The sequence below is a fragment of the Triticum aestivum genome, chromosome 4A, assembly GCF_018294505.1.
Source record: "Triticum aestivum cultivar Chinese Spring chromosome 4A, IWGSC CS RefSeq v2.1, whole genome shotgun sequence".
In the NCBI taxonomy this organism is placed as follows: domain Eukaryota; kingdom Viridiplantae; phylum Streptophyta; class Magnoliopsida; order Poales; family Poaceae; genus Triticum; species Triticum aestivum.
The window spans coordinates 710006469-710065902 of record NC_057803.1 but is presented as its reverse complement, the minus strand read 5'-3'; the positions used below and the strand labels follow the sequence as shown (position 1 = coordinate 710065902).

The 59434-nt window shown below is 47.5% G+C and overlaps 2 protein-coding genes and 2 pseudogenes across 2 annotated transcripts; 3 read left to right on the top strand and 1 right to left on the bottom strand.

Moving 5' to 3' along the window:
- Positions 1-15169: 15169 nt before the first annotated feature.
- Positions 15170-17900, top strand: LOC123084359 (protein FAR1-RELATED SEQUENCE 5-like). The gene is made up of 6 exons (XM_044506004.1): positions 15170-15346; positions 15431-15496; positions 15582-16221; positions 16947-17204; positions 17472-17799; positions 17888-17900. Exons 1-6 carry the CDS (start codon positions 15170-15172, stop codon positions 17898-17900), a joined length of 1482 nt encoding a protein of 493 aa, XP_044361939.1.
- An 18267-nt stretch (positions 17901-36167) lies between these two features.
- Positions 36168-37457, top strand: LOC123083296 (cilia- and flagella-associated protein 91-like; annotated as a pseudogene).
- Positions 37458-38346: 889 nt separating this feature from the next.
- Positions 38347-40237, bottom strand: LOC123084358 (ankyrin repeat-containing protein At5g02620-like; annotated as a pseudogene).
- A 1035-nt stretch (positions 40238-41272) lies between these two features.
- Positions 41273-46414, top strand: LOC123083294 (ankyrin repeat-containing protein At2g01680). Its single transcript, XM_044505369.1, has 3 exons — positions 41273-41633; positions 44375-44860; positions 44969-46414. The coding sequence occupies exons 1-3, from the start codon at positions 41435-41437 to the stop codon at positions 46222-46224; spliced, it is 1941 nt and encodes a 646-aa protein (XP_044361304.1). The 5' UTR covers positions 41273-41434; the 3' UTR covers positions 46225-46414.
- The last annotated feature ends 13020 nt before the right edge of the window (positions 46415-59434 follow it).

Here is a 59434-nt window from a genome sequence, read left to right as displayed (position 1 = left end):
CAGGTAGGCCTAGTAGGCCTGACTAGGAGAGGAGCTCGAGAGAGCTACCGCACTGGAGCTTATAAACCAATGCGGTAGCCTCTCAGCTAGCGAGGTGGGACTAAACTTGCGCACCGCCTGGAGCCAGTGCACCCCCTTTAGTACCGGGTGGTGGCTCCAACCGGTACTAAAGGGGAGGCCTTTAGTACCGGTTGGAGCCACCACCCGGTAATAAAGGGGGTGCGCTTCCCGCCGCTTGGCCTGGCCAAAACAGACCTTTAGTACGGGTTGGTGGCTCCAACCGGTACTAAAGGTCCATCCTATATATACAACACTTGAAAAAAATTCAGTTTCCCTTTGTTCTTCCCTCTGTTTCCTCCCTCCGTCGCGCCGCCCTGCCCCGATCGTCGCCGCCCCCGCCCCTCGTCGCCGACCCCGGCCGTCCCCGCCCCTCGTCGCCGCCCCCGTCGACGTCGCCGCCCCGGCCGTCCCCGTCCCCGTCGTCCCCGTCGTCCCCGTCGCCGTGCCCCGCCCCGCCCCGTCGTCGCCGCCCCGTCCCGTCGCCCCGGCCGCCCCGCCCCGTCGCCCCGTCGTCGCCGCCCCGTCCCGTCGCCCCGTCCCGTCGCCCCTTCGTCGCCGCCCCGTCGTCGCCTCGCCGGTGAGCTCGCCCCGGCCGCCATGTCCACACACACACAGTACTACACACACACACACACACACACACTACACACACACACACACTACACACAATAGTTTGTTTGTTATAAATTTTTCTGTTTTTTAGTTATAGAAATGTTAGAAACTATTCTGTTTTTTAGTTATATAAATATTAGAAATGTTAGTTTTATAGAAATGTTATAAATGTTTTCTGTTTTTTAGTTATAGAAATATTTATAGAAATGTTAGCAATTTTTCTGTTTTTTAGTTATATAAATATTAGAATTGTTATGGAAATGTTAGTTATATAATCAGGAAATTTTAGAATTAGTTTTAGTTAGATGAATTAGATTAATGTCAAATTGTTAGAATTTGCACATATATAGAATTTTAGTTATCACAATCCAATCATTTAAAAAATGTTACTTTTTGCGGGCATATAGTATTTGTTCTCGACGATATGCCCGGCCCGCATCCTCGCCGTCGACCCGTTCGCGACGACGTCCTGCATCAGGGGACCCATGTCCGGGACTGAGCTCCGTCGGGCTGGCACTGGAGGTGCTACCTGGAGGGGCGCGCCGCTTGGTGAGGAACCCGACCTCGGGTCCCGTCGTCGACCCTGATCTTCTTTGGTGGCGTTCGCGTGGGCCACATTCGGTGCAGAGGCAGCCGGCCCCGCCGGAGGTGGTGCGTCGCCGTGTCAGGGAGGAAGATGAGCACGTCCATCGCTACATGGCTGCTATGGACGACGTCAGGTTCTCCACTACTTGGCGGGTTCTTTGGGCAGATGACCGGAGATATGATCCTGTGATGGTTCCTTCTCTTTGGGTGTGCACCGCCCGCGCCCCAGGAACCGCGAGTGGCGCCCTAGATTCTTCTGTAGTACTCGATCTTTATTAGGTACCTAGCCAGTGATGTATTCGATATATAATATTCGAGACGATGTATTCGAGATTATATATATTAAGACGATGATGTATTCGAGATTATATATTCGAGAGGATGTATTCGAGATTCAGTTTTTCCTTATTGATTAATTGCATCCATGCATTGTAATTTGAATACTAAATTGTTTTATATTTCTTCTGTATTATTAGTAAAGTAAAAGCTATGGCGGACAATACCGGCAGAGAGAGAGAAGAGGAATTGTTCGACATCATACGCAGCCCTCACAGGCTAGATGATCTGAATGAAGCAGATGACGGCTCCCAATATCTTAACAATACCGGAGAGGGTGATGAAAAGATATTCGATCTCGACGACCGGGCTGATGAAGTCATGAACTATGATTATGATTATGACACAGACAATGTTTGTGATGACACAGACAATGCTGATCTTCAAATAACAAACACTACCGGCGAGGTATATTTATATAAGCATGCATCATGGTGATCATCACATGTTTTTTTATTGAAGATATATTAACGAATCGATCTTTCTTCTTTCAGCCCTCCGGATCGAGCAAATCTGCTTCTACAGACAGCAAGACAAAGCGAGGCCCGGGCAGATTGTTGAAGGATGGTGTAAAGTACCACATCGAATCCATCAAACCTAGTGGCGAACCCCTCACGCCTAAGAACATTGCGAACAAGTGGACTCGTCAGTGCGGAGTTCTTGTGAAGGACAAACTCCCGATCTCCATTCAAGAATGGAAAGAGCCAAAGACTAAACGTCCAGGTGTTACTTGGGTCGACAAAAGAGCCAAAAAAGACCTTGTGAAATCTCTGATGGAACATTTCACCCTACCAGATCATTTCACTGAAGCAGATGTGGAGAAAGTCAAGGCCGCTGCTCTTAAGAAGATGGCAATTGCATTCAACACCCACAAGAAAACTGTATGGGCCAACTACCTCGCTAATGAAAGGAAGACTCCAGAATTCACGGGAACACTAGAGAAGCAAAGAGAGCACTGGGACGATTTCGTGACCTTCAAGGATTCAGAAATATCTAAGGAACGGTCGATGAAAAACAAGGCAAATGCCGCAAGAAAGACGCAGTTCCATAGGCTGGGTCCAGGTGGCTACGCGGTGGGATTGCCTAAGTGGGATAAGTCTGAGCAAGAGATGGAGGATGCAGGGGTCACTCCGGTTACCCGGCACTGGCCCCCCAGGTGCAGAACTTGGTTCTATGCGCATGGGGGAGCGTTGGACCCGAAGACAGGCGGAGTTTCAAAGAAGGCAAGTCTAAAAGGAGCCGAACAAAAGATAATTGACGCAATAGATGAAGCTCGAAGGGGGGTGTTCACGCCCAACAGAGAGAACGACGAGCTTACGCGCGCCCTGGGAAATCCTGAACACCCGGGAAGAACACGAGGCATGGGCGTTATTCCCTGGTATGAGGGCTTTTCAGAATGGAACGAGGACTACAGGAGCCGTGCAAGAAGGAAGATGGAGGAGGAGAAGAAAAGGAAGCTGGAGGAGGAGCAGAGGAAGCAGGACGCAGAACGCCTTCAAGGCCTAGAAGCAAGGCACGCGGACCTGGCACTCAAATTCCAGCAGCAGCAACAGCAGATCGACTCACTTAGCCAGGAAAGGGGGTCTCAGCAGCGGCAGCAGCAAGCGGATGATCGTCCAGCATTGGATAGCACCGTCCCATCCATGCCGAGAAGCAGCGTTGGTTCTGCCCCGGGCGACACACTGCTGGATAAATACCCTGTGGATGACATCATAGAGAACACTAACTGCGAGCTACACTCCAAAATGAAGAACATATCCATGAAGGTGGCGGACGGTGTTGCTTTTCCAGTTACCCCCGAAGCAACCTACCATTGCATCCCGATTCCAGAGGGCTATGCTCGTGTCATGGTTGATGAAGTGGTGGACCCATATTCGGGGCTAACGCTTGACATTCCTGGAGGTGAAGACGAGCGCACACTGGGAGAGGCCATACATCGTATCATCCTATGGAGAAAGGATTGCATCATCTTTCGAAGTCCACCGACACCGCGTCGTCTGCCGACTCCTCGAAGTCCGCCACCGAGTCAGCAGACTCCCGCTCCTCCAAGTCCACGAACGCGTGAGACGACTCCTCCTCGAAGTCCGCCACCTCCTCCAAGTCCCCGAACGCGTGAGCTGACTCCTCCGGTTTCAAGCCCGGCACAGCGTCATGCCACTTCTCCGGTTTCAAGTCCGGCACCGTGTCAGGCCACACCTCCTGCTTCAAGTCCGGCACATCGTCAGGCCACTTCTCCTGGTCCAACTCCACGTCAGCCGTCTCCGCCGTCTCAGCAATCGCAGAAGAGACATCCCGCAGCTTTGGTGCGTAGCGGTACGAGTCGAGGTAGTTCAGGAAGTATAGGCGAAGGCAAGCGATATAAATATGGTCCAAGCCTCGCTCCTCTTCCTCAGAGGCCTTACGACATGACTAAGGAGCAAAACACAGCCATAGTGCAAGCCCAAGTGGACGCCCATTTTGGACCGAAACCGGCACCGCCGCCAAAGGAGAAAGTGCCTGAGAAAGTAATTGACCACTTCATTCGTATGGCTAGAGAACCAGCTCCCAAGCCTGTTGACTCGGACTATGAGCGCCAAATCAGGAAGGCACATCGAGCACGACTACAGAAGGAAGCGAGCTCAAGCTCGAGCCAACAAGCAGCTGGCAAAAAATGCGGGAAAACCGTTCCCCAGTTGGGAGAACAGGCGGCGCAAGCGATCCCCCCGCTTGTTGTGCCAACAACACATGAGAGGAGTAGTACGCGCGCCAAATATTATTGTGGGCAAACCGTTAGCGTTCCCCAGCATGGCGATGTGGTAATAACAGAGGATCATATAATGCAGGCTCAAATGCTCAATATCTCTGTTGGACAACTCCTCGAAATCGAGCCCATGCCTGCGCTTAAAGAATCGGAAATAGCATGGCAATATGTCCGGGGCAAACCTTTGGTCCATCCAGACAAGGTCAAGGACCTCCCAACGAGAATGTATCAATTGCATCAATGGTACATGAACATTACCAAGATTTCCAATCGAGAGTCCCTCATGGTGAATGTCAAGCATGAGCATTATTACCATGAGAAAGCTCTGGCCATTGAGTATCCAGAACTATTTCAGTTATTTAATCAAGACGCACTCGACAAGTCTATCGTCAGTTGCTATTGTCTGTAAGTGATTTCTTTCTGTAATTTAAGTCTCAAGCTAGTTATGTAGTGATAATTTTGATCAATCATTACATGTAATTATCCTAACTATATTCTTTTTCTGTGGTATTATATGCAGGATGAAGATGTATGAAATGAAAAAATCTGGACGCTATGGCGTTGGGTTCATTGACCCAAATACCATTAATGAGGACATATGGCAGATTGAACATTGTCAAGCTGATGTAGAGGAAAGCATGCTAGAGTTCTTGAAGCGCCTCAATACCAATGAAGATATACTACTTCCTTACAACTTCTCGTGGGTCACACTCTCTTGTACTACAAATTCTGTTTTTGCTTACTAGCTAGCTAGATGTTAATAATTAAGTGTATACGGTTTACGGTAGTTGATTAATTTTATGCACATGCCCGCTTAATTAAGACATGCAAACGTGTGCGTATGCAGTTGGCACTGGGTCTTGTTAGACATTAAAGTTGAGGAAGGAAAAGTTGAATTACTGGACTCACTAACTAAAGAAGATAAAGACTACACCATCGTGAAGGGGATAGTCAACAGGTAATTTCAATCATTATTAACTATTAGTTCCTGATATGAACTATTTAATAACCCCTTTATTAATTTTCTTTGCCGGCGGGCAGGGCATGGGCAAAGTTCATCAAGGTGACTCCAGGCACGTGGCCAAAAAAGTTGTTTTGGCATCGACCCAAGGTAAGTAATTAAGTAGTACTAGTTAGCTACCATCTCTTTAATTCTTGTTTCAATATCATTAATTAATTATCATGCTTGATTAATTATTATTTGATTCAATTCCATTCTCGTAAAGGCCCTGAGGCAGGCGGCAGGGAATAATCTGTGTGCATACTACGTTTGCGAGAACATTCGCATGATGACGTGCGAAAGGAGCAGATCTGATAGACAGGACTGGGTACGTTTTTGTCAGAACACTATTCACACCATTATCGATATCTAGTCACACAACTAACACACATGCATATTGATCTCCTTCTTAACAGTTCAGATCGGTGCAGGATAAGCTCCTACCATCGGACCGCATACAAGCACTTTAAAAGGAAATAGCCGAATTTTTGCTTGACCAGGTCATAGATCCGAAAGGAGAATACTATTACCCGCTACCGCCCCCATGAACCACTTGTCATCGTGCTCCGAAGGCACCAAGGCAACATGTAGGAGAAATTGTATATGTATATACATGTGTATGTGTGAATAGTTAATGGTGTTGGCTGTGAGACATTCGATGATATTATATATATATATATATATATATATATATATATATATATATATATATATATGCGGTTCTACGTACAAGGAAATCTATTTATATATATGCATAACGTGTACAATTTGTAGTATCGTGAAATACCAGCAAACAAAAAAGAATTAAATGGAAAATAAAGCCAAATTGAAAACACAAAATTAAAGCAAAAATTAAAAAAAAACACCCAAACATTTAGTACCAGTTGGTGTTACCAACCGGTACTAATGTCCTACACGCACCCGGGCCTGGCTCGTGCCACGTGTTTGCACTTTAGCGCCGGTTCGTGACGAACCGGTACTAAAGGGGGGGGACCTTTAGTCCCCACTCTTTAGTGCCGGTTCGCCAACCGGCACTAAAGGCCGTCACGAACCGGCACTAAAGCCCAATTCTGCACTAGTGTATCATCGGCAAACAGAAGATGAGTGACCGTTGGTCCACCCCCTCCAAAAGACACCCCCTTAATGTTTCCGTCTCGCTGTGCCTCCTTCAGCAACGCAGAGAAGCCCTCCACACAAAACAAGAACAAGTATGGGGATAGGGGGTCCCCCTGGCGAAGCCCTCTCGTGGTATCAAAGCTCTCAAAGAGGCCCCCATTAAGTTTCACCAAGAAAGTTATTGATTTCACACACCTCATAACCATCTCTGTCCAGTGATGAGAGAAACCAAACTTCAGCAACATTTGTTCAAGGAAATCCCACTCAACTCTGTCTTATGCCTTCATCATATCCAACTTGACCGCACAGATAGGTTTCCTCCTTTTCCTCTTCCTTATAGCATGCACACACTCATAGCCACCAACACATTATCAGTTATGAGCCTGCCTAGCACAAATGCACTCTGCTCCTCTGAGATCATGAAAGGAAGAACAATCTTCAAGCGGTTGGCCAGTGCCTTCACCGCAATCTTGTACAACACATTACATACGCTAATAGGGCGGAACTGCGACAATAATTTTGGGGACTTTACTTTCGGAATCATTACGATAATCATGTCATTGAACCCGTTGGGAGCAGCGGTCCCAGCCAGAAACTCACGAACTGCAGTGCAAACATCGTTCTTAACCAACGCCAGTGGCGTTGGTAGAACATAGCCGGGAGGTCGTCCGGGCCCGGCGCCTTAGTAGGTCCCATCTGAAATAGGGCAGTCTCAATCTCCTTATCCGTGAAAGGGGAACCGAGTTTTACATTCATCTCCTCGGTCACAGATTCATCGATATGTTGGAGCACTCTTTCACCATCCCGCGAGCCCTCAGATGCGAATAAGTGCGCATAGAACTAGGCGGCCATCCTTCTCATCCCCTCATCATCCGTACACTTAGATCCATCCTCGCGCCAAAGTGCCTTGACTGTGTTCTTCCGTTTTCGGTGCGAAGCACGGTTTTGAAAATACTTAGTATTTTGATCGCCCTCCTGCAGCCAGTCAACATGTGAGCGCTGCTTATAGAACACCTCCTCTCGTTCGTACAACTCATGAAGTTGGTCCTCAATCTCCTTGATCTCCTGTCTGTAACCCGTCCTCGCTGCTCGCTCCTTCGCATCCACCAGCTGCGTTTTGAGGTGGCCAATTTGCTTCTTTATGGAGCCAAAAACCCTTCGACTCCACTCCTGCATGGATTTCGTGGCGGCCCGCAAGCTGTTGCATGTTGTAGCTAGTCGCCCGCCGCTCTGATTGGCTGCATGCGCCTCCTCCCATGCAGCGGCCACCATGGTCTCGTACTGCTCATGTCGCGCCCACGCTGCCTCGTACATAAATGGCCGCTGCCCACGCATGGATTTGTCCCCCGCTGTCGTCTGTGCTTTAATGATTACTGCTTGGTGGTCTGATTCTTCTGTCATAACGTGTATCACTTCGGTTGTCGGGAAGAGCTGAGCAAAATCTCCATTGCAGGTCGCCCGATCCAGCTACACTTGAATGTTTTCTGCACCATCTCTCTTATTGTCCCAGGTAAATGGGTACCCGGAGAAGCCGAGATCTGCCAGCCCACACTCGGTCAGGCAGTCCTCAAAAGCTTCCACCTGTCCTCTGCTCCTCGGGTTACCACCTTGTTGCTCGTTCTAGCGAAGGGCCTTAATGAAATCGCCCGCGCAAAGCCATGGGAGGTTGTCCTAGGCACGAAGATAGCGTATTGCCTCCCACGTCTTCGTTCTTTTGTCAATGCATGGCTCTCCATAGATTCCAGTGAACCTAAAGGAGGCACCATCACACGCAATGGCCGCATCAATGTAATATTGGCACCACGCCCTAACTATAATATCAACATGGTCCCTCCACCATAGTGCTAAACCTCCACTCTTGCCTTTGCAATACACCGCTACCCCTTTGGTAAACCCCAAACTCCACTTGAGTCTATCCATCGCTCCGGATCTCTTCTTTGTTTCTGATAAGAACACCACCTCTAGGTTGTATGACCTAATCAGGTCCCGAAGCTCGCCAACGGCCGAGTCCAACCCCAAGCCTCGGCAGTTCCAGGCAAGGATAATCATTGCTCCCGGCGGCCCCGCTCCGTGGCAGGGTCCGCCGATACCTTGTCATTCTCTTCAATACGGTCAAAAATAGAGGATGTCTTTTGTCTAGTGTCGCGGACAAACGATTCATCCCCCTCTTGCCTGTCCCCATCCCCTTTTGGCACCCACATTTGTCTCGGCCTTCTTTTCCTCAAGTTTGGCGTGCCTTGAGGGCTATCTCCCCTCCTCCTCCTCTCATCATAATCCTACCGAGGCTTACGAACGTAGTAACCCCTCTTTCTCTCCTGGGGGGAAGTGAGGGTGATAACCGTGCCTGGTCTCACCACCTCTGCTCGTTGAACCCCGCTCCCATTGGCTCCTCGCCTCATACTGCTTGTGCTCATACTCCCTCTGCCACTGTTGCACCTTGAGTTGTTCTCTGAGATCCCTCTCTTTCTTCCTCTCTATTTCATGTCTCAAATCTCTTTCCTCCGGGCAGCCTCCCCTAACCTTCTCCATGCTTGGGGAGGTAACTACCCCTTTCTCTCACCGGTTGTGCCCACCAGTGCGGGCATCCTCGGGACGATCAAACTCAGCATTCAGGTTGCACTTTACTGGGGCATCCCTAGCGCGAGCATGGCTGTCCTGCTCTTTGTTGTTGCCATCAGATTGTGAGCTCATAAAGCTACTAGCGCTAACATTGTTATTCTTCACTCCTTTCACCCCATTCTTGGAGCCAGTGCTCCTCCCCAGTGAGGCTCTTAGCAAGTCGCCCCATTGCGCTGATTTGTCAACAGGGGGGACACATCGCCCGTTTTCATGCACCAAACGCACACACTCAAAGCAGAAGTGTGGGATCTTTTCATAGTGAAAGTCATACCAAGTGCCCTACTTATCCTCCTGTGAGTGTTTGAGGAAGAAATCCCGGACTAGAGGCTCAAAGAGCGGGATCCTTGCTCTAACTCGCAGCTGGTTCCCTCTAGCCATATCATCCTTGTCGACATCCACTTTAACAACTTCGCCTAGCCAATTTCCTAGTGCTTTCCCGAATGCATCCGTTCTCTTGCCTAGTGGGAGATCCGTGATTTTGACCCACACATCTATCCTGTCAAAGACCATCTCTGATGGCCTAACATTGCTCTCATACTCCACCTTCAAGGCCAGGACATTGAAATCATATTGCCATGGTCCATTATTCATTGCATGCCTCCAATCCCCTTCGCTCCCAAAGTGAACAACGAGGACATTGTCGCCCATGTCCCGGAATCGTGCCTCATGGTGAAGACCCCAAGCCCTCTGCATCGTTTTCTCGAGCACTGACCTGTTCAGCGGTCGCGGGGAGAACGCCTTCCCCACCACCGACCACTTGATGTTCTTGGGCAAGATCTGATCTGGTTCCTCAAAGACGAAACCCTCCGCCTCCTTATCCAACAACACCATCCCTCCCATCCTCGCTGAGAGGCTCGCAGTAGGATCCGACGTCTTACACGTGATCGGAGATCTTGAAGAGCCCCTACTCGTTGCTTTCCCCGAGGTCGCTGTCGCCGTCGGGATTGCCTTCGTCGCCGGGATCTCCGCCGAGTGCACCGTCGCCTTATCCGCCATGGCACCGCTCCGTAGTGGAGAGAGGCTACACCAATCCGCATCAAGGGAGACGCAATCACCGCCCCAGACACCACCGTAATCTCACCACCCTCGTCGCCAAAACCCTAATTAACCCTAGCGTCGTCAGGAGATCGCCTCGCAATCACCTGCAGGTCGCCCCTTAGCGTTTCGTACGTGGTGGACCCCCGGTTAGTGTTTTCCTGATGAGGTCAAAATCGCTCACATCCGTGACGGCTCTTGGGATGCAACTTAGTTGGTTGAGACATCACCCCTCGAACATGATGTGTGTTCAAGTTGCCCACCAGCCAGAATTTTTTTTGCATCGGCCGCCTCGGTGGGCCAGGATAATTTGGCCTGGCGAGGCCCAAAGCCAGCTGACCCATGTGGGCTCTTTAAGTATCTGTACGAAGCATGTTGAGGCCCAGACACCCTGCAACGGACTCAAAATTGAGATCAAACAACGTTTAGTACCACCTCGTACATGAGCAAAATAAGACGGATGAACCGTGATCAAAACTAATGAAAAAAAACTAATCGCGGGACGAAATCAAGAATATTATCTTGCTTTATTAGTAGGTATAGATATAGATATGACCTATGTATTTTATAGTATAAGGGAGATTTCCTTGTTTGGCCCTATTTGAAAAATGTACTCTCGTATTTTATTGAGTATTATGATATCCCTTCTAACATATTTGATCCTACAAAATAATTTTGTCTCTATTTGGTCCTCTATCTAAATTTTGTTTTTATATGACATTTCCATCCATTTTTCGAATCAACGGCGTTAACTCGCACGGGAAAAGACCATTGTGCCTTCATGTTCAAAAAAGCCAAAAATTGCTTGACCTGCGACCTTCCCTTTCTTCTTCCTACAAGATGAATGTAAGATTTCAATTGAACTGGTTTAGGATCTGAACTCTGTCTATCTGTTGTCTATCCAAGAGTGTTGCAAAACTTTACTCTGCATCTTTCAAAAGATTATGTTTCACTGACGAAACTTGCACAAATACAGTAAACCCAAATGCATGTAAACGTGAAGACAATGCAAAATCAGACACCGACAGCCAGTTTAGATATAAGTGCACCACTGAAAGATCAAAAATACGAATGTGGGGAGGGGTGGTGAATAGGCATCTACCAAAATTAAATCTTTTCGTAGTTGAATTTACAGAGAAGTGCGGAAATATAAGTTCTCCAGAAATCCAACTGCGTGATACAACCCTATATGATATGTCACAACTAACTTGTGAGCTACACAAGACAACACACAAGCAAGTAGAAGCAACAGGTAAAACTAGGGCAAAGAGACAACCGAAGCGGTGGAGACGATGATGTGATCCAAAGTTCACACACTTGGGGGTGTGCTAATCTCCGTTGGAGAGGGGGGAACAACGAATTCTCCCACGGCATCAAATGTCTCACCTTCTTCTCCAAGAACCACAAGCAACAGATGCTTTGGCTTCCTTCCACTAGGGGTATCTTTGAGCAAGCTCCAAACCCCCACAAACAAGCCCGGGGCACAAGCACACGAATTGGAAGCTCCCCAAGAGTAATCAGAGAAGTTTTGACTGCTTGAGGCTATACAGAATGTAGTAAAAGTATTGTATACTTGGCCATATGTTATAGTTCAAATGCACGGAAGGCTCATGATCTCATCTTGTGAATGCAGAATTCAATCGAAAGCATGGTTCATGATTTGAACATTGTGTCCTCTTCCTTATACAGAGTATAAAGAGTTCATCATCGATGCTTGGTAGCTTTACTATGCATGGTCTGAGGGACCAGATAATATTCTAGTAATTGTTACCATGTTATCTAATCACCATATCAAGTGAATGCTAAAAATATGAGGGGAGCCGAAGGCTTTGAATGTACAGAAAATTAATGCAGAACCAATTCACTAACCTCAAGTAAAGCTTGCCAAGTATTTCTCATTTTTTAGTCAAAAATAATATGAGAAATACTTGGCATGTCAGCTTTAGTGAAAAAATCAAATGTGTCTATAGTATGCTAATTAAGTCGGATGAAATCCACATGTTCATTGTGTTGTTGAAGGTGCCTTATGAAAGGGGAATGAATGATAGATAACACAGTTTATTGGCACCTATGATACTTTTCGGTGTTCGACATCATGAGCGAAGTTGATAAGTGGAAGGGAATAATCACATGAGTATAATACGCGCTGACAGCTATCAAGCTAGAAAATCTGGTTGTTTTCACTTTATGAAGTGTATAAACTTCTAGTCCAATGTTCGCTTCATCGTACCCTTCTGTCCATTTTTGTATGTATGCCAGAGATTATGTAATCGACCCAACAACTTGTACTCTTTTTAATAGTTTGTAATTTTCTCACGCTACTTAGTAAAACTGACAATAGGAAATAAACACGAATAACTAAAAATTAAGCTGCAATTTAGCCAGCAACAGGCTCATTCGCCGCGCCTTCCGTCTTCTTGTACGTACTCCCTCCGTTCCTAAATATAAGTCTTTTTAGAGATTTCAATAAGAGACTACAAAGGGAGCAAAATGAGTGAATCTACACTTTAAACTATGTCTATATACATCCGTATGTAGTTCATAGTAAAATATCTAGAAAGACTTACATTTAGGAACGGAGGGAGTAGTATCTAATTCCAGATAAGACCGCGCGTTTAGCGCTGCGGCGAACCATGATAATTCCGACCCCGCAGAAAAGACCACGATCATTCCACTTGCTCAATCGGCCACTGTTATTCTAGTGTTAAACAGTACGGAGTAGTACTACTCCAGCCGATGCATGTGGCGGTGGTTGGCGCGCGGTTTGAGTTTTTTGCGCCCACCATCATCATCAGCTCATGGCTCCACGATAAAATAGCAGCAGGGCTGGCTCCTGGCTTCCAAACCTCCGATAAGGACTCCCCAGCGCGCACGTCGACGAAGGGAAGTGGATCCCGGCGGCAGAGGCGGAGGCGTCCCCTGGTCCCGGCGGCGGCGGCGCGTGGTTGAGCTTGAGCTTGAGCCTGAGCCTGAGCCTGAGCCGAGACACACCCAGGTCTGTAAACACTCCGCTTTTGAGTATATGCTATGCAAACACTCAGTTTCCCTCAGTTTATTCCGATGCTATGCTCCTCAGTGTATTATTGCAGGGGATCAGATCGACCAGGAGCTGAGAATAACCAATGTCGATACCACCAGACGCGCCATCTAGAGGTGGTGCTGCGTGCCTGCGTCAGAATATGACTGAAGATGATGAGGATTACGCCCAGTGGATGGTGGATTCTGTCCATGAGACCAATATCAGGTGCTCGATCGATCATCTAGTATGAAAGACTGCATTATTATTGGATTGTCGAATTCGGGTGCATGCTCTGATGGATCATCTAATTAGTTGCAATTTGACAATCCATTCGTCAGTACATACCTACAGTATTATAAACACAAGATTTTACATCACCTGGTCCACTTTAGTTACTCCACTTTGAAGAATATGAGTACTTACTGCTACAGTTATCATTAGTATAATTCTTGGTGTGTGCTTTTGCTACTCATTTCAGGCCCTCGGACTCGAACAGTACTACGATCTTGCGTGACATCGAGTACAGAAGTAGCGATGGATGTATGGATATCTCGAACCCTGTGTACCGGTTTGATCTAACCTCATACGAATCGGTCTTCCGTGATGGATTTAAAGGGAGGTTTGAAATGAACACTCCGAACAGCATATACTGCAACTTGGAACTTTACCTGAACCATGGGGTAATGCCTACTACTATCACCCGAAGACCGGACAATTACATCTTTTTTAGCACTACCCTGAGCAGGTCCTGGTTTCCCAACGTGAGGCAAGCCCGCATATATCGCTATGAGATATATGCCCCTGGGGGTATCTGGCTTGCTCAAACATTTCGTGAGCGCGAGACAAGCCCGCTATATGAAGATGAGGTAGCCTTTCTTGTCGGCATTGCTCCACAATATATTCGATCTGCGCAGGCTTTCCGGCTCATACCCGGCAGGTACGTAGGTGCTTTCTTCCTTAATTTCAAAACCTTTCATTAGCTTAGTTATGATATTGCAATATTTTACGTTAAGTTTTGTCATGTATGAGCTGGATGGGATAATACATTGGGCCTTGCTTCGGTAGACCCCCCCCCCCCCAACAAAACGTAGAAGGGCAGATTGGTCATACGAAAGAAAGGTATGCCCAGCTCGTATTATACGGATGTAACTGACGTACGTAGACCGCGCGCATGCAAAAAAAAAAAAAACTGCCCGCACGATCTACCCGCCCACCCCATCTACTCGCCCGTCCACCCCGTCTACTCGGCCGCCCCATACGATCGCCGCCGCCGCGGATCGCCGCCCTCCGACCCCGTCCGACGCCGCTGTCCGAGCCCGTCCGACGCCGCCGTGGCCGTCCCAACGGCGTGCGTCCAAGCACCCCGTCTACTCGCCCACCCACCTCGTGTACTCACCCGCCACATCCGATCGCCGGCCCCGCGGATCGCCGCCCTCCCACCCCGTCCGACGCCGCCGTCCGACCCCGTCAGACACCGCCGTCGCCGTCCCAACGGCCTGCGTCGCCGCATCTCACTGTCATCATCCACCCCCCGGACGTGAAGGGCCCGACGTGCCACGCCGCCTCCGCACCACTCTCCCCACCCCCCGTCGCGGATCCTGCCAAACATCCGGCCGGTGGCTCGTCGTGCACGTCGCCGGCTGCTAGATTCAAGGCGGGGACAGCTGCCGTCGTCGAACGCCGGCGACGCCTACACCGCGGGGCAAGGTTTGTCATCTAAACCTAGCGGGCATGATGGATATAAGTTAGGGCTAGTTAAGTGATGAATCTAGAATGTAAATGGAGGCCAGACTTAATTTAAGGAACGCTTATTTATGTCATGACGACATCACACAATATGCACACACCGATGGGCAACCTCAACTATTTGTTTCACACAAGACAAAAAAGTGTTGTTTGAACCATTGCTTTAAGAAAAAATTCATGGTAGCTGCTGGGTTCATGGATTACACGTCTTTCTATTTTTTTGCAAACCAACATGAGTTTTTGTCCTTGTTGTAATCAACACTTCAAATGGTTTGCAGTTCTGTGAGTTTGGCGTGTTGACATGGACGAAGAATCCGCATTCGGGAGGGACGAGAATGGTACTGATAAGGTGACTAAGACCGATAACGATAATTTGAACGAAGATGATGACAGCAGCGACAACGATTCCGTCTCGTCATATGATATCTTACCTCCGGAGGATTTTGATAATAATGAACATGGCGCAAATAGCGAGAACGTAAGTGGTGTATATTTTGTTTTTATTTTTGAATTTGCAAAGTATGGCATGGCTAACTATATATCTTTGTGTACAAATTTACAGGAAGATGTGGATGTTAACAATGTGCAACATAATTGGCAGGAATCATTTGCAGATAACTGGAGCCAGGTTAGTTGTTAGATGTTGTACGTCGATCAATAGTATGATTTAAATGATAGTAATTGACATATATATTTTCAAATGAATGTTGTAGGAGGAGTCAGATGGTCTTGTACTTGATCACGATGAGGGAGAGATTGATATTGAGGAGGCTCAAAGGGAGCAGAAGATGCTTGAGACACATTGGAAGGTTATGGCTATGACCTTTCGGTCGCAAGGGGATGCATACATATTCTACAACAATCACGCCAGAGAGCACGGGTTTAGTATCAGGAAACAGAAGGTGAAACGAGGTGCTTCGGGAATGATACGGTACCGGCGGTTTTTTTGCTCCAGGGCAGGGAGAAGGCAGAGCAAGTTCATAACCATGGAGGGCCGCAAGCGCAGGCTTAGACCGGAGACTCGTTGCGACTGCGGTGCACATATGGTGGTGAAGCTGGACAGAGAACGTGGCGTTTGGTTCGTCGCATCATTCGTGGATGATCACAACCACGCGATGGCTCGGCCCGACGAGGTTTGTTTTTTGTGGTCACACAGACGGATTGGAGATGGCCAGAGGGCGGAGATATTGGCGATGGAAGCGGCCGGGATAAGGAAGCATATTATAATGGACAACTTCATCAGCAGATACGGTTCGTACGATAAGTGCGGGCTTATCAGGAGGGACATTTACAATCTTTGTTGCAGAGAAAAAACGAAGCTCATTGCAAAGGGAGATGCAGAGACGGCAGTTGGCATTATGAGGAGCAGGAAGGAGAAGGACCCTGAGTTTTTTTTGAGTATGTGCGTGACAAGGAAGGGCGATTGAAGAGTATGTTCTGGTGCGATGCACAGTCGCGGAGGGACTATCAGGACTACGGAGATGTGGTCGTGTTTGATAGCACGTATAAGATGAACAGATACGGTATGCCGTTCGTCCCCTTTGTCGGAGTTAACAACCACCGTTGCACCACAGTGTTTGGTTGTGCCATCATTGCTGACGAGACGGAAGGGACATACGTGTGGCTGCTGCAGACATTTATGAAGGCAAACTGTCAGGTGAAGCCAAAGTCAATAATTACAGACGGTGACGCTGCAATGATCCGGGCTATTCGGACTGTCCTTTCAGATGTTTTCCATCGTCTTTGCTCCTGGCATATCGAGAAAAATATGCAAAGGCACCTGCATTACAAGTCACTGGATGAGTTCAGATCGCTCCTGTACTATGCCACCTCTCAAGCGAACTTTGAGCAGAGATGGAAAGCTTTCTATGATAAGTGGAAGACGGATAGAACCGAAGAGTGGCTTGACAGGATGTACAGGAAGAGGAGACTTTGGGCAGCTTCATATCTTTCCGATGGTTTTTTCCTTGGTATGCGAAGTAACCAGAGGAGTGAAAGCCTCAACTCCTGCCTTCACCTTCACCTGGACTACGGTATGACAATTGTTGATTTGGTGGTGCATTATGAGAATTGTATAGTTCGCCTGCGTGAGAACGAGGCGTATGATGACTGCGAGGCATTCCAGAAGGAACCACCGTCGGTTACTGAATATAAGGCCCTTGAGGAGCATGCCGCCAAAGTATTCACACCTGCTAATTTCTACATCCTGCAAGATGATTTGCATAAGATGGGTCAGCTGGAGATATTTGAGACGCTCGTGGGAATTGGGCGTCAAACATTCATGGTGACATGGAAGGATAACCACAAGTTCACGTACAATGTTGTTTATGAACCAGGTAACTCAGAACAAACTATTACATGCAGTTGTCTTAGGATGGTTCGGAAAGGGCTGCCATGCAAACACATTCTGTTTGTTCTCCATCATCTGAACTTAACTGAAATACCAAAGTGTTGTGTCATGCATCGGTTGTCCAAACATGCGAGAGATGGGTTGCCTGTGCAGCGGAAGAGTGATATGTTTGGATGGGGTTGGTCAGGGCCATTGGAGAGAGAACGGTATAGTGCAATAACCATTAAAACCGCAGAAGCTGCTCATGTTGCAGCAAATGATCCCTTCTTGTACGACGAGTTGATGAAATTTCTGGACAACATAATAGCGCAGAAAAAGATTTCAGAGGAGGAACTTGTAGGAAGTAGAAGGTATGCTATGCTGAAGAAGGAGGCAAGTCAGGCGCAACAAGTTGAGCCTGGTATTGGTGATCCTCAGAAAGTTTCGACGAAGGGTGCACCCAAGAAGGGGCGATCGAAGGGGGGCCCCGACGTTACAAAGAATGGTAGGCCAAAAGATTTTACAGAGAAGAAAAGTGGTCCTTTGTGCAGTCTGTGTGGTCTCCCAGGTCATAACAAGGCTACATGCAGTAAGAACGAGAAGTGAGTTGCAACCTTTTTATTTTTGTTATGTTGCTACTTTGATTTTACCAACTATATTTGCTCATCCATTTCTTTATGTTTTGTTCAGGAACTGGGCGTAGAGACGCACCTTGGTTTGTACGAAGAATAAAAGTGGTCGCACGAACCTTTGTCGTTTTTTATTCGTACGTGTCTGCAAGAAAACTTGATAAGTTATTTGTTTGTGTTTTGATAAAAGATATATGTAATAAATTTGGAGATGACATTGCATATGTTATACTACCTGGGCATGATGATGATTTTGTTTGCTGTTTGCTACCTGGGCATATATGTTGTACTGATGATGATTTTGTTTGATGTTGTTTCTGGCCGCTACTTTCTGCCAAAATAATTGAAAAAGTGAAGTTTTTTTAAAAAAATGCCCGACCACCGCTGCTGGGCCCATAGTAGCTTACGGAAGCTACCCAAATCAAGCCCAAAGGCGACTCGGGCGGCCGATCGAGCCCACTAGCAGGCCCAGCAGCGGGGTCCAACGGGGCGCACGGGGATAATAAGAGAGGAGTTTGAAAGGGGGGGCGGAGGCAGCTATTTAAGCCGCTCCTGGCGCCCCCCCGCTTCCGAGGTGGGACTAAAACTTGGGCGCTGCCCCGCGTGGGCGAGGGGAGGGGGCGTGGGCCGGGGGAGGGGCGAGGGGAGGGGGGCTTGAGCCGGGGGAGGAGCCCCGCGCGGGCGAGGGGAGAGGCCGTGGGCCGGGGGAGGAGCCCCGCGCGGGCGAGGGAGGGCCAGCACGTTTTTTTATATATTTTTTCTTTTTCTTTTTCTTTACTTATTTCAATTTGCTGAACTTTTTATAAAATACATGAACTATATTTGAAAAAACTATTTTTATTTTTCTTGAACTATTTTGTATTTCCTGAACTAGTTATAAAATTTCATTAACTTATTCAAATCCGTGAACTTTCAATGAAAGAAAAAGAAAAGAAAAAGAAAAAGAAAAAGAAAAAACGAACCAGATTTTTTTTTATAAAAACGTGCTGGCCCTCCCTCGCCCGCGCGGGGCTCCTCCCCCGGCCCACGGCCTCTCCCCGCGCCCCTCCCGCGGCCCACGCCCCCTCCCCCTCGCCCGCGCGGGGCAGCGCCCAAGTTTTAGTCCCACCTCGGAAGCGGGGGGGGCGCCAGGAGCGGCTTAAATAGCTGCCTCCGCCCCCCCTTTCGAACTCCTCTCGTATTATCCCCGTGCGCCCCGTTGGACCCCGCTGCTGGGCCCGCTAGTGCGCTCGATCGGCCGCCCGAGTCGCCTCTGGGCTTGATTTGGGTAGCTTCCGTAAGCTACTATGGGCCCATCAGCAGTGGTCGGGCATTTTTTTTAAAAAAACTTCACTTTATTTTGGCAGAAAATAGCGGCTGCAAACAACAGCCCGCACTGACCACATCACATTTATTTAGTTGCGACAAATGGCAAACAGTGCATAATACAAAGTGCGTACATAACATGTTCAAAAATCATCACCCACGATGCTGCAAGTAAGAGTGATATTGTAGCAGACCGCATCACATTTATTTAGTTGCGAAACATGCTAAACCATGCCGCAGATAAGAGTAATATTGTAGCAAATACCAACCACTGCAAATATATAGATGTCTTAATATGTAAATTGTATCAAGATACCGACAACGGCACATTTATTTAGTGGAGATAATAGCCAACACCCCATCCTCCTACTCATTTGGTCTCCATGATCTTGAGGATCTTCTCTTTCACTACTTCCTTCGTGTTGCACTCTGAAAAAAGTATTTCAGCTAGAATGCGTCCCCTTGAAGCATTAACCTCATCTTGATCGAACTCAAATGCCCAACCATCTCCGTCCCAGTGTTGAACGCATTTCACCACGAAAAGACCACAAGAGACTCTGCAAGAAACCACAAGTCAGTTATTGATGGATCATACAAGTACATACTAATTCAACATTTGCAACATACCCGTCTTTTTGTGACGGCATATTGTACTCCCTTATTGGCCAGGAAGATACATCATGATGATCCGTTTCAATAAGAGCATTCACCTCCTTTGTATCAATAGCTATCTCTGCCCTCTGAAATAAAATTGACAAATCCATATAAAGTACTTTTCGAAGAAATATATATTGTTTTATGTAACGTTGTAAGCTTACCAGCTTAGCAATCTTTGCAAGAACTCTTTTGCTGCATTTACCAGTAGAGTTTAATACTTGAAACTCCTTTTTCTTGTTGTGCATAAGAACTGTTATCCAATGATTTTCTTCCACATGAAAAGGAAAGTATGCCTACAACAAAGTTTATTCATGTTGGTGTACACACAGATATACTACGAATGATCATACTAAACTGAAGTACCTTATCTTTGATGAAATACTCTTCAGTAACTCTAGACACCATTTTAGTTTGGTTTGTGAAATGATCCATAAAATGCCTCTTAGAGTTGACAACCTTTCCATCAGCACGAAGAATAAGCCAGTGGGACACCCAAGATGATAATATGTGACGGTCAGCACGAGGATTATGGGTCTGCATATGGTTGCAATAACAATTGATGACCTACAAAATAACATAATAGCAATACGCCTATTAGATAATTTATATGCAAATGACATGTCCAACTTAATAACTTATTGCTAATACTTACACCGCCATGCAACCATTTTTTCGAAATGATGGCTTCAAGCATATGAGGTGTACATGTTTCCCCACCAATTCCCGTCATGTGCACGACAGTTTTCCTGCGAAGCTTCTCCGAGTCTGCCAGTGTCAGGATAAAAATCTTTGCGGCCTCTATGTGATCCTCATTAATGTAATCAGTATTAATCATAGCAGCTCTTATACCAAACAGACCTAAAATAGTAAGAAACAATGAGTTAATAAAGTGTGCATGCAAGGACAGAAGTATGTTGCTACAATAATCTACTTAGCACTTACTTTTCTTTGCACGTTTACGTCCACCGTTCTGCTGGTAAGGTGAAAGGCAATATTTTGACTGTTTCCTCTTGCGTTTCCCATCATTCTCCTTCCATCATTCTCCTTCCATCATTCTCCTTCCCATCACTCTCCTGAGTGCCACTTTCTTTCGCATTTTTAATACGGGTGTTCAGACTATCCATACTAAACTCCTCAGATTTATCGGCGCTAGACCCGTCTGACACTTCATTCATATTCTTGGGGTTGAAGTAAAAGGTGGAAATTCATTCGTGGCTACCGTCTCAAGAGATGGGTCGGGTGAATTACCGTTGTCATAAATAACGAAGGGGTCGCCTTCATCTCCTGTACCAGGTGTGTTGTGATGCACACCTTTATCACGCGCCAATTTCTTCCCGTTCCCGGTGGTGAAGGATGCATCCACCCTGTTGTCCATGTCTTCTTTTGCGGGAGTTGATTTTACATCTGTCCAATATTTTGATTTATATTTTGATGGACCATACTTCCCCATCCACGCTTCACTATGCTCCACAAACTCAATGTCATCACGAAACCCCCTGAAGGCAAGACCTTCCTTCTCTAGCTTCTGCACTACAATCTGCAATGACACATCGAAATTATTTATTACATGCATAAATTATCAATAATCCCATGCAAACTGAAATACACATCAGTATTTACCTCAGCACATTTTTCAGGGAGCAGTCTAATTTCTTTTTGCATATCTTTGATGCATTTCATCACTTGATCTAATGTAGTATCCCTGCTGGAAGAAGCCTCGTCTCTATTATCTTTCCTTCTTTGGGCACGATCTGTTCCATCTTCTTGCTCTAATTCTTCCTCTGCCTTTCTTCCTTGCTGAGCAATTAATGTCTGTCTGTACTTCTCACTTATCACGTCATCAATCTGTTACATATTAAATCAATATAAATTTCTCAACACATAAATAGCAACATAATTGCATGCAGTTGGAACCATTAAAACTTACCGTCCCATTACCACGGCCGTATGCCGTGTCGTACGCGTCACGCTTCATAGCCTCATCTTCTGACCAATTGACCATCAACGGATACTCATGAGCTAGTGGATCAAATGCCTCTTCATCCAGTGGCTGCACTTTCTCCCAAAACATGTACTGCACAAACATGAAGTATATCAGCAAATTCTTTTCACAAACTTTAGTTTCAAATAAACAAATATAACATAAGGTTTACCTGTATGAGGGCAAGGTTTCCGATCGGCCAAGTAAATTTTTCAAGATCTGACAAGGTCTTTGTGATGCCTTCCACGCAAACGCGTAAAGTAAATGCGTTCCAATTATATGATTTGATGGCCTCCACATCGTGCACTAACTTGTAGTAAGCATTAGGAACTTCTCTGGTGGACTGCGGTGCAAGAACCGTGCCCAGAAGAACCAGAACAATTCTACGGAGGAAATCATCATCGTACGTGCCACTGGCAACGATGTTGTCAATCAGATCGTCTATCATCATTTGCCCCATTTTCGAATCTACAAAACGACTAGGCACCTTCACCTTCGCCTTTAACCCCCCTTTACCTAGGGCTTTAATGGCATCTTTGCCCTTGTTCTGTAGCCCAAAAATGTCATACACATCTTCGGTGCGCAATGAAATCGCACCGTTTTTTGATGGCATGATGAACCTTTTTCTGTCCATTGCATACGATTTAATAATAAACTTGAGCAAACATTTTCGCATCAGCACACTAGGAATCATCAACATTTTTTCAAGACTAGTGCTCGCAAACCGCGTTTTCTGCCTAGAGTTTAGTTTGCTGACCAAGAGACACCACTTCTCAACCGAACAAAAAATCTCTCCGTACTCCTCCATCGCTAGGAATAGGAGCAAAAATAATGTTAGCTACTATGTATGCGTACATGATAAACATGATGAATGGATAGTACCTCGTGCCATGAGATCGGTGCCGGCCCTTGGGGACGATGGCGCGCTGGCGTTGCTAACTACAAACAAAATTCATACATATATAAGCTATCATGCATGCATAATTATTACCAAAACTATAGCCAAATTAGATATATAACCTCATTCACATTAGACATAATCAAATTAGACATTCTCACATTATTCTCTAAGTACATAGTGTACTGACCTTGGGACAAAATATTGAACGATCAAGGTTATGCTTATATTTTAATGCCCTGTTTCATAACAAATTATTTTCTAAGTACTCTAAAAATATTAGGCCTACTCTAAAAATATTTTCTAATTACTCTAGGAAGTTGGCGTCGGCGTCAGAACGCGTCTACGGCGGCGACGGGGGGCAGGTTTCGGGAGTTACCTCGAAGGTGGCGTCGAGGTCGTAGGGGGCGTCGGGCGTCGGCGTGAAGGTGGCGTCGGGGGCGTCGGCCTGAGGTCGCGTCGGCGGCAGATGGCGTCGGTGGCGTAGGGGGCGTCGGCGTCGAGGGCGTCGGCTAGAAGGTGGCGTCGGGGGCGTAGGGGGCGTCGGCGTCGGGGGCGTAGGGGGCGTCGGCGTGAAGGCGCGTCGGCGGCAGATGGCGTCGGGGCCGTCGGCGTCGGGGGCGTCGGTGGCGGCGTCAGCCGCAGATGGCGTCGGGGGCGGCGGGCGCAGGCAGCTAGGGTTAGGCGGCGACTAGTGGCGATCGTGGAGGCGGCGTGGACTCGCGATCGTGGACGCGGCGTGGCTTTGACCCCCGATCGAGGCGAGGTCCACTAGGGCTTTGACCTCCTCGGATCGGCTGGAGTCGGCTATAGCCGGGACACCTTCGAGGGCCACTCCCTCCCCGCCACGTCAGCAATAGGTGGGGGCAGTAGGAGGTTAGATCCGGCTATTAACTATGCGGGTGGGTTAGGGTGGGGCCGCGCGCCCCATGCATTTTTCCTATAATTTTGTAAATTCGTGTAATAAAATATTTTCGTCATGCAAACTTACATGAAAACAAAAATCATTTGCCACAGTCACGTACCCCCAGTGCAACTAGACTCTTTTACGGTCTACCGGAGGGTGGTTCCCGACTACTTTTTATTTTTGACTCCGCCAAACGGCACGAAACTTTTTCCGCATGATGGCATCACCCTCAACAGCACCCACGCCAGTTTGCATATTTTTCCGACGCTCGACGCGTTTTCTAGGATTTTCCCCGTGAAAATGCCGTAAAACAATGGCCGGACGTGATGCAACGTTTGTTTTGTGTCCGGTTTCGTTCCAACCTTGCGTGGGGCCCTACGTAGGCTGTGCCCGCACGTCCGACCAATTTGGTGCAATTGCATGCATGCGATCACGTACACCCAGTGCAACCAGGCTATTTTACGGTCTACCGGAGGGGGGTTCCCGACTACTTTTTTTTTGACTCCGCCAAACGGCACGAAACTTTTTCCGCATGATGGCATCACCCTCGACAGCACCCACGCCAGTTTGCATATTTTTCCGACGCTCGACGCGTTTTCTAGGATTTTCCCCGTGAAAATGCCGTAAAACAATGGCCGGACGTGACGCAACGTTTGTTTTGTGTCCGTTTTCGTTCCAACCTTGCGTGGGGCCCTACGTAGGCTGTGCCCGCACGTCCGACCAATTTGGTGCAATTGCATGCATGCGATCACGTACACCCAGTGCAACCAGGCTATTTTACGGTCTACCGGAGGGGGGTTCCCGACTACTTTTTTTTTTGACTCCGCGAAACGCCACGAAACTTTTTCCGCATGATGGCATCACCCTCGACAGCACCCACGCCAGTTTGCATATTTTTCCGATGCTCGACGCATTTTCTAGGATTTTCCCCGTGAAAATGCCGTAAAACAATGGCCGGACGTGACGCAACGTTTGTTTTGTGTCCGTTTTCGTTCCAACCTTGCGTGGGGCCCTACGTAGGCTGTGCCCGCACGTCCGACCAATTTGGTGCAATTGCATGCATGCGATCACGTACACCCAGTGCAACCAGGCTATTTTACGGTCTACCGGAGGGGGGTTCCCGACTACTTTTTTTTTACTCCGCCAAACGGCACGAAACTTTTTCCGCATGATGGCATCACCCTCGACAGCACCCACGCCAGTTTGCATATTTTTCCGACGCTCGACGCGTTTTCTAGGATTTTCCCCGTGAAAATGCCGTAAAACAATGGCCGGACGTGACGCAATGTTTGTTTTGTGTCTGTTTTCGTTCCAACCTTGCGTGGGGCCCTACGTAGGCTGTGCCCACACGTCCGACCAATTTGGTGCAATTGCATGCATGCGATCACGTACACCCAGTGCAACCAGGCTATTTTACGGTCTACCGGAGGGGGGTTCCCGACTACTTTTTTTTTGACTCCGCCAAACGGCACGAAACTTTTTCCGCATGATGGCATCACCCTCGACAGCACCCACGCCAGTTTGCATATTTTTCCGACGCTCGACGCGTTTTCTAGGATTTTCCCCGTGAAATTGCCGTAAAACAATGGCCGGACGTGACGCAACGTTTGTTTTGTGTCCGTTTTCGTTCCAACCTTGCGTGGGGCCCTATGTAGGCTGTGCCCGCACGTCCGACCAATTTGGTGCAATTGCATGCATGCGATCACATACACCCAGTGCAACCAGGCTATTTTACGGTCTACCGGAGGGGGGTTCCCGACTACTTTTTTTTTTGACTCCGCCAAACGCCACGAAACTTTTTCCGCTTGATGGCATCACCATCGACAGCACCCACGCCAGTTTGCATATTTTTCCGACGCTCGGCGCGTTTCCTAGGATTTTCCCCGTGAAAATGCCGTAAAACACTGGCCGGATGTGACGCAACGTTCGTTTTGTGTCCGGTTTCGTTCCAACCTTGCGTGGGGCCCTACGTAGGCCGTGCCCGCATGTCCGACCACTTTGGTGCAATTGCATGCATGCGATCACGTGCCCACAGTGCAGCCAGGCTCTTTTACGGTCTACCGGAGGGGGGTTCCCGACTACTTTTTTTTGACTCTGCCAAATGTCACGAAACTTTTTTCGCTCGTTGGCATCACCCTCGACTGTACCCACGTACCCCTAGTGCAACGAGCAACGAACTTTGGTGCAATTGTGTGCAGTTTCAAAATTCTGTTTATTTTGTTTGCTGTCGTTTCATGATGATGATGCCATTGCATGTGTTATACTACCTGGGTTGACCGACGTGGTGAAAAAACGCACCCGTTCGTGTTATTGTCGCATGCCATGTTTTTCCCGTGTTACTGTTTCATGCATGTTTTTTATATACACGCCGCAGATTACCTCGCATCCCAGCCAACGGCCAGCGCCTCCCTCGAATCCCGCCGCCACGGACCCACCGAATCCCACCTACCCCGGACCCCAACTGGCCAACCAGCGCCTCCCTAGGATCCCACCACCACGACCGGATCAGCCTCGCTCCCGGCACACAACGACTTTGACCCGCCCCGCCGCATCCTCCTCGATCTCCCCGCCCAATGCACGCCTCCAACACGCCCACACAAAATTTTTTCCCTGCGCGGGCGAGGGGAGGGTGGCGTGGGCCGTGGGAGTGGGCGAGTGGCGCCTTGCCACCATGGGCCGAACTGGGCCGGCCGGTGACAGCACAGAAAACGGCCTCCTGAGCCTTGCGTCGGCCGCGTGCACTGAGGGGCGAGTTGCAATGCCATATTTAGTCCCACCTCGGAAGCGCGGGGGCGCTTGGAGCGACTTAAATAGCTGCTTCCGCCCCACACCTCGAACTCCTGTAATCTAACTCCTCAGTGCTCCGTTGGACCCCGTTTCTGGGCCTGTTAGTGGGCTAAATCGGCCGCGCGAGTCGCCTATGGGCTTGATTTGGGGTAACTTCTCCTCTATGGGCTCAGCATCGGTGGTTGGGTTCTTTCTTTTATGTTGCTTAAATTTTTTGCCGGTATTTTATGTGTTTACTTCACCTTTTTACAGCATCAATGGAAATATCCCATTAATAACAAAAACTATATCAATAAGTGATACATTATACAACCATTCCATTACTCGTTAAAGCAACATAATTTCGTTCATATTTTTTTACGTGTTTACTTCTCCTTTTTACAATATCAATGGAAATATTCCATTAATAACAAAAACCATATCAATAAGTGATACATTCTACAACCATTCCATTACTCGTTGAAGCAACATAATTTCGTTCATATTTAGGATATTTTACATTCAAACGAAATTTTACATGAAAGATTACGGCAGTGGAAAGATTAACACTAAAACAAATCTAACTACTCCTCCTCGCTACTCACAAGATCAACCACTACCGTCTGCCCGCCGTCTTCACCGCCGTCTTCGCCGCCGTCTGAGTCATCGGAGCTGCCCAAGTCTCCGAAAAATTCTTCCAAGGTAGACGACTGTTGCCCTAGTGTATCGGTCGACTCCCTGATCGCCTGCCAGTATCCCGGCTCGTCTGCCGGGTCCCTCGGGTCAACAACATCCTCCGGCGGCATCCAACCGGTCTCCGACGTGGAGTTCCGGATCGCGCGGATCAAACCCGGCGACTCCAACGGGTCGCCCTCCTCTTGCATCGCCGCTAGTTCCGGTGGGATGTGAAACTCAGGGGCGGCCGCTGGAGCGGCGGGAGCGGCCGGCGCGCCTGCGCGAGCGCGCCGACCGGCACGGGCCTGCACAACCGGGGCGGCGGGGGGCGCGAGGGGCGCGTTTGGAGCGTCCGCGCGGATGCCTCGAGACTTGTAGAAGCTCACGACGGTGTCGAAGTCGCGACCTACCCAAAAGTTGAGGCGACCTTCGGGGTTCCAGGGACCGGGTTGTGCCGGCCCAGGCGTGGCATAGCCGTCGCTCGTCACGTGCCAGCCGTGTGCTAGGCGACATGACGGTGGCACGGGGATGCCGTGCCGGTAGATATCCATGGTCTGCGGCCCGCTGAGGCTAGAGGGCCACAGACCGCCCGGCGCGGCGCCGCGTCCACCACCTCGTCCACCACCGCTGCCGCCGCCTCCGCCTCCGCCAACCGCCCGGCGATTGCTCCCTGCGCCTCCACTGCCGCCTCCACTGCCGCCTCCCCAGCCGAACCAACGCCGGCCGAAGCATCCGCGTCCATGAGGCATCGCGCCGGAGAGAGCCGCCGCCCCGGAGATCGATCGGAGAACGCGGGGTCGCGGACGGTCTCTAAGAGGAGAGGCGGAGTCGGGGGCGGTTTATGAGAGGCTACCGCGCGGGTCGGGGGTGGATTTATGGGAGGCGAGGGTCGGGCGCGGGTCGGGGGCAGGCGAGGCGACAGCGGGGCGGGGGGGCAGGCGGCAGCGCGTCAGCGGGGCGGCCAACGCGAGGCGAGGCGGCAACGCGGCGCAGGCCGAGGCGGAAGCGGCCGCCGCAGGCCGAGGCGGAAGCGGGGGCGGCCGCGACGCGAGGCGGAAGCGGGCGCCGCAGGCCGAGGCGGAAGCGGGAGCAGGCCGCAGCGCTGCAATCGGTAGCGGGGCCCGTAACCGCGCCATGCATGCATGCATGCGCCTGTCCGCGCGTAATTACCGGACGTGGGCGTGCGGGGGTGGGCGCGCTGGCGGGACGACCCGGCCAAAAAAAAAACATACACGTATACGTATACATAACGAGCGGGACGGTAGGCGGGCGGCTTCTTTTTTTATTTTTGCCCATCATGCCCTCCGTTATGAAGGGGTATGGGACAATCTTAGCCGTCTTTGTGTTGAAGGGGGTCTACCGAAGCGGAAGTGTAATACATTTACCAAAAACACTTGGATGAAACAGAACAACAAAACTGAACAGTGCTGTCTGCAAGGCATGTTCATATGCATATTGAGGCAGTGTACTTGCACACTTTAAAAATTCCACATACAGAAACTTGTATAGTGCCATAATATGTTAGGACATTTGCATTTCAACAAAATAACATGAGCATTGTGTAGAAAAGTAATGGGTTAGCGACCAAACTTATTGAAATAGCCAAAATGTCATATTTTCCAAGATTCCTCACTCGCCATTTTTTATGTTACTTTCATAGCGAAAAAAGGGCATTACTCAAAAGCAATTGGCAGTTATGACTGCAATGTAAAGCTGTATTTATATTTATGCCATTTTTTCTTGTCCCTTTGTAAATAGCCTTTGTACCCTTTTGGGGTTTTCCGTTACTTAACAAAATTGGCAGAGCTCTTGCTTTTCCAATAGTAAATATTGACATCTTCAAATTAAATTATGCAGTGCGCATACATATGATTCTATCTTTGCACAGAGTTTGTAGAGCACATGCGACTATATATGATCGTATTGTATAACAAAACTTTGTACATAAGTGCACATATTTTTCACATGTTTAACTAATATGAGCTTTCTGAAACCCACAAGTGCAAAATCCGTAAAGTGGTACACATGAATGGGAGTGCACCAAATACGATTTATTTTTCTTTACTCTTGCAAGTTGCAGTGTAAACTTCATTATGTATAGTTTCGTCACGAGAATACCAACTGCAACTGGTTCCCCGAGTAGAATAGTTATTTTGTGCCGTGTTGCAGTGTTTTCTCTCTATGAAACTCAGACCCACCGAGGAAGCACTCTGCTTTCCCTCCGTGCATTTGTATCATACACTATATTGCTTCGTTATTCTTCATGGAGCAGGGGCAACCCCTTTTTATCTAAAAAAGAAGTTCTCGTATAACTTGATTCTACTTCATTGACATTCAATTTGATGCAGTTACTTCCAATAATAAAAAAGATTTACGTGTGTGCCCTGATGTACTGTAGGAATGGAGGGCTTGGCGAACGATTGGAAGATGTTCTATACATAAACAGAAACTTCAATCCTCAGTCACATCCACCAAGGGATATTCCTATCATGCATCCGATTATGGAGTACATTGATCATAACAACCAGACAAGGCCTCTAAGAATTCAATATGTGCCCGAAGAGATAGAGAGTATGTGGCTGGGAACTACAAATGATGTTCCAATCGAGTATTATGCAGAGGGCGTGGCTCACATCGCTAGCTATATCGACTCTGCATTTCGATCTACATATTGGAATGAAGTCTATATCTTCATCAAGGAAAAGTATGTTCTCGTGAACTACGCGCCTGGATCAACTAATGATAGGATGCTCGATGGCCCACACTACATAGGCGATAGCTTCCCCTTTCTTGCAGGGACTGCTTTTGCCGAGTACGGGATAGACGCTTCATTCGGCTCTTATAGCAGTGCTGAAGCAATCATCTTTTCTGGGAACCTTTGCGCACGGATAAACTTCGCACCAAAGACCACTGGTGGTTACGTTGTAGAGGGGATCACAACCATCAGACAGATGTTCCCTTTCTTCAGAGGGACCGTCTTCGAGAAGGGGATAGATGCCGCATTTGAATCCACCGTGACCGGTGAAGCATATCTATTCAAAGGCTCAAATTATGCTCTTATCAACTACTATAAGAAATAACTCATCGCTATAACTCCCATAGCAGTTGGGTTTCAGTGTCTGCACGACTCTGAGTTTGAAGGAGATATCAGTGCTGCCTTTGCCTCGCATGTACGCAAGGAGGCTTACCTGTTCAAAGGTAACAGGTATATCCTCCTTCACTTTACCCCTGGAGAGAACAAGGACTACATCGTTGACGGCCCGAAGGACATCGTCCCTGGAAACTGGCCCTCGCTCGATGGCGTCCTGCCCTGTAGAAACATAGGGCTCGATGTTATTGGGTTTCCCCATGGTAACCCTTTGCCTGACGCATCTCCCCATGGCAATCCTATGCTGGAGGCGTCTCCCCATGGTAACCTTATGCCGGTCGAGGATGTCCCAGATGAGTCTGTAATGAGATCTATACATGGATGTGTGTCTTTTCTTTTCCCCCACTTGTTTAAGTGACTCTGGATATTGTGCAAATTCAGGGTGTTTTTTTGCTTCTATTAATGTGTGTGTGAGCTGTTTTCTGTTTGTTGGTATCCCCAGCTTACTGTAATACAATTATCAGACGGTCTGGTTGCTGGTTTTTTGCTTCCGTTTCAGACATTTATTTCCTGATTTTGCTTTAAACTGTGTAATCTAGAGTATAGTCTCAAAATTTAGTGTTCCATAAAAGGTAAACATCTGAGTTATAACACCTTGGATTTCTGTTGAAGGACCCTCTTATCTGGCTGACGTTCTAGGTGACATTTGCAAATATTTTGATGGCAATTTTAGTTGGTCGAGGGGTGACAGTATTTTCATAACAACATGATATTTATGAAAAGAAGGCTCAAACTGTCATCCTCCCAGAAAATGCCATGTTTTTCTGAAAAAACTACCACCCTCGATACAACTAAACTGTGAGGAAAAGCGTTGTCATGCTCTCACCGCGAACGTTAGCCAGATACGATTTCCGTTAAAAAATACTCGCTTTTACTACTTTTCCATTAAATAAATCGATCACATTATCTTCCCCTTGATCTTCCTTGTGTCCAAAACCCATGCAATTTTCCGCCTCGCCAATGCGCTCTGGTCGATTGCCGTAGTTCAAGACATGCAACACGATGGGTCGAGGCGTGGTTGCCCTGATTCAGTTCTAAACGGAGGTGATCCAGATCTGGTCGGCCATGATGGTGGTGGTTGTAGACTGTGCTGTAGCAACCTCCTGCAGCTCCACGACAGAGGTGGTCAACAAAAGGTGAAGGTTGTGGAGCGACGGAGGTCACTCATCACGTGTAGCTGCTGGGATCGCGGAAAAATGATGGAGACAACACATGTGTGACTTTGATGGTGCCATGTGCATCCAGTTTCGAGCTCCTGGGTGAAAGCCTAGGTGTGACCCAATTTGGTTATAGCTGGCAATGACGACATTTTTTCGTTGTTACCTTTTTGAAGGCATTGGTACATAGACTATTCAGGGTGAAAACTTAGATCCTAGCCTTGTTGGTTGTATCCGGTGGTGGCGGCGTTTGAGCGTCGCTTCCTTCCCGAAGACGTTGTTGTTAAAGAACTTTGTCGTTCATGCACTACTAGGGAAAACCTTATACACAGAAATTTAGCAGTAGCGAGGGTCAAAAAAGCACGCTGGTGCTAAGTAGCAGTAGCGCGCCTAAGGAAACCGCGCTGCAGATAAAGTTCTAGCAGTAGCACGTCTGGCTGTAAACACGTTACTACTAAAATTTCCACGGCTTAGCCGATAGGCTACACATAGTAGTAGCGACCTATAACAAACCGCGCTACCGCTACTTTATTTGTAGCAGCGCGTTTTAATATAAACTCGCTACTGCTAAAAGTTATAAAATTAAATGAAAAGAAAATAGAAAGGTAATTGAAAATGAAAGAAACAGAATAAGGTGAAAGGAAAAAAATAAAATGTGAAGAAAAACTAAATGAAAAAGAAAAAAAAAGAGAAAGGAGTAGCAGCAGCGTGTATCCCAGAACGCGCTGTAGCTAACGTAGCAGCAGCGCTTTTCCTGGAACGCGCTACTGCTATTTCTGACTTAACCACGGTGTTCGTCCTTCCTCACGCGGCCACTTCCCCCAAATCCAACTCTCTCCACTCTCGCCGCCGCCATCACCCGTCGGCCTCCGCGCGCTCTCCGCACACCCTCTATGCCGCCCCGACCCCAGATTCAACGCCGTCCCCGCCCCCGACCTCAACGCCACCCCGGACGCCGCCCCCGACCCTGACCTCGACGCCGCCATCCGCCGCGCGCCCGAGCCCCGACCCTGACCTCGACACCGCCCTGCCCCTCCCTCGTCACAGGCACCCGAGGTGAGCACGCCCGCTCCTCCCTCTCCCCTACCTCTGCCTAGGGTTTCTTTATATTTTAGTTGCATCAAATTAGTTAGGATTCATGTAAGAGTGGATAAAAATCGGATACGGATGCGGCTCAAATGAGTTAGGGTTCATGTAAGGGTGAAAACGAATCAAATTTTTAAGATGAATCATAAAGCGAGTAAAATTTGACCACTTATTTCACTTTATAGTTGGATAATTGGAATATCCGCTACGACTTTCCACCCCTATAGGTTCATCAAATTAGATGATAATTAGGGCAGTAGTTCTACGTACTAATTAGTTAGTAAGAACTAGGTACTAATTAGGTACTAGAATATTTTTATTTACAGTAAGTTTATTTTTAGTAAGAACTAGTTGAATTAATAGAACTAGTTAGTAAGAACTTGTTGCTATTTTTTAGTGAAAGCATTTTTTCCCGCCTCGATGTGGACGATGCCTATCCCGCATCCTCGTCGTCGAGTCGGCAGAGGACGACACCTGCTTGACCAGATCGGCCATGTCCGGGACTGGGCTCCGTCGGGGTGATACTGGGGGGCGCAGGTTGGTGAGGAGCCAGCCTGTCGTTGACCTGAACCTTCTTTGGTGGCGGTCGCGTGGGCCAGTGACAGTCCAGAGGCTCGAGGACTCCGCGGAGGTGGTGCGTCACCGTGTCAGTGAGGAGGACACGCACGTCCGTCGCTACTTATTTGCGTTGGAGCACAGGTCGTTCTCCAATACCTGGCAGGTTCTCCAAGAATCTCACTGGAGCTATGATCCCGTGATGGTTCCTTCTCTGTGGGTGTCCATCGCCCGCGCCGATACCCATCGTGTGCTAGGGTTTTAGTTGTATTAGTGATGTTATATGTATGGCACTATTCGTGATGTATTAGTGATAATATTTGACGATATACGGACGCATGAGATGATTTACTTTTGCTTATTGAATGCATGCAAATTTGAGTCCTATAAGATATTTTGAAATGTATATCTTGTGTTGCTCAATATCCAAGTGGCCGGTCATGTTTGCAGGTTACAACTCTGAGTGGCCTATGTTTTGCCGGAGTGTTGATTCATTTCCGTTCCGGCAAATTTCAGGCGCTCGATATGTCCTATTTTAGCAAAGGTCATGCCGGATTTTTCCGTGAATTTTGACATGACTTGTACCAGAATATATAGGAAATATCGAGTGCCCCGGATTTGTGTGTTAAGTATCCTAGTAGTTGTCTTCGATCGATTTTCAATTAATGTTTTAACTATGAACATAGGAAATGTCTGACGACGAAAAGGATTTCAGTATTTGCAAATACTGCAAAGACGAGCGCAGCCTGTGCGACGAAATCTTCCTAGATGATGATAGGCGCTTCAACATCAAGTTGGACGAGAACTTCGAAGTGGATACAGTAAGTCACAACGATAAGTCTTTTTCGTAATTAAGCATGACATCTGCTTCATTTGCTTCAACTTATATATTTTTTTACTATTCTACTAGTGTATCCCCTGCCATGCAAGAGTTTTTGTATTGGATAAGATAGGTTTCAGTCATACTACGGAGGTAAAGAAAGTTTACTTGAAGACCGAACATGGTTATATTTTCCATGCAAAATTATATAATTCAGACGAGTACACCTATTTTGGATGCAAAACATGGCGAGCACTATGCAAGACTTATGCGTTTGAGCCTGATATGGTTATCACCTTTGATATTCGTCCGGAAGATGATATTTAAGATAATACCGACATCTGGGTCGATGTGCAAACGCCTCCAGTTATACCATTATGTAAGTTTCTTAACCATATTTATGTCTTTGATATTGTTTATTCAAAAATAGTTGACAACTTATTTGTATTGTCAGCTTATTTCGGTGCAAGCAAACATGTCCATCGCTTGGTAGACAGGACCGTATACTGTCCTGGGGCTGAACTCAACTGCGAGGAGCTCAGTCATTTGTTTTCTGGCTTCGACGATCTTGATACTGTCAAGACAAATTTTCTTCCTGCATTTAGAAATGTTAGTACTGAAAATGTGCGACCAATAGTGTTCGTAATGAACTACGGTCACATCTATTTAGGAAGGATGGTAAGATTTTTACTATTTGTCCTCAGTGCATCTTTTCCATACATTATTTTTGAAGCTAAACTTCATTGCTAAGTATGTTACTATATGATGTTCTTCAACAGGGACTCCCGATGAATGTTGTGTCTTATGAGATCGAGACTAAAGGTACCATGAGTATTATCAGCTTACGGCCAAGATATCCTATAGATTAATTTAGTGCATTCAAGATTAGCGACGGATGCTTAATAGTGCAAGACTGGACCAAATATGTGATGGGGGAGCGCAGAGAAGTACTAGGGGACAGCAAACAAATGCGCTACCCACGATTAGGAGACACGTTCATCTGCATGCTCCAACTTGATCAAGGAGGAGAGCTATACATGTTTTATATTATTTTACCTAAGAGAGAGCAGCAGGAGTGATTAGCTAGCTAGAAATAAGTTTGAGGATGATGATGTGCTACACTATTACTATGATGATAAAATAGCTAGTGTTGGTGGTAATGACTATGATAATTATTATTAGCTAGTGTTAGTGGTGATTAAATAAATACTGTTGGTGGTAATGACTATGATGATGATTAAATAGTTTGTACTGACGGATTAGATTCAAGTGGAGGCAACATGTGCGCACATCGAAAGTACTATTAGTCCAAACTAGATCAAGTTTGCATTAGTAGTATACTTTTGACATGCACCACATATTACCTCCACTTGAACCTAATCCACCTTCATTTGACACGCTGTTATGGACATAATGATGTAAACCTCATAACTGGTATTGTACCAATATTTATACGATGACACATAAATACACTAAAAATAAAAAAATAAAAAAAGAATACTAGTAGCGATGGAGAGAAAACACGTTGCAAGTAGTTACATTAGCAGTAGCGTGGGAGTGAACAAACGCTGCAGCTATTTGTCCTAGCAGTAGCGCGTCCGGGCACGCATTACTGCTAAGCAATAGCTGCAGCGCCTTATTAGTAGCGCGCCTACCCACGCTACTAGTGAGCACAAAACCAACGCTACTGCTAGGGTTTTCCCTAATAGTGATGTGGTGTCATTAAATAGTTCGTGCGGATACAGTCATTGCTATTGTTTGCCGGTCGTGGATTTGATCCGTTTGGGACTTTTTTTCTCTCGCCTACGCATAGCTTTGGTCTTATATGACTTTGCTGGTTATCGGCTTCTTTTATTATATGTCTTGGTGTTGGTTGTGTACATCTTATCTACGCAGAGGCCAGGCGTGTGCCCATAGTATTCATATCCTCTTGATGCTCCATGTTGAGCCAATAAAATTCATCCTTTATCGAAAAAAGCGCGAACCGTCCAGCTAGCGTACGCGCAGCATGATGTATGTATCCATGCGGTGCTCGATCCGGGCGTTTATGCTTGTGATCCTAGTTAAAACCAACAAATACTTTTTTTTGGCATATAATAAGCCAAATAAAAGCTCAACAAAATAACCCCAAGGGTGGCAGAAGAAAAAGCTTTGCTTGGGTGCGTGCCGGTGCTTGGAGAAATAACTGCTCCTTCCAGTCACGATGCTTCAGAGTCAGTGCCTCCATTAGCAGGAAAAAAAAGAAAGAAAAAGAGCCCAGCGGGGTTAGTTAATATTTTTCTTTTTTGAAGGCTGGGGTTAGTTAATCATGATCGAGCTTGACTCTAAATAGCATTGTCTAGCGCATAGCGTCACGGCCTTCCCGAATCTTCCAGAGACGTGTGGCGCCCCCTCCCCCAAGCAAACCGGCCTCCCATCGAGAACGTACTCACGACACCAAACAAAACCGTGCGAAAGCCAGACATCAACCGATTTCCACGTGATCGATCTCAACATCCCCAGCAATGGCCTCCCGCCGTGGCTTCTATAGCTACGATCATGACGACGGCTTCTTCCATGGCTTCGGCGCCACCGAGCCGGCGGCGCGTCCGATGCCAAACAGCGGGTCGCCGAAGAGTTGCTCGGACTGCTTCGAGGTCGAGGTCACGGGCCCCGACTCGCCAACGGCGGTTTCGAAGAAGCCGGCACCGTCAGCGGAGGAGGCCGCGGTGAGGTTGCAGGCGGCGGCGCGCGGGCTGCTCACTCGTCGCATGGTGCGGGAGGTGCACGCGGTGGAGCGGCAGGCGGAGGCGTGGCCGCGAGGGTGGCGGCCGAGGCGGAGGCGCTGCGTGGGGACGCGAGGAAGCGCATCGGCCTCGGGGAGGAGCTCATGCGGTTGCTGCTCCGCCTCCGCCTCGACGGCGTGCGCGGTGCCCGGGAGTACCGCAGGAGGGTCACGCGGCGCGTGCTCGCGCTCCAGGACGCAGTCGACGCGCTCGAGGCCGCGCCCGCGGTGGTGACCGCCGATGCGTCAGACGTTCAGGATGAAGAGGACGAATTAGAGGATGGGATGGAGCCGGAGTTGCCGGTTGAAGATGACACCGCAGCGGATCCTCTGGCTATCGAGACAACCGACACGGCGGCGATGGAGGTTGATGCTGTGAGTCCCTTCGTTGTCAACGAGGCCGGCCAGACCGAGACCGAACTGGTCTCCGAAGTGGAGAAGGACTCGGAGGAGGAGGGCGAGTGGGAGATGGTGGCCACGGGGGACGGCGACGTGTCCACCGACGAGGAGGACCCTGCACCGCTCAAGGCGCTGCAGCAGCAGCAAGAACAGGCACAGGAGGAGAAGAAGACGGTGACCACCGACGGGCTGGATGCAAAGAAGTTGATGGGGATGGTGGTGACGCTGTGCGAGCGGAGCGCGCAGGAGTGCGCCCTCATCGGGGCCCTGGCGAAGCGGGTGGACACGCTGGAGCGCGCCGTCCGGCGAGTGGAGGTGGCCGACCGACGCAGGGGGAGGAACAAGAAGACCAACAAGGATGGCGAGAAGAACACAACAGCGACTAGATATCATAAATAGCTTCTACTAGCATGAGATTTTTTTTCATTAACTTTTAGTAATCTTGCATTTGTTTCAATTCCGTTGATTGTATGAACAAACTTACATCATGTCGGAAAATTTCATTAGTTTCAATTGATTTGTGTGATGCTTGAGCTTTCAAACGTTCAGTAGAGGAGCCGAGTCAGCTAACTGTTGTGCATCCTTTGGTTTCAGTGGAATCTCTTCAGCAAAGTAGAGGGTAACAGCCATACAAAACAGAAGGAATGCTTGCACGATAGATAATTTGTCAGCTTACTCTTTTGCCAGCAGTGCGCTTGTACAATTATATTGAGAGCTTCGAACACCTAGGTCAAATGCAGAACCTCTGAGAACTTACAACTGCAATTAAAAAAGCTGCACAGACTAATTCCATAGCAAACCAAATGCACCTTCTCGGACGCCATCATCATAAGCTTTCCTTTCACTCGCGTTTCCTTCTGGGTCACCGTGATAAACTTCACGCCCCATCCAGTCGGTGTCAAAAAGGAAAAAAGGAAACCATGACACAGCTGCAAAACAGATGAAATGTGATGAACACCATCAGTTTCCAGCAAAAGAGACCATCAGCAAGCAGCTGATGCACACCTATCTATTTAATCCATTTTTATAGCGTACCCATGTTAGGGCCATAACTAAGCACAGAGTACATTCCAAGAGGCAGATGCCTCATGCTGGGAAAATATCTGGAGCTCTGGGAGGTGCTCCCGTGAGAGCTCGGCCGTTGGATCACAGATCCAAGAGCTCATGGGAAATGATACACTTTTTTGCAAAAAAATCCTTGCAGAATCTAAAAAATGCACGCAAGTACATCAGCTATAGCAGCTCTTCGTATGCCGTTGGATCTGAGATCCGAGGGTCCAGAAGTCCGTATCATGGGAGCAACTATGCTCCGGTATCACAGGATACTCTCCCGCCTCATGCTAATGAATATTCAAAATATTCTTCTTACATAAAATGTTTCATCTCCATTCTTGCCGCATGGTCACCGAAGTGCTAAGACCGTGGTAACGCCCACAAGCACTACAACATAAATTTGCAACCCTGAACAGAATTAGGTTGCGCACGAAAACGCCGACGAGTGGATATTGCTGCACGACGACACGGTGACGTCCTCTAGAGCCACATTGCCACAGGTACTTGGATAGTGTGCGGGACGACACCCGAGGGCTGACGAAGTGCGAGACCACGGCTAACAGCACGAAAAGGGCATTACGTATGATGTTGTAGGCGATGCTGCGGACCGCCGCCGTGCTCGTGACGGCGGCCAGGGCCGCGTAGAACGCCAGGACCATGCTCACCAGGGACAGCCACAGTCAGTGCAGCGCTGCCGCGAAGTTTTTCCACGACCCGGCAGAGCGCGACGCCTTGCCGTAGAGGAGCAGCACCACCAGCACCACCGCGAGCACGGAGGTCACCAGGGCGAAGGTGTCCAGGATGAGGAAGCACTTGAAGATGGCCTCGTGCTGGAGGACCGCCATGCCTTTGATCACCTCCTCCCCCTCGGGATCGGTGCCGCCGTCGCTCTGCTCGTACGAGCCGGGCAGGTTGTTGGCGGCGGTGAAGGCGACGCTGGCCGCTGGCGACAAGGACGGCGATCACCGCGAGGCTGTCGGACGTCTTCTCTATCGCCTTGGTTATGTCGTGGCTGTCCCATTGCTGCACGCGGTCCCGCCTCTCGGGACGAGACTGCGCTCCGAAGGCGGCCAGCGTTGCCACCAGGCTGACCATGGAGAAGAAGCTGGTCGACCTCACGGCGAGGTCCAGCGGCGTCTCGCCGTCGTTGTTCATGACGTCGTCCCGCACTTTGCCCTTCCCCATCAGGGCCTCGGCCACGGCCGGCGCGCCCGCGGCCACCGCCAGGTGGAGGGGCGTGTTGCCGTCGCCGTCCTGCACGTTCAGGAGGCTGCGTAGCGTCCGTTTCTTGATCGCCAGCCGCACCACCTTGAGGTGGCCTCCCCTAGCCGCGGCATGCAGGAAGGTCCCGCCGCGGTCGTCCCGGAGCTCGGCGGCGTCTGGGCAGGCTTTAATCAGCGCCTCGATGACGCGGTCGTGGCCCATCCCTGCCGCGACATGGAGAGCGGAGAGGCCGCCGGAGTCCCGCATGCGCACCACGCATGGCGGCACGGCGCGTAGGATGGCACCTACGACGGAGACGCGGTCACCGGTGGACGAAGCAAAATGAAGCGGAGTGCTGCCAGTGTCGTTGACTTGGCTAACCAGGGATGGGCCACATGGCATCCACTCCAATAGCCGCCTCACCATTTCTGACAATGTTCAGATCGATGGTATATGATGTATGAGCCGAGGATTAGCAAATCTGCGTGCACTTTGAGAGAGCCCATGGATCAAGGAGAAGCTCCCTAGCTAGCTAGCTCACCTGAGCCCTGGAAGACGGCGGCGTGCAGAGCATTCTGCGAGCTCAGGCCGGCAGCCGACGTGTTGCCGCACCTGGTCGTTATCGATCTGACAGCTGGCGCCGACCTACTCATCACCGCCAAGTAGAGCGCCGACACGCCGGCGTTGTTGACCTCAGAGGCTAGCCCCGGCGCTGCGGAGACCATAGCCTCGACTGCTGCGCCATGGCCGAGCCTCGCCGCCAGATGAAGGGCCGTGTTCCCAGCCTCGTTCTTGCACCACAAGGTGCTGTCGTCTCCGCCCTCGCATGAGAGCCGGACGAGGAGGGACACGGCCTTGCCATGCCCCGCCCTCGCCGCGCAGTGCAGAGGTGTGTCCAGAGTCGAGTTTCGGGAAGAGAGCAAGCTCCTGTCCCCGAAGCTTGCGAGATCGTGGATGAGCTTGTCGTGCCGGTGCTCCGAGGCCAGATGAAGGACGTTGTTCCCCTCCGTGCTGACCTGGTGTATGCGTGAAACAATTCAAGCATAACATGGGTTCCGGCTCTGCCATGTTTTTGTAATTTATAAATTTGATTTGAATAAAGTGTGTGACTAGGTCTCAGTTGACTGGGACTTAATCAGGGGCTGAGTGGCACGGAAGCGCTCGCCGACACCGTAGCAGGCGTCCAAACGGTCAACTATGTGCGACGAATTTGACAAAATTCATCCAAAATAGCTCCAAACATGAACACGAAATTAAGCATTTACGGTCGACGAAACTATAAACCGGTTGCCTGAATGAAAACATAAGATCGATGTGCATCTTTTTTGTGTGGAGCTTATCTCAAATCGAAGTATCGTTGTGTAGATCGGAAGGGAGGAGGAAGAAGAGGATTAGAAAGAAGATTAATGGAGGTAGGGGAAGATAGCAGGTACACGGTGTATACCAGGCCGCATCCTCTTGTGCAAGAGGACCCACCAAATGTGCTCGAGATGGCTCGACTCAGCCTGACTCACTGTAAACGGTCAATTTGGCCGTTCCTAGCGGATCTGGCTGGGGAGTGCTTTAAGTTTCGTGCGGACCAACATTTGTATGTGACCTATAACCAACCAACAGCTCGGAAACACCCCACGCGGGCCTGGCTAGACCTAATGCAGACAACCAAATGCATCTGTGGTGAATATCAGCCGAGGCCGGAATATGGCGCGGTCATCGACGAAATCAAATCCAGAGCAGCCAGTTTTATGTAAGTTTTCTTTTAAAGGTCGATTAGTTAATGAGGAAGCTAGTAAGTTAGCTAGATTTTCTCTTTTGTTTGGTGAGGGTCGCCATGTGTGGCTTGTGCAACCATGACCCAATGTTATCCCACGAACTGTTTCTTTCGATGAATAAAGCGTTGATTTATAACCTAAAAAAGCAAGGCACTCAATTCGTCGACATAAGGACGTAGGCGACGACTCCGATATTCCACTCGTTCGTAGTCAAATTTCTACGCGCCGCGTTGCTAGAACCTATGGTGCAGATAGATACAAGAGCCCTGTGCGTGTGGTCTGTACTTGGCCGACATTCAAGTTCCATTGCTGTCCTCAGGACACGCAGGACTTGGCGACGACTTGCTATGCATCCATGGCGGCTCCTCTGTGAACCACGAGCCCGTTGCCAGACACTTTCAGCCATCCGTCGTGCATATATTCGCGTCCGCGCAGACCGGGTGACCTCACCGGGATAGCCAGTCGATGGACCTCTGGCATCACTCCATCCAGCTCAGTGCGGGTCCTGGCTCGCCGGCTGCCGCGACGGCGGCACAGCAGGGCGATGGCGGCACGATGAGCCCCGAGCTGTACCTTGCCCTGTGCCGGGGGAGAAAGAAGGAAGCCATGGCGCTGCTTCGGCAACAGCACGGTGGCGCCGCCGCCGCCGCTAATCAGGTTGCCGGTAATGTCTGCCTTAACTGCTAGTCTGCTACTCTTTTTTCTTTTTTTGGCGCATATAGTCTGCTACTAGCTGGATCTCCGGTCATCCTTGTGCACACATAATTGTCACTGACATGTTTTCGTACCTAGTGAAATAACTGAGATTTACGAGTGAAATTTCATTCAAACTGGGAACAAGCGTCTTTTAGGGAGGGAGCCCAGAATACCAGCATTTTATTCAACGAGATTGCTAAGTCTCAGATCCATGCTATATTCGTGGATCTTACATCGAGATCCGTTTATTTTTTTTTCTATTTTGTTGTGACATGTTTTCTTTTGAACACAGTACAGACCACACGCTCATATATAAATGCACCTTATGAATATACACACGCACTCTACCAATATGAGCACCTCCGAGAGACTACGCCAACATATATCCTTGAGATTGACGAAGTCATCAAAGGCGCCTTGTAGTTGACGGGAATGTCTCCTTTCACTAAACGCACGTTGGCGGAAATCCTGAAATAAATGCAGCAATAATGTGAGCACCAGGACTTAAATCCTGGTGGGCTGGGATATCACTGTCCATGTGACATAGACTTGGTTAAGTCTCAGTCGACTAAGACCTAGCCACACCCTCTAATTTATTCAAATCAAAATTTTATAAATTACGAAAACATGATAGAGCCGGAACCCATGTTATGTTTGAACTAGTCCTCAACCCGTGTTGCAGCACGGGCTAGGTAATTAGGGAGACATGCAACAATAGAAGTTCCAATGTCATTTAGATATTTCTTTATATTTTAAATTTTAGAGAATTATCATCTCTAATATTGGTATTTAAGACATACAGAATTTTGTTTTCTAAGAATGGAAAATATTCGTAAGAAATATTACCAAAGACACATTGATTTATTGGGTGCCATGCTTAAGGTGTTGGAATCCTTGTGGAAACAGGTAAATACATCTTGGATCAAATTACATCTGCCTGTGTCACGAAATTAGGGAAAAAAAACCTTTAGTGATGTATTAAATCTCCGATTTTGAAGTCTTTGACTCTAATGGTATAAAAACACCTTTTTATCATTCTTCGACCAATGTACTATTTAGAGATTATCTACCCAGCTTCTCCACTTTCTTGCTTAGAACACCATAGATTCTTTTCATTACCAATATATTTGTAAATATTTGTATCTCCATATGAAACTCTACGGTGTTGTTACCCATGTCTTGGAAAACATCTATAAACGCCATGTGCCGCGAACATTAAAAATTCAGATGATATACTCTGGAAATATGACGATAATTTTCATGATATTCTCGCACTCTTAAGTGTGAAATTGCAACATCAACGAACTAATCCTTCAAAATAAGAAAATGATGTGCTTAATGCTCACTGGAAGCAAAGTGAACCTGCCAAGGGAGATGCATGACATGCACTAATTAGTTGTGAAAGAGCTGTAAATTAAGTAATAATATTTGCAATGCAACATCGTGCACTGCACTATGCATGTATGTTAATCTAAAAATAAGAAACGTGTGAAAATAGAAAGTTAAATCACGCTCATATATTTAAATTGCACAACAGATTAACATTAGATGAAAATGAATAGAAAGCCAGAAAAAAGTATCGATTTTTAGAAATCCACAAATCTGTGGCACGTAAAATCAGTTAATTCCATTCCTTCGACCTGCAAGCTATTCCTCACCTTTATCAAGTAGAGATTGAAGGAAAACTCGCGTGAAAGAGAGCAGCAGGGGACCAAGCAGAAGCAGAAATTAGGGGATCAACTGTTGAAGACATGCAAGTTACTGCCCAACGACTCACACTTTGTTTTCAATGTCGGTTGTGCCACCGACTGGCCAACATATGATCTCCGATTACGGCTCCGAGTATACTTCTATGGTGCCGACAACATATCTAGCCGCTAGCTCCCCCCCCCCCCCCCCCCTCAAAATCAGGCATAAACTCTCTTTTTTGACCATGATGCTTGAGTTCCATCGTTTTTGTACATGCATGAATTTTCATTTTTTGGGGGATTGAGATGTGGACTCTTTTTAATGAGAGACCTAATAACTCTTTATTCACGTGCCAGAGATCTTCATATATGTATGTGTCACATTATTTTTATTTTCACAGAACTTAGATGTGCATGTTGGAGGCTCTTTTTTTTAGCTGAAGGACTCATTTTTCTACATGTGGGAAAAAGGCCCGTTCATTTTGTTTCTATAGAACTTAGATGTGGACGTGGAGGACTATTATGTAGCACGTGATGTTTTGTTATTCACATAACATCTTCTAATAGATCTATCCCTTGCCTTTTGAAAATCACTCGCTTTCTTAACCGTGAGGCTTGAGGTCCCTCTTTTCTGAACCTACATGGACTTTCATTTATTTTATTTATTTGGACTGGGATGTGGACTCTTTCAACGTGATGAGGCTAGAGGAGTTCTTTTTACGTGCACCAAGGGGACTTTTTTTTTGAGGATCTCAAGGGAACTCTTTTTTTACGTGGGGAAGAGGAACACTACGTGTACTCTTTAAAATTAAATTTCAAGCGAATATTTTTTTATGCAGCTTAAGATATTACGTACAATCAAATGGCTAAAGATTTATGAATTACAGATCTAACAGTTAATTAGTTAGCTTTTCTAGGATTAACGTGAAGGCTCGTATGGGACCTCTAATTATTAGTAAATATAAATATATATATATATGTTTATACAAGATATAAGATATAAGATATAAGATTGTTTCAGGCATACACCAGGTCAGCGCGGAGGGGAACAGCGTCCTTCATCTGGCCGCGGAGCACGGGCACGACAAGCTCATCCACGATCTCGCGAGCTTCGGGGATAGGAGCTTGCTCTCTTCCCGAAACTCGACTCTGGACACACCTCTGCACTGCGCGGCGAGGGCAGGGCATGGCAAGGCCGTGTCCCTCCTCGTCCGGCTCTCATGCGAGGGCGGAGACGACAGCACCTTGTGGTGCAAGAACGAGGCTGGGAACACGACCCTTCATCTGGCGGCGAGGCTCGGCCATGGCGCAGCAGTCGAGGCTATGGTCTCCGCGGCGCCGGGGCTAGCCTCTGAGGTCAACAACGCCGGCGTGTTGGCGCTCTACTGGGCGGTGATAAGCAGGTCGGCGCCAGCCGTCAGATCGATAACGACCAGGTGCGGCAACACGTCAGCTGCTGGCCTGAGCTCGCAGAATGCTCTGCACGCCGCCGTCTTCCAGGGCTCAGGTGAGCTAGCTAGCCAGGGAGCTCCTCCTTGAACCGTGAGCTCTCAAAGTGCATGCAGATTTGCTAATTCTCGGCTCATACATATACCATCGATCTGAACATTGTCAGAAATGGTGAGGCTGCTATTGGAGTGGATGCCATGTGGCCCATCCCTGGTTAGCCAAGTCGACGACACCGGCAGCACTCCGCTTCATTTTGCTTCGTCCACCGGTGACCACCTCTCCGTCGTAGGCGCCATCCTACGCGCCGTGCCGCCGTGCGTGGTGCGCATGCGGGACTCCGGCGGCCTCTCCGCTCTCCATGTCGCGGCGGGGATGGGCCACGACCACGTCGCCGAGGCGCTGATCAAGGCCTGCCCCGACGCCGCCGAGCTCCGGGACGACCGCGGCGGGACCTTTCTGCACGCCGCGGCCAGGGGAGGCCACCTCAAGGTGGTGCGGCTGGCCATCAAGAAACGGACGCTGCGCGGCCTCCTGAACGCGCAGGACGGGGACGGCAACACGCCTCTCCACCTGGCGGTGGCCGCGGGCGAGCCGGCCATCGCGGAGGCCCTGATGGGGAAGGGCAAAGTGCGGGACGACGTCATGAACAACGATGGCCAGAAGCCGCTGGACCTCGCCGTGAGATCGACTAGCTTCTTCTCCATGGTCAGCCTGGTGGCGACGCTGGCCGCGTTCGAAGCGCAGTCCCGTCCCGAGAGGCGGGACCGCGTGCAGCAGTGGGACGGCCGCGAGATAACGAAGGCGATAGAGAAGACGTCCGATAGCCTTGCGGTGATCGCCGTCCTCGTTGCCAGCGTCGCCTTCCCCGCCGCCAACAACCTGCCCGGGTCGTACGAGCAGAGCGGCGGCGGCACCGATCCGGAGGGGAAGGAGGTGATCAAAGGCATGGCGGTCCTCCAGCACGAGGCCATCTTCAAGTGCTTCCTCATCCTGGACAGCTTCGCCCTGGTGACCTCCGTGCTCGCGGTGGTGCTGCTCCTCTACGGCAAGGCGTCGCGCTCGGCCGGGTCGTGGAAGACCTTCGGGGCGGCCCTGCACTGCCTGTGGCTTTCCATGGTAAGCATGGTCCTGGCGTTCTACGCGGCCCTGGCCGCTGTCACGAGCACGGCGGCGGTCCGCGGCATCGCCTACAACATCATACGCAATGCCCTTTTCGTGCTGTTAGCCGTGGTCTCGCACTTCGTCAGCCCTCGGGTGTCGTCCCGCACACTATCCAAGTACCTGTGGCATAGAGGATGTCACAGTGTCATCGTGCAGCAATATCCACTCGTCGGCGCTTTCTTGCGCAATCTGATTCTGTTCAGGGTTGCAAATTATGTTGTAGTGCTTGTGGGCGTTACCACGGTCTTAGCACTTCGGTGACCGTGTGGCAAAAAGGGAGACGATGCATTTTATGTAAGAAGAATATTTTGAATATTCATATGACCTATGTATTTTATAGTATAAGGGAGATTTCCTTGTTTGGCCCTACTTGAAAAATGTAGTCCTGTATTTTGTTGAGTATCATGATATCCCTTCTAACATATTTGATCCTGAAAAATAATTTCATCTCTATTTGGTCCTCTATCTAGCTTTTCTTTTTATATGACATTTCCATCCATTTTTCCATTTGACGACGTTAACTGGCACGGGAAAAGACCATTGTGCCTTCATGTTCAAAAAAGCCAAAAGTTTTTTTGCGGGTGAATAACTTGTATTACTCAACTCATAGAATTACAATCATCAGCAGCTAGCTGGACAGTTTTCTCAGGACCAGAACCCAACCAAGTCATGGTTCTACCTTTGGTACGAGCAAAATTAGCTAGACTGTCACTAACCCTATTTTGGGTTCGAGATATATGAGTAATACATGATTCACGAAGACTCAAAATATATCTAATTTCAGTAACTATGGAAGAATACACCAATCTATCAACTTCTTTAGACTGAACAAGCTTAACTGCCACAGTGGAATCCATCTATATGGATATCGGACAATTGCTTCTCTGCAAGGAAAAGGAAAGACCCTCCATGCATGCGCACAACTCCGCTTCAAGAGCATCTTTGCACGAAAACAGTACTCGACAGGCTGAGAAAATGATATTACCATTGCTGTCCCTGAGCACCATACCTGCACCGGCAGATCCCTCGTCCGAGAATGAGCCAAAAGTTGCTTGACCTGCGACCGTCCCTTTCTTCTTCCTACAAGATGAATGTAAGATTTCAATTGAACTGGTTTAGGATCTGAACTCTGTCTATATGTATGTCTATCCACGAGTGTTGCAAAATTTACTCTGCATCTTTCAAAAGATTCAGTTTCACTGACGAAACTTGCACAAATATAGTAAACCCAAATGCATGTAAACCTGAAGACAATGCAAAATCAGACACCGACAACCAGTTCAGATGTAAGTGCACCATTGAAGGATCAAATATACCAATGGGGGGAGGGGTGGTGAATAGGCGGCTACCAAAATTAAATATTTTCCTAGTTGAATTTAGAGAGAAGTGCGGAAATAGAAGTTATCTAGAAATACAACTGTGTGATACACCCCTATATGATACGTCACAACTAACTTTTGAGCTACACAAGACAACACACAAGCAAGTAGAAACAACAGGTAAAACTAGGGCAAAGAGACTACCGAAGCGGTGGAGACGATTATGTGATCCAAAGTTCACACACCTGGGGTGTGCTAATCTCCGTTGGAGAGGGGGGAACAACAAATGCTCCCACGACATCAAATGTTTCACCTTCTTCTCCAAGAACCACAAGCAACAGATGCTTTGGCTCCCTTCCACTAGGGGTATCTTTGAGCAAGCCCCAACCCCACAAACAAGCCTGGGGCACAAGCACACGAATTGGAAGCTCCCGGAAACCACAACCGTCTAGGATTTCCCACAAACCCAAGAGTAAAAAGACTTGCAAGGATCTCGCAAGGAATCGATGAACTTGAGTTTTGATTGGATGCAAGTGTAGACTGGGTGCTCCTCTCTCTCTCTCTCTCTCTCTCTCAAAATATGGAGTGGATTCAGTGAGTAGAGAGGAATCGAAGTTGTAAGATTTTGGATCAATGGTGTGAGCAGTGTTGAGTTCATCCCCTTCCAAACAAGGGAGAAGGGGGCTTTTATAGTCAAACTAGATATCTTCCCGTTATTGCCCTCCTAGTAAAGTTAGATGCTCCGACCAAGTCGGATGATGTGACATAGATTTCGAGGCAACCTTCGAGGCTAGCCAGTGGCTACTGGACAAAGGTCGGATACTACCTCCGTATATCTGATAGATCCTCTGACAAGTTGGATACTGGTCGGACATTCCAACCAATGTCCGACCCTGGATCAGGAGCAGAAACAGATAGACCATGGGTAATCTTTCTCACATGAGTTGTGGATGGTATTTGACTTTATGTTCAACTCTAGACGAGATCCATCGCGGATCCTCCCTTAATAGCATGTCATACATACGACTCGAAAACAAGAAATTACCGGTGAATAAGGACGTGATGTCTTCTTTATCCTCTTTGCTTAGGGGTTTGCCAACCAACCAAATGTTTCACTCCAGAGATGTATACACTAAAAGATGCTTGAAACAAGGTTAGTCAACTAATCACTATGGCCTACACCAAAACATTCATTAGGGGTGGCTGTCCTTTCAAGCATAGATGCAAGTTTGAACAATAGTTCTTACAAAGAAATAGCCAAGTGTGATGCACCCTACTCGACATCAAGAATGATAAACACCGCATGGTGCATACCTGTACAGGGGCGTGCCCTGCCCAGCTCAAGTGGCACCATGGAGGTGGTGGCAAGACAAGCGTTCATTCCCGGGGGCCAGGATACGTTGCCACTTCATCCAGCATTCAATGCACATACCTACCTCCAGGTCATGTACTTTCCTTGGTAGCGAAGCCGTTGTTGTACCCCTTGGACTACAAAAAGGAGGACCTGGCTACTAAGAAAAGGCGGACTTTCCCACATAAATTAAACTACACTTGAGGGCATTCGTCCCGGTTCGTGAGCCTAGGGGGCTGGCCGGGGCCTCGTGGGCATTGGTCCCGGTTCGTATGGACCGATTTGTCCCGGTTCCTGGCACGAACCGGGACCAATGGTCCTCGCTCCTGGCCCACAACCATTGGTCCCGGTTCGTGGCTTGAACCGGGACAAATGAGTTGCCTATATATACCCCATCGCCACAGTAGAGCACTCCACAGTGCTCTGTTTTTTCTGGCTGGCGAGGGGAGGGCGTTTGGATGCTCTAGCTCACCTCCTATGCACATGCGGTGTTCGATGAAATGTCCGAGCCACGCTAGTTAATCGTTCTCCTCTCGAAACTCGACCTCCGAGCTCCATTTTCCTCGAGATTTGTCTAGGTTTAGCAGTCCGTCACGTCGTGTCCCCGTCTTCACCACCGTCGATCGCCTGCGCCGATCTCGTCGCCGACACCACCGTGATGAGCCTCTTGTTCTTATCTTCTTTCTGAAAGAACAAAATTCTTACTTCAGATAGATACTTGTCTAATTTTCTTACTTTTATTATTTTTTGTTATTATATAGTGCGATGGTTTTGGTATCCGCCCCCGTCGGCCCTCGTCCTGTCTATGATTCAGATGTCGTATATATTATCTTTTGATAACTATTTGGTTCATTTATTGTTTATGAAAATTATGCCGATCAACGTGACATAGATTTTATTTATCTAGGAGGTGGTTGAACCGGAAATTCCAACCGAACCTATTGTCGAGAGGTTAAATTTAGTTGAAGAAGAAAACAATTACTTGAAGGAAAAAATAAGAAAAATTGAGGAGGAGAAGATGATATTGGAGTTGCATGTTGCGGATGTCGTCGATGATCACAAGATCAAGATGGATGCAATGCGGTTGAAGATTAGAAAGATTAGAAAATATGCCATTCATACCGAGGCTTGGTATCATTATGCAGTTGGATCAGTTGTTACCTTGGTTGCGATTATGATCGCATTTGTTTTTTGCATATAAATGTTTTACATAATTTCAATGTATGGTTTAATTAGATGCTCCGAAGAGCTATATGTTGCACATGCTATGTGGGTGAAATCCCTTTGTAACAGACAAGTTTCCGTATGAAACCCTGATACTTCGAAAGAGATTGTCTGTTTTGTACACGAAGTGAATCTAGGTTTTGCCGTAAGCCTCTGTACTTTCTTGCACATGCTATGTGGGTGAAATGATGATACCATGCCAACTTGAAACCTTTTCAGAGTTCATTTCAAATGCTTCTCAATTTCATGGTCTTATAGCTCAAAATAATCAGTAAATACATGAAAAATAACAAATGAAGTCAGAAACAAAACAAAATAAAAATAAATAAGTAATTTGAAACAAAATAATATAAACTTTAATAAAATAGATAAGTAGAAACAAAATAAAATAAAAAATAAACTTTAATAACATAAATAAAATTTATGAAACTAAAATTATTAAAGTATTTTCTGTTCAAAACATTATAAGCAACCTCTAGTATTATTGAAACTAAAATTATATAAAATTGATGCGACTAAAATTGTCAAAGTATTTTCTATTCAAAATCATTAAAAGCAAAAAGAATTTTCATAAAGAACTTTTTTTGTTAGAAACTTTAATAGCAAAAAGAATTATCATAAAATAAAATTAATAAGTAATTATAAACAAAATAAAATAAAATAAATAAGTATTTTGTTGTAAGTATAAATAAAACAAAATAAGTAAAGCAAAAAAGAAAACAAAAAAACTGGGAAAAAATAAAAAAATTGCCACCAACTGGGCCACCACGGCCTGAATACGACTAGAAACCCAGGATTCAGGCCCGCAGAAGGCCCATTAGGCATAGCAGTAACAATTAGGCCCGTAAGCCTGGAATGGAGAGGAGCTCGAGGGGGGTGCGGCATTGGGGCTTATAAACCACTGCGCGCCCCTCTCAACTAGCGAGGTGGGACTAAACTTTGGCCGCGATGCGGGCAGCACAGGGGCCTTTGGTCCCGGTTGGTGGCATCAACCAGGACTAAAGGGGGTGCATTGGTACCGATTCGTGGCACCAACCGGTACCAATGCCCCCCTTTAGTCCCGGTTGGTGCCACCAACCGGGACCAAAGGCCTCTGCTTCCCGCCCTTTGGGCTGCTGAAAAGAGACCTTTGGTCCCGGTTGGTGGTACCAACCGGGACTAAAGGATGGCATTGGTCCCGGTTGGTGCCAAGAACCAGGACCAAAGCGTTTGCTATATAAGAAACACTTAGCAGTTTCTGCAAAAATCACTTCTGCTCCACCCCGACGCCCCCACGCTGCTCCTCGTCGCCGTCGCCGCCGAGCCCTGCCCCGAAGCCGTCGCCCGCGCCCTCGTCCGACCCCGTCGCCGCTCGCTGCCCTGCCCCGAAGCCGTCGCCCGCGCCCTCGCCCGACGCCGTCACCGCTCGCCGCCCTGCCCCAACACCGTCGCCGTCGCCGCTCGCCGCCCTGCCCCAACGCGCGCCGCCCTGCCCCGACACCGTCGCCGTCGCCGCTCGTGGCCTTGCCCCCCCCCTTCGTCGCCGTCGCCCCGGCGCGCCCCCTGCCCCGTGGCCGACCCCGCGCCCCTCCTCACCTTTGTCCGGCCGGCACCCTCCCATGTTTTTTTCCATATATATGATGATATATATGATTGTTACCATAATTGTTTTTGTTCATATATATGATGATTTTTTTATAGAATATGATGTTTTTTTAGATTATATGTATATGATTTTTTTATAGAATATGATGTTTTTGGTTTTTTATAATTGTTTTTCAGATTATATATGTTCTTTGTGTATATATGTTCATATATGCAAAAGTTAGACTTAGTACATTTTAGGTTAGTTTCATTTTTAGAAAATTTTTATATATCTAGCTAGGAAAGGAAGAAGAAGAAAAAGAATGAGAGGAAAAAGGAAAATAAGAAGATGAAGAAAGGAGAAGAAGAGGTGAGGAAGAAGAGGAGAAATAAATAAGAAGATGAAAAAAATTCTATTTTTTTTCTTCTTCTTCTCTATTCCTTTCTTCTTCTCCTTTTTTTCTTCTTTTTTTTCTTCGATCGCTTCTCTTCTATTCCTTTCTTCTTCTCCTCCTTTTCTTCTTCTTTTGTCTTCTTATTTTTTATCGGGTATATGTCATTGTTGATATACCCCCTCTCGATAACTTCAACACGAGGGGGGGGGGTTGATATACCCCCTCCCCGATAACATTATTTTCCCATGTATGTATGTCGTCGTTGTCGATATAACCCCCTCCCGGATAACTTGAGGGGCGGTCGATATATATATATACCCCCTCTCAACATGAGGAACTCTCGAGGACACCCAAACCCTAGAAAAAAAATGATGTTGGTATCCTACCCCCTCCCGCCGCGCCCCTACCCGACAAACTCTCTCGAGGCCAACCAAATTTACCAAGTTAAAAGAGTGCTGTCGTCGAGGCCACCCCAAACCCTTGAAGCATTGTGTCGAGGCCACCCCAAACCCTTGAAACATTGTCGAGGCCACCCCAAACCCTAGAGAAGCAGCGTCGAGGCCACTAATATGATTTCTTATTGTGATTAGCTAGCTAGTTCTACGTTTGCCACTAATGTATATCCATCTTTCATGTTTGAATAATAATTGATATGTTGTAAATATTTGCAGAAACTTTGGAGCACCCCCGAGACGAAGCAACATAAGCGATGTTGGGGGACATAATCGCAAAAGGAAGTGATGTCGTTGCGTCGTTTCTCAATGACACCGATGGTCTGGAAGGACGGGGTAGTGAAGAAGGCTATGATTATGATGGCTCCAGTGACCCATTAATGTCGGTACAAGAAGAGGGCTATGATTATGATGGCTCCGGTGACCCAATGCAGGTATAAGAAGGAGACCGTGATGATGGCACCGGTGACCGAACCGAGTTCGGCCAGGTATATATATATATATATATATATATTAGTTAAGCCCATGCTGACTAGCTAATTGATGCATTCATTGTTTCCATATGTACAGATATTAATTAACTATCGTCTTTCTTCTTTTCTCTAGCCCTCCGAATCGAGCACAACTTCGGTAAAGAAACGAGGCCCGAAGAAAAAGTTGCGCTCGGATGAAAGGTTTGAGATTACAGTAATCGCGCGCGATGGCAAGCCGATTGAACCCATCCGGACAAGGGATACATTTCGTGCTCAATGCGGGGTTCTTGTTAGGGACAAGATCCCGATCAGTATCCACCAATGGTTAAAGCCTAAGAAATAAGACCCTGAGGTGTCTTATGTCTCCGATATGCAGAAAGAAGATCTTTGGACAACGCTTAAGGAAAATTTCACCCTACCGCCAGAGGAGGATCCGGAGAAGCCAGTTAAAGAGCAATTGATAAAGTCTTATGCTCTTAAGAAGATGGCAGAACTATTCAGGAGGTGGAAGAATGAGCTGAAAATAGAGTTTGTCGACGAAGAAAAGACGCCAGAATTCACCGGAAAGTATGAGAAGATCAGAGATCACTGGCCCGCATTTGTGGCCCACAAGACATCAGAAAAGAGTAAGAAGATGTCAGCGACAAACAAGAAACATGCTGCAAAGAAGAAGCATCACCATTGCATGGGGTCGGGTGGCTACGTCAAAGCCCGACCTTTGTGGGACAAGGCTAAGAATGACCTGATTGCTAAAGGGGTCGAACCAGAGACATTGAACTGGCCAGACCATTGCCGGACTTGGTTCTTCGGGGTTGGTGGAACCTTGGACCCTGTATCAGGGAAGTGCGTTTGGACGGAAGAGCAACTGCGAATACCCGTCAGGAGGCTTCAGGAGTATATCGAGAAAGCCCAGCAAGGGACATTCGTTCCACACAGAGAGAAGGACGAGCTCACAATGGTCCTCGGGAATCATGAGCACCCTGGACGGACACGAGGCATGCCAGGCTCCGTTCCATGGAAGGTTGGGTTTCCGGACGCAGAGGGTTACAAAAGCCAGGAGAGGAGGAAGAAAGTGGAGCATAGCCAACTGTAGGAGCTGCACGAAAGGGTACAATGGCTGGAGGAACGAGAAGCAGATTGCAGCAAACGACCTGCCGAAGCTTCCCTTGAAGCTACCCTGCCATCTCAGCGGAGAAGCAGCATGGCTTCCACTGAGCAGACTCAGCAGCTGGAGCCTGTCTTCATGGCTCCTGCTAGCTACCCCGTGGATGCTATCACGGAGTCTCAACATTGCCACCTTATGGCGCGATGGATGACATTGAAAGTCAAGGTGGCTGTTGGCTCTGTTTTACCTACTGAACCTGGCACAACCTACCATGGCCGGTCGATTCCAGAAGGATATGCTAGGGTGATGGTGGATCAAATAACGGAAGGATTTGAGGACCTTGAGCTTGACCACCCTACGAGTGAAGGGGAGATTTGGCTGGGTTCTTCTCTGAAGACTCCATGCCTATGGCGGAAGGAGCTCATCAACCTTCCGATCTGGACGCCTCCGCCTCCTCCTCCTCCTCTGGCGAGTTAGGGCACTCTGCCTCCTCCTCCGCCTCCTCCGGCGAGTGATCAAGGCACTCAGCCTCCTTCTCCGGCGCGTGGCGGCACTCCGCCTCCTTCTCCGCCTGCGCCAGCGCGCCCGAGCAGCCAGCCTCCTCCTTCTCTGCCTCGTCAACAAGGGCGGAAGAGACCCGCCGCCGCTCCGGCTACTCCGGCACATCGTCCTTCTCCTCCGCCTCGTAAGAAAGAAAAGACAGTCGTAGCCGCTCCGTCTGCTCCGACGTCTAGCAGTACAGCCAGAGGCATGCAATATAGATATGGTCCTTCTCTGAAGACTCCAGAGAAGTTACCATACAAGAGGAGCCAGGAGGAAAACACGAAGATCGTGCAAGCCAAAGTGACCAACTTCTTTGAAGGGGTGAAAGCAAAGAAAAATCCACCTCCAAAGGAGAAGATAGATCCGGTAAAAGTGAAGCGTACTCTGGCTGCCCTGAAGAAACCACCAAAGTCTCCGGTGAAAGACAACTATGAGCGCATTCTTATAAAGTCATTTATCGAAACAGAGCGGTCGGGAAGTACTGTCAGTGGTCAAAGGTTAGCAGAACGACGAGCTGGGAAAAAAGTTGCCTAGCTCGGCAAACAAGCGAACCAATCGTTCCCCTGATAATGCACAAGTGTAGGGGATCGCAACAGTTTTCGATAAGTAAGAGTGTCGAACCCAACGAGGAGCTAAAGGTAGAACAAATATTCCCTCAAGTTCTATCGACCACCGATACAACTCTACGCACGCTTGACGTTCGCTTTACCTAGAACAAGTATGAAACTAGAAGTACTTTGTAGGTGTTGTTGGATAGGTTTTCAAGATAATAAAGAGCACATAAATAAAATCTAGGGGCTGTTTAGATAAAGATGCAATAAAGTAAATATAGCGAGTGTGGAAAAGTGGTGGTAGGAGTTGTGGAATTGTCCCTAAGCAATTGACTATGTTACTAGACCGGTAATCACTATTGCAATTCTATTTGAGGGAGAGGCATAAGCTAACATACTTTCTCTACTTGGATCATATGCACTTATGATTGGAACTCTAGCAAGCATCCGCAACTACTAAAGATCATTAAGGTAAAACCCAACCATAGCATTAAAGCATCAAGTCCCCTTTTATCTCATACCAAACAACCTACTTACTCGGGTCTGTGCTTCTGTCACTCACGCCACCCACCATAAGCAAATCATGAACATATTGCAAACCCTACAGCGGGGATCCCTCACGCTTGCGCGACACGGAGGGCACAATAGGACAGCACCAATAATAAAACATGCAACTCAAACCAATCATAACAATTCATCAATCACCGATAGGACAACGAAAATCTACTCAGACATCATCGGATGGCAACACATCGTTGGATAATAATATGAAGCATAAAGCACCATGTTCAAGTAGAGGGTACAACGGGATGCGGGAGAGTGGACCGCTGAATATAGATGGGGGAAGGTGATGGAGATGTTGGTGAAGACGGCGGAGGTGTTGGTGTAGATCGCGGTGATGATGATGGCCCCCGACAGCGTTCCGGCGCCACTGGAAGCAAGGGGGAGAGAGCCCTCCTTCTTCTTCTTCTTCCTTGACCTTCTCCCTAGATGGGAGAAGTGTTTCCCCTCTAGTACTTGGCTCCCATGGCGTGGGAGGGGCGAGAGCCCCTCTGAGATTGGATCTATCTCTCTGTTTCTGCGTTCTCAGATTCTACCCCTTCACCGTTTCTTTAATATCCGGAGATCCGTAACTCCGATTGGAGTGAATCTTTCGCCCAGATTTTTCTCATAAAATTATGTTTCTTTCGGCAAAAGAAGGGCATCAACCGCCTTACGGGTGGCCCACGAGAGTGTCAGGCGCGCCCAGGGGGTGTGGACGCGCCCCTTGTCTCGTGGCCACCCCGGACACTGTTTCGCGTTGATTCTTCCTCCGGAAAATCCCAAATATTCCAAAATAATTCTCCGTCTGTTTTTATCCCGTTTGGAATCTGTTTGATATTGGTTTTCTGTGAAACATAAAACATGCAACAAAAAGGAACTGGCACTGGGCACTGGATCAATATGTTAGTCCCAAAAATAGTATAAAAAGTTGCCAAAAGTATATGAAAGTTAAAGAATATTGGCATGGAACAATCAAAAATTATAGATACGACGGAGACGTATCAGCACCCCCAAGCTTAATTCCTGCTCATCCTCGAGTAGGTAAATGATAAAAAAGATAATTTTTGATGTGGAATGCTACCTAGCATAATCTTTATCATATGTCTAATCATGGCATGAATATTAAGACACGAGTGATTCAAAGCAATTGTCTATCATTTGACATAAAGAGCGATAATACTTCGAGCGTACCAATAAAGCAATCGTGTCTTTTCAAAACAACAAGGCCAAAGCAAGCTTATCCCTACAAAATCATACACTTTGGCCATGCTTCAGCTTCGTCACACAAAATGCTCCCATCATGCACAACCCCGATGACGAGCCGAGCAATTGGTTCATACTTTTTAACGCGCTTTAGCTTTTTCAACCCTCACGCAATACATGAGTGCAAGCCATGGATATAACACTATAGGTGGAATAGAATATAATGATGGAGGTTATGTGGAGAAGACAAAAAAGGAGAAAGTCTCACATCGACATGGCTAATCAACGGGCTATGGAGATGCCCATCAATTGATGTCAATGCGAGGAGTAGGGATTGCCATGCAACAGATGCACTAAGAGCTATAAATGTATGAAAGCTCAACAAAAGAAACTAAGTGGGTGTGCATCCAACTTGCTTGCTCATGAAGACCTAGGGCATTTGAGGAAGCCCATCGTAGGAATATACAAGCCAAGTTCTATAATGAAAATTCCCACTAGTATATGAAAGTGACAACATAAGAGACTCTATATGAAGAACATGGTGCTACTTTGAAGCACAAATGTGGAAAAAGGATAGTAACATTGCCCCTTTTTTTTCTTCTTTTTTTTCTTTTTGGGTGGGCTTCTTTGGCCCCCTTTTTTTATTTAGGCTTCTTTGGCCTTTCCTTTTTTTATGGGGCAATGCTCTATAATGATGATCATCACACTTTTATTTACTTACAACTTGATATTACAACTCGATACTAGAACAAAGATATGACTCTATATGAATGCCTCCGGCGGTGTACCGGGATGTGCAATGATCTAGCGTAGCAATGACATCAAAAAACGGACAAGCCATGAAAACATCATGCTAGCTATCTTACAATCATGCAAAGCAATATGACAATAAATGCTCAAGTCATGTATATGATGATGATGGAAGTTGCATGGCAATATATCTCGGAATGGCTATGGAAATGCCATGATAGGTAGGTATGGTGGCTGTTTTGAGGAAGATATAATGAGGCTTATGTGTGATAGAGCGTATCATATCACGGGGTTTGGATGCACCGGCGAAGTTTGTACCAACTCTCGAGGTGAGAAAGGGCAATGCACGGTACCGAAGAGGCTAGCAATGATGGAAAGGTAAAAGTGCGTATAATCCATGGACTCACATTAGTCATAAACAACTCATATACTTATTGCAAAAGTTTATTAGCCCTCAAAGCAAAGTACTACTACGCATGCCCCTAGGGGGATAGATTGGTAGTAAAAGACCATCGTTCGTCCCCGACTGCCACTCATAAGGAAGACAATCAAAGAAACACCCCATGCTTCAAATTTGTCACACAACGGTTACCATACGTGCATGCTACGGGACTTGCAAACCTCAAGACAAGTGTCTCTACAATCCGCAACTACCCACTAGCATGACTCTAATATCACCATCTTTATATCGCAAAACTATTGCAAGGAATCAAACATATCATATTCAGCGATCTACAAGTTTATGTAGGATTTTATGACTAACCATGTGAATGACCAATTCCTGTCATCTCTCTAAATAGATATAAATGAAGCAAGAGAGTTTAATTATTTTCTACAAAATATATGCCAAAAATGAAGCGAAAGAGCATTCTACAAATGGCGGTTTTCTATGTGAAGAGAAACAAGCAATCCAAACTTCAAACGATATACGTGAAGCACATGAAGCATTCTATAAAGCCATACTCAAAATATTTAAATGAAGTGCAATGAGAATTCTATAAATCAACCAAGGACTATCACATACCAGCATGGTGCATAAAAGAAAAGTGAAAACTAAATGCAAAAGAAACACTCCAAGACTTGCACATAATGCATGAACGAAACGAATCCGAAAACATACCGATACTTGTTGAAGAAAGAGGGGATGCCTTCCGGGGCATCCCCAAGCTTAGACGCTTGAGTCTCCTTGAATATTTACTTGGGGTACCTCGGGCATCCCCAGGCTTGAGATCTTGCCCCTCTTCCTTTTCCTCATATCGAAACTTTCTCGATTAGACACTTCATCCACACAAAACTTCAACAGAAAACTCGGTAAGATCCGTTAGTATAATAAAGCAAATCACTACTCTAAGTAATGTAGAAAACCTATTCATATTTTGTTTTTGCATTGTGTCTACTGTAATATAGCTTTTCCATGGCTTAATCCACTAATATAAATTGACCGTTTCATCAAAACAAGCAAACTATGCATAAAAAAAAAGAATCTGTCAAAAACAGAACAGTCTGTAGCAATCTGAACATGCACCATACTTCTGGTACCCCAAAAATTCTACCAAAATTAGGAAACATAAACAATTTGTACATCAAGACAGTGCAGAAGGAATCAGAACCATTTGACGTTCCAGTTAAAAATGTAAAATCTAGCGCTACAGAAAAAGTTTCTGTCCTGCACCATACAAACCAACAAGCATTGTAAACATCCTAAAGGCAAACCTCGGCACATTATTTTTATAACACAATGGAATTGTACAATGGGATAATTATTTTTGATGAAAAGTTTCTGTAATTAAGATTCACAATTTTTTCGTGAGCATGAACAAAGTTCAAGGAGCTCTCCCACTTCAACAATGCTTGTCTCTCTCACTTTCACTTTCCTTTTTGAAAAGTTTTTAGGTTTCCCTCTTTATTTTTTGTTTTTAAACTATATAGAAGCACTCAACAGAAATAAATGACTCTTAAATGACTCTCTAAAACTTCCGGGTTGTCTCCCTGGCAGCGC

Bases quoted from the DNA above. Each gene is read 5' to 3' on its own strand.
- LOC123084359 (XM_044506004.1), top strand. From the start codon at position 15,170: ATGGACGAAGAATCCGCATTCGGGAGGGACGAGAATGGTACTGATAAG. The intron at 15,347-15,430 runs GTAAGTGGTGTA...ACAAATTTACAG, and splicing joins ATGGCGCAAATAGCGAGAAC to GAAGATGTGGATGTTAACAA. The intron at 17,205-17,471 runs GTAACTCAGAAC...CTCATGTTGCAG, and splicing joins CAATGTTGTTTATGAACCAG to CAAATGATCCCTTCTTGTAC.
- LOC123083294 (XM_044505369.1), top strand. From the start codon at position 41,435: ATGGACCTCTGGCATCACTCCATCCAGCTCAGTGCGGGTCCTGGCTCG. The intron at 41,634-44,374 runs GTAATGTCTGCC...AGATTGTTTCAG, and splicing joins CGCCGCTAATCAGGTTGCCG to GCATACACCAGGTCAGCGCG. The intron at 44,861-44,968 runs GTGAGCTAGCTA...GAACATTGTCAG, and splicing joins CGCCGTCTTCCAGGGCTCAG to AAATGGTGAGGCTGCTATTG.